The sequence below is a fragment of the Halichoerus grypus genome, chromosome 11 (assembly GCF_964656455.1).
Source record: "Halichoerus grypus chromosome 11, mHalGry1.hap1.1, whole genome shotgun sequence".
Classification (NCBI taxonomy): Eukaryota; Metazoa; Chordata; class Mammalia; order Carnivora; family Phocidae; genus Halichoerus; species Halichoerus grypus.
Genome location: NC_135722.1, coordinates 50,447,451 through 50,519,539, shown reverse-complemented (window position 1 = coordinate 50,519,539; position 72,089 = coordinate 50,447,451). Strand labels below are relative to the sequence as shown.

General features: G+C 41.8%; 3 protein-coding genes and 1 pseudogene across 4 annotated transcripts; 3 read left to right on the top strand and 1 right to left on the bottom strand.

Moving 5' to 3' along the window:
• The first annotated feature begins 23,182 nt into the window (after positions 1-23,182).
• Positions 23,183-24,172, top strand: LOC118524303 (olfactory receptor 52I2-like). The gene has a single exon (XM_036074417.2). It carries the CDS (start codon positions 23,198-23,200, stop codon positions 24,170-24,172), a length of 975 nt encoding a protein of 324 aa, XP_035930310.1. The 5' UTR covers positions 23,183-23,197.
• A 3,526-nt stretch (positions 24,173-27,698) lies between these two features.
• Positions 27,699-37,951, bottom strand: TRIM68 (tripartite motif containing 68). Of its 2 annotated transcripts, XM_036074411.2 has the most exons (7): positions 37,879-37,951; positions 34,224-34,706; positions 32,454-32,549; positions 31,345-31,605; positions 30,927-30,949; positions 30,240-30,340; positions 27,699-30,038 (listed from the first exon to the last, which is right to left on the bottom strand). In XM_036074411.2, the coding sequence occupies exons 2-7, from the start codon at positions 34,647-34,649 to the stop codon at positions 29,488-29,490; spliced, it is 1,458 nt and encodes a 485-aa protein (XP_035930304.2). In that variant the 5' UTR covers positions 34,650-34,706; positions 37,879-37,951; the 3' UTR covers positions 27,699-29,487. The 2 variants fall into 2 exon arrangements, with proteins under 2 accessions (XP_035930304.2, XP_035930306.2); XM_036074413.2 differs by lacking the exon at positions 37,879-37,951 and having other exon boundaries at positions 32,483-32,549; positions 34,224-34,362.
• Positions 37,952-42,924: 4,973 nt separating this feature from the next.
• Positions 42,925-44,695, top strand: LOC118524296 (AN1-type zinc finger protein 6 pseudogene; annotated as a pseudogene).
• Positions 44,696-53,078: 8,383 nt separating this feature from the next.
• Positions 53,079-54,303, top strand: OR51D1 (olfactory receptor family 51 subfamily D member 1). Its single transcript, XM_036074410.2, is given in 1 exon segment — positions 53,079-54,303. A coding segment is annotated over 1 exon segment (1,017 nt). The 5' UTR covers positions 53,079-53,144; the 3' UTR covers positions 54,162-54,303.
• Positions 54,304-72,089: the final 17,786 nt, after the last annotated feature.

Sequence of the window (72,089 nt, the reverse complement as noted above, 5' to 3'; positions counted from 1 at the left end):
CCAGCCCAGGATTGGTGCTGATTTTTTTTAAATTGGGAGACCCCCTGAGTGTGTACACCTGAATGATAATTAACTCTCCAGCATTTATTATCAGGATTCACAAGGGAGAAAAAAGTTTCACCTGTCAGAAATGAGCTAGAATCTGAAATTTGATAGTAAAAAAAAATAACCTCAGTAAATAGTGATAGTACACCATTCCACATGAAAAACAGTCATGGGGGTGGGAGGGAGGGGGTGGCTGGGTGATAGACAGTGGGGAGGGTATGTGCTATGGTGAGCACTGTGAATTGTGTAAGACTGTTGAATCACAGACCTGTACCCCTGAAACAAATAATACATTATATGTTAAAAAAAGAGAAGATAGTAGGAAGGGAAAAATGAAGGGGGGGAATTCGGAGGGGGAGATGAACCATGAGAGACAATGGACTCTGAGAAACAAACTGAGGGTTCTAGAGGGGAGGGGGGTGGGGGGATGGGTTAGCCTGGTGATGGGTATTAAAGAGGGCATGTACTGAATGGAGCACTGGGTGTTATATGCAAACAATGAATCATGGAACACTACATCAAAAACTAATGATGTAATGTATGATGATTAACATAACATAATAAAAAAAAGTAAAACAATAAATCTTTATTTCCTTATTACTACAGAGGAACCAAATCATGTCACTTTCTGTGTGAATAGAAACCACTGTGTACATCCTCCTTTGAAGGTCTCTTCTTAGTGGCCCTAACCCTCTTCCTCCAGAAATATGTTTGGACAAAACAAGAATGTGTAACCAGTGGCCATTCAGTCACTTTGTGGTCTCAAGCAGATGGCCGCTCTTGATATCAAAACCCACTTTTCATGTCTGAGAATGTTTCTCATCAATACATCCACGCCCTCAGCCCTGAGCTTAGGAAAATTGGTGAAATCTCTAACGAGGTCAGCAGGAGTACAATTATTATCCTTACCCTGACAAAACCACCTTAGTAAAAGAGGGCTTATGCTGGCAGGAGACTGTTCATAAGTTTGTGAATCTTCTCTCCAGCAGCTGTACCAGCAGCATCACCTTAGACATGTTAGAAGGTGAATTCTTAGTCTCCTGAAGCAGAAACTCCTGGGATAACACTCAGTCATGTGCGGTTGAACAAAGCCTCCGTGTGGTTGCAATGTATACTACAGGTGCTCAACCACTGCTCTGTACCAATTCAGTCAGAATCCGGGGCTTGTGTTGCTTTCCTACACATCAAGCTGAGGGTACAGAGGGGAGGGAGGGAGGGAGGGGGAGGGGGTAACAGGGTGCTGGGTATTAAGGAGGGCACATGTTGTGATGAGCACTGGGTGTTATATGCAACTAATGAATCACTGAACACCACATCAAAAACTAATGATGTGCTACACAGTGGCTAACTGAACATAATATAAATAAATAAATAAATAAATAAATAAATAAATAAAATAAATAAATAAATAAATAAAAACATCAAGCATACCTTTTGTAAAGCTCTCTGGGTGATTTCCATGTGCATTCAAGGTTGTCAACCACTGCCTTCATTATGCATGGATTCAGTGACCATCTCTGTGCAAACTGAAGGTGATTACTGAATCTTTAATTCTGGTCCAGACCTCCCTCATCTCCCTCAGGCCAATATATCCAACTGACTTATAGAGAATAATTACATGTAGGACTAGGTGCCAAGTGCTTTACAATTTTACCATTTCATTTAATCCCTGTGATGTTGCTATTTTCATATTCCTTTCATAGTTGAACTGAAGATTTTAAATATTAAATAACCCACTCAAAATTAAACATTTAGATAAGAGAAATCTTAGTGGAGGGGGAGGAGCAAGATGGCGGAGGAGTAGGAGACCTAAGTTTCGTCTGGTCCCAGGAATTCAACTAGATAGGGATCAAACCATCTGAACACCTACAAACTCAACAGGAGATCGAAAAGAAGAATAGCAGCAACTCTCTGAACAGAAAAGCAACCACTTTCTGGAAGGTCTCTTCTGATTTGTTTAGTGTATATTTTTCTGGGGATGTTGTTACCCTGTTAGCATTTTGTTTTCTCATTCATCTATTCTCCTCTGGACAAAATGACAAGATGGAAAAAATCACCTCAAGAAAAAGAACAAGAGGCAGTACTGACAGCCAAGGACCTAATCAATACAGACATTAGTAAGATGTCGGAACTAGAGTTCAGAATGATGATTTTAAAGATACTAGCTGGACTGGAAAAAGGCATGGAAGATATTAGAGAAACCCTTTCTGGAGAAATAAAAGAACTAAAATCTAACCAAGTTGAAATCAAAAAGGCTATTAATGAGGTACAATAAAAAATGGAGGCTCTAACTGCTAGGATAAATGAGGCAAAAGAGAGAATTAGTGATATAGAAGACCAAATGATGGAAAATAAAGAAGCTGAGAAAAAGAGAGATAAACAACTACTGGATCACGAGGGCAGAAATCGAGAGATAAGTGATACCATAAGACAAAACAATATTAGAATAATTGGGATCCCAGAGGAAGAAGAAAGAGAGAGAGGGGCAGAAAGTATATTGGAGCAAATTGTAGCAGAGAACTTCCCTAATTTGGGGAAGGAAACAGGCATCAAAATCCAGGAAGCACAGAGAACCCCCCTCAAAATCAATAAAAATAGGTCAACACCCTGACATCTAATAGTAAAACTTACAAGTCTCAGAGACAAAGAGAAAATCCTGAGAGCAGCTTGGGAGAAGAGATATGTAACCTACCATGGTAGAAACATTAGATTGGCAACAGACCTGTCCACAGAGGCCTGGCAGGCCAGAAAGGACTGGCAGGACATATTCAGAGCACTAAATGAGAAAAATATGCAGCCAAGAATACTATATCCAGCTAGGCTGTCATTGAAAATAGAAGGAGAGATAAAAAGTTTCCAGGACAAACAAAAGCTAAAGGAATTTGCAAACATAAAACCAGCCCTACAAGAAATATTGAAAGGGGTCCTCTAAGCAAAGAGAGAGCCTAAAAGCAACATAGACCAGAAAGGAACACAGACAATATACAGTAACAGTCACCTTACAGGCAATACAATGGCACTAAATTCCTATCTTTCAATAGTTACCCTGAATGTAAATGGGCTAAATGCCCCAATCAAAAGACACAGGCTATCAGATTGGATAAAAAAACAAGACCCATCGATATGCTGTCTGCAAGAGACTCATTTTAGACCCAAAGACACCCCCAGATTGAAAGTGAGGGGTGAAAAACTATTTACTATGCTAATGGACACCCAAAGAAAGCTGGGGTGGCAATCCTTATATCAGACAAATTAGATTTTAAACCAAAGACTGTAATAAGAGATGAGGAAGGACACTATATCCTACTTAAAGGGTCTATCCAACAAGATCTAACAATTGTAACTATATATGCCCCTAAGATGGGAGCAGCCAATTATATAAGCCAATTAATAACAAAAGCAAAGAAACACATCGACAACAATACAATAATAGTGGGGGACTTTAACACCCCCTCACTGAAATGGACAGATCATCTAAGCAAAATTTCACCAAGGAAATAAAGACTTTAAATGACACACTGCACCGAATGGACTTCAGGGACATATTCAGAACATTCCATCCCAAAGCAACAGAATACACATTCTTTTCTAGTTCCCATGGAACATTCTCCAGAATAGATCACATCCTAGGTCACAAATCAGGTCTTAACCGGTACCTAAAGATTGGGATCATTCCCTGCCTATTTTCAGACCACAATGCTTTGAAACTAGAACTCAATCACAAGAGAAAAGTCAGAAAGAACTCAAATACATGGAGGCTAAAGAGCATCCTACTAAAGAATTGGGGCACCTGGGTGGCTCAGTCGTTAAGCGTCTGCCTTCGGCTCAGGTCGTGATCCCGGGGTCCTGGGATCGAGCCCCGCATCGGGCTCCCTGCTCCGCGGGAAGCCTGCTTCTCCCTCTCTCACCTCCCTTGCTTGTGTTCCCTCTCTCACTGTGTCTCTCTCTGTCAAATAAATAAATAAAATCTTAAAAAAAAAAAAAAAAAAAAAAAAAAAAAAAAAAGAGCATCCTACTAAAGAATGAATGGATCCACCAGGAAATTAAAGAAGAATTAAAAAAATTCATGGAAACAAAGGAAAATGAAAACACAACTGTTCAAAATCTTTGGGATACAGCAAAGCCGGCCCTAAGAGGAAAGTATATAGTAATACAAGCCTTTCTCAAGTAACAAGAAAGGTCTCAAATACACAACCTAACCCCACACCTAAAGTAGCTGGAGAAAGAACAGCAAATAAAGCCTAAACCCAGCAGGAGAAGAGAAATAATAAAGATAAGAGCAGAGATCAATGAACTAGAAACCAAAAGAATAGTAGAACAGATCAACGAAACTAGGAGCTGGTTCTTGGAAAGAATTAACAAGATTGATAAACTCCTGGCCAGACTTATCAAAGAGAAAAGAGAAATGACCCAAATAAATAAAATCATGGATGAAAGAGGAGAGATCACAACCAACACCAAAGAAATACAGACAATTACAAGAACATGTTATGAGCAACTCTATGCCAGCAAATTAGATAATCTGGAAGAAATGGATGCATTCCTAGAGATGTATCAACAACCAAAACTGAACCAGGAAGAAATAGAAAACCTGAACAGACCTATAACCACTAAGCAAACTGAAGCAGTCATCAAAAATCCCCCAACAAACAAAAGCCCAGGGCCAGATGGCTTCCCAGGGGAATTCTACCAAACATTTAAAGAAGAATTAATACCTATTCTTCTGAAACTGTTCCAAAAAATAGAAATGGAAGGAAAACTTCCAAACTCGTTTTATGAGGCCAGCATTACCTTGATCCCAAAACCAGACAAAGACCCCATCAAAAAGGGGAATTACAGACCAATATCCTTGATGAACATGGATGCAAAAGTTCTCACCAAAATACTAGCCAATAGGATCCAATAGTACATTAAAATGATTATTCACCATGACCAAGTGGGATTTATCCCTGGGCTGCAAGGTTGGTTCAACATCCACAAATCAATCAATGTGATACAATACATTAATAAAAGAAAGAACAACAACCATATGATCCTCTCAATAGATGGAGACAAAACATTTGACAGAGTACAGCATCCTTTCTTGATCAAAACTCTTCAGAGTATAGGCATAGAGGGTACATACCTCAATATCAAAAGCCATCTATGAAAAACCTACAGCGAATATCATTCTCAATGGGGAAAAACTGAGAGCTTTCCCCCTAAGGTCAGGAACGCGGCAGGGATGTCCACTATCACCACTGCTATTCAACATAGTATTAGAAGTCCTAGCCACAGCAATCAGACAACAAAAAGAAATAAAAGGCATCCAAATTGGCAAAGAAGAAGTCAGAATCTCACTCTTTGCAGAAGATATGATACTTTATGTGGAAAACCCAAAAGACTCCACCCCAAAACTGCTAGAACTCGTACAGGAATTCAGTGGCAGGATATAAAATCAAGGCACAGAAATCAGTGGCATTCATATACACCAACAAGACAGAAGAAAGAGAAATTAAGGAGTTGATCCCATTCACGATTGCACCCAAAACCATAAGATACCTAGGAATAAATCTAACCAAAGAGGCAAAGGATCTGTACTCAGAAAACTATAAAATACTCATGAAAGAAATTGAGGAAGACACAAAGAAATGGAAAAACATTCCATGCTTATGGATTGGAAGAACAAATATTGTGAAGATGTCAATGCTACCTAGAGCAATCTACACATTCAATGCAATCCCCATCAAAATACCATCCACTTTTTTCAAAGAAATGGAACAAATAATCCTAAAATTTGTATGGAACCAGAAAAGACCCCAAATAGCCAGAGGAATGTTGAAAAAGAAAAGCAAAGCTGGTGGCATCACAAATGCGGACTTCAAGCTCTATTACAAAGCTGTCATCATCAAGACAGTATGGTACTGGCACAAAAACAGACACAAAGATCAGTGGAATAGAATAGAGAGCCCAGAAATGGACCCTCAACTCTATGGTCAACTCATCTTTGACAAAGCAGGAAAGAATGTCCAATGGAAAAAAGACAGTCTCTTCAACAAATGGCATTGGGAAAATTGGACAGCCACATGCAGAAGAATGAAACTGGACCGTTTCCTTACACCACACACAAAAATAGACTCCAAATGGTTGAAAGACCTCAATGTGAGACAGGAGTCCATCAAAATCCTAAAGGAGAACACAGGCAGCAACCTCTTCGACCTCAGCCACAGCAACTTCTTCCTAGAAACATCTCCAAAAGCAAGGGAAGCAAGGGCAAAAATGAACTCTTGGGACTTCATCAAGATAAAAAGCTTTTGCACAGCAAAAGAAACAGTCAACAAAACCAAAAGACAACCGACAGAATGGGAGAAGATATTTGCGAATGACATATCACTTAAAGGGCTAGTATCCAAAATCTATAAAGAACTTCTTAAACTCAACACCCAAAGAACAAATCATCCAATCAAGAAATGGGTAGAAGACATGAACAGACATCTTTCCAAAGAAGACATCCAAATGGCCAACAAACACATGAAAAAGTGCTCAACATCGCTCGGCATCATGGAAATCCAAATCAAAACCTCAATGAGATACCACCTCACACCAATCAGAATGGCTAAAAATAACAAGTCAGGAAACGACAGATGTTGGCAAGGATGCAGAGAAAGGGGAACCCTCCTACACTGTTGGTGGGAATGCAGGCAGGTGCAGCCACTCTGGAAAACAGTATGGAGGTTTCTCAAAAAGTTGAAAATAGAATTACCATATGACCCAGCAATTGCACTACTGGGTATTTACCCCAAAGATACAAATGGAGGGATCCGAAGGGGTACGTGCACCCTGATGTTTATAGCAGCAATGTCCACAATAGCCAAACTTTGGAAAGAGCCAAGATGTCCATCGACAGATGAATGGATAAAGAAGGTGTGGTATATATATACAATGGAATATTATGCAGCCATCAAAAGGAATGAAATCTTGCCATTTGCAACGACGTGGATCGAACTGCAGGGTATTATGCTGAGTGAAATAAGTCAATCAGAGGAAGACATGTATCATATGACCTCACTAATATGAGGACTTCTTAATCTCAGGAAACAAACTGAGGGTTGCTGGAGTGGTGAGGGGTGGGAGGGATGGGGTGGCTGGGTGATAGACATTGGGGAGGGTATGTGCTATGGTGAGCGCTGTGAATTGTGTAAGACTGTTGAATCACAGACCTGTATCTCTGAAACAAATAATACATTATATGTTAAAAATAAAGAAAGAAAAGGATAGCAGGAAGGGAAGAATGAAGGGGGGGAAATCGGAGGGGGACACGAACCATGAGAGACTATGGACCCTGAGAAACAAACTGAGGGTTCTAGAGGGGAGGGGGGTGGGGGGATGGGTTAGCCTGGTGATGGGTATTAAAGAGAGCATGTACTGCATGGAGCACTGGGTGTTATATGGAAACAATGAATCATGGAACACTACATCAAAAACTAATGATGTAACGTATGGTGATTAACACAACATAGTAATAAAATAAATAAATAAATTAATTAAACATTTAATAAATGGCCAAGCCCAGATTCAGGAACATGACTTGGTTGATGAGCACTGTATTATTTTTCATGCTACTTCCCAGCAATTCATCACTAAATAGAATCAGCTAACCGGAAATGTGAGATGATTGAGTGACAGAATAGATTCAGAATAATTTAGAGCCATGTGGAAATTATAGAGGAGCTAGGATTCACACAGAGTATAGAAAATCCTGAAAGGAGGCTGTCACACAACATAAGCACAATGCTAGGTTTGGGAGAACCAAAGTTGTGTCAAGAAAAGCCCTTCTCCTCTAGGGACCACTTCTATTTCCAGTTTTACAATAAAGGTTTTGAATTATATTAATGCTAAGGTTTACTTACTAGCACTGTTTATTTTTTAAGATTATCTAACTTCCTTGTCGGAAAAGGAGCAGGCAAGCAACTCAGCAGCATTGCAGAATTGCTGTTTAAATAAATTATTAAATCCACAAATGATAAGTGGGTACTAAAATATCTCCTATGTATCAAAAGCTCTACTAGGTATAGACAAAAGGGATAGGAAAGAGTAAGTAACTGATTTAGAAAAACCTTGATGGAAACCCAAATGAGGAGCATATTGTACAATGTAAGTTAAGTATAGGAAACTCCAGAATTCATTTTATGGAGGTAACATCATTTTGCAGCCAAATGAGGATATTAACATCATAGAAAGGAAATAAAATTATACACTATTCACTTATGACAAAAGACACAAAAATCTTTTGAAAATCAGGAAATCAAAACCAAATGTGCATTATACTGATAATGTAAAAATAAGCAAGAGATTCTAACCCAAAAATGCAAAAATAGGTTAACAGTATTTTTCTAAGCATTCCTGGCAGGTTTCAGACTAGAAAAAAGAGATCTCAGGTGTGGTTACTATAAGGTTATTTTAAATCCATGACTTATTTTTCCTAGGATGTAGAAACCTATCAGAGGTTAGGGGTCCATCCAGAGAAGAGGTAGATGCATCGTATTTCAAAAAGGTTCCTATGGGGGGGTGGAGGGGTCACAGCTGCCAGGGACCCTACTAGCAACACTTAGAATCCCCCATATATGGAAGCCTAAACCTTGCTGCACCTGCCCTTTTAGATTGGGGAATTATGTCACCATTCAAGAAAAGTTTAAAAAGTAATGAACACTAATTTTGTGTGTCCTTTAAGGGAATGTTTACAGGAATCAGCTCCTCTGTCTTCTTGAACCGAACTCCATGTCAATTAGGCAACATTTTCATTCAGGGGTAGAAAGCAGAATTAGTGCCCATGAATCTTTTTTTCCCCCATGAATCTGTAAATAATATTTTCACCTCCAGCTTCTTTCATTCTTGAAAGACTATTTCCTTTCAATTATGTTAAAAGAATTAACACAAAATTAATATTTATTTAAGTTATTTAACAAATATTTAATTGTCTATTACACACTAGGAATTTCACTGGGGGAAAAGGGGGCAAACCAGGAAGACACAGTAACTGCCTGTAGAGAGGACAATTCTAGAGTAGAAGCTTAAGAAAAGCGTTTTTCCCTGGAAGGAGAGACTGAGCCATAAGCTTATTTACTAGTGCTTTATTAAGGGTTGTAATTTCAGGGAAGCAGGAGAGAGGAAAAGGGGAAATGATTTAGACAAGATAGGCAAGTCAGTATAATAGCGTTTTACCAAGCCGGTCACCATTTTGTAACAAGTGTGACCGAATGTTCCCATCATGGTACCATCTTGTCATTTTAGAAAGCCTACCCAGAGAAAGGAGAGGGGGAGGGGAATTTATCTGCTAGCTTCCATATCCTGTTAAAAAATAAAGGTTGGGGGGCGCCTGGGTGGCTCAGATGGTTAAGCGTCTGCCTTCGGCTCAGGTCATGATCCCAGGGTCCTGGGATCGAGTCCCACATCAGGCTCCCTGCTCCTTGGGAGCCTGCTTCTCCCTCTGCCTCTCTCTCTCTCTCTGTCTCTCATGAATAAATAAATAAAATCTTTAAAAAAAAAAAAATAAAGGTTGGTTGCATTAGGAGTTAACTGGTCCTGCTTCTGCATTGCCCCTGTATGAGCACCAAGTAGATTCTATAGGATCTTATGACTCAGTGTCAACAAGAAAAACTAGAGGTGGGAAGTAAGAGATAAGTCCTTTTGGACAAGGACTGTCTGCTAGTGCACACATGAACTTGATCAGGCTCCACAGAGAAGCTGCCACAGCAGTGACTGGAACGAAACAAGCAAAGTTCTAGAGGACAGATGAAGATGAGAGGACGCAAAATGGTGTATACAGAGTTAGATATATTGCATATGCATATGCACCATGCATATCTACCCATGCCCCATTATATCCAGCTCCTCTACCACAAAATAGCTATAATAGAAATCCTGAGAACAATTGGATAAATATGAATATGAAGTGAGTACTATGGTTATGTAGGAGAATGTCCTTACACTTAGGAGATGCATATTGGAGTAGAGGTACACTGTCCTCATGTGTTTATCAGGTGTATGTATAAGATATGGTTTATATATATAAATACACTCATACATCTATTCATGTGTGCATTTAAAACAAATATGGCGGGGCGCCTGGGTGGCTCAGTTGGTTAAGTGTCTGCCTTCGGCTCAGGTCATGATCCCAGGGTCCTGGGATTGAGCCCCACATCAGCCTCCCTGCTCAGTGGGGAGTCTGCTTCTCCCTCTCCATCTGTGTGCTTGTTCTCTCTCTCTCTCTCTCTCTCAAATAAATAAATAAATAAATCTTGTAAAAGAACAAATTTGGCAAAATGTTAACAATATTTAATCTAGGTGGTGGGTTTACAGATATTCATTGTACTATTTCAATGTTTATGCATACTTAAAATGTTTTATGGAGTTGAAAAAATTGTCCTACCACTCAGTCAACTTCGCTTTCATGCTTGTTTATCTGAAAATGAATGACACTATTTTTATTTTATTTTTTATTTTTTTTAAAGATTTCATTTATTTATTCATAAGAGACAGAGAGAGGCAGAGGGAGAAGCAGGCTCCCTGCTCAGCAGGGAGCCCAATGCAGGACTCGATTCCAGGACCCTGGGATCATAACCTGACCCGAAGGCAGATGCTTAACGATCTAAGCCACCCAGGCGCCCAATGACAGTATTTTTAGAGACAGATGCCACTGAAGTCAACTTGTGAGGAAATCTAGTACTCAGTTATCTACTGTTATCCTATCCCTGAAGCCATGTCCTTTTTATATGGTTCCAAACATGCAATTCATCACTAGATTCTGGGGCTCTATACTTAGCACTTGATTTGGAAAGGCTCATATTAATAGGGTCAGGGGAAAGTATACTGTAAGAAGTACCAACCCTCTGTATTACTGTATAACAAATTACCCCATATAAATTTAAGATTTATTCTGAATTGAAATCAGGATCTTCAAGAGATATGAGCACCCCTATGTTCACTGCAGCACTATTCACAATAGTAAAGATATGGAAACAACCCAAGTGTCCATCAACAGATGAATGGAAGAAGAAAATATGTATATATATAGAATGGAATATTATTCTGCCTTAAAAAGAAGGAAATACTACTATTTGTGATAACATGGATCAACCTAGAGAACATTATGCTAAGTGAAATAAGAGAGGCACAGAAGGATAAATACTGCATGATTCCACTTATGTGAGGTATCTAAAACAGGCAAACTCATAGAAGCAGAGAATATTATGGTGGTTGCCAGGGTCTGGGGGGAGGATAAATGGAGAACTAGTGCTGGATGGATATAAAGTTTCAGTTATAAATGATGAAAAAGTTCTAGAAATCTGTTGTACAATATAGTACTCAGTTAACAACAAGGTATACTTCCCTTTAACATATGTTGAGAACAGTTCTCATGTTAAGTGTTCTTTACCACACAAACACACACATACAGGGAAATTTCTGGAGGTGATGGATATGTTTAGATATCTTTAGCGATGATGGTATCACAGGTGTATGTACATGTCCAAACTGAAGAAAATGTATACATTAAATATATGCAAATGTTTGTACATCAATTATAGCTCAATAAAGCTTAAAAAATGTAGGTTTAGTAGCTTAAAACAAACATTTATCACGTCACAGCTTCTCTGGTCAGAAATCTGGGCATGACTGAGCTGGATGGTCTGCAGTCAAGGTGTCATCCAGGCCTTAGTCATCTCAAGGCTCAACTAAGGGATGATCCATGTCCAAGCTCACTCACCTAGCTCAGCCTCAGGTCCTCTCTGGCTGCTTGCTGGAGACATCAGTTTCTTGCCACATGGACATCTCCATAGGGCTTTCACAACATGGAAGTTTGTCTTGATTCCACAAAAATGAGGGCTCTGAGAGGGAGAAAGTGAGAAGGTCAGAAAGATGGAAATCAGTCTTTTGGTGACCTTATTTTGGAAGTGACATTTCAATGCTTTTGGCACATTCTCTTTGTTAGAAATGTCACTAGGTCAACTCTCAAGGGGAAGTAATTACACAAGAGCATGAATACCAGGGGAGTAGGGATCACTGGGGCCCATTTTAGAGGCTGCCTATCACATCCTCCTGCTTAAACCCTAATGTTCATGATCAGACCTAGAACCAACTCAGAATAAAGACACACAACCAATATTAGTTAACTTTTTTTTTTTAGTAGGCTTTACACCCAGCCAGGAGCCCACTGCAGGGCTTGAACTTGTAACCCTGAGATCAAGACCTGAGCTGAGATCAAGAGTCAAGATGCTTAACTGACTGAGTCACCCAGGCACTCCTATATTAGTTAACTTTTAATTAACTTTTCCTACTCCTAAGAAAAAAGTATCTTATAATATAGCAAAAGAAGAAGAAAATGGAAGCATATGGTGCCACATACTAAGAGCTCCTACTGGAATTGTGCCCAGGGCAGCTGAGAGGGCAGTCTTGTGGGCCTTGTTTTCAGCCTGCCAGCTTGTAATCCTGGTCGAGTCTACTTTCTATGGCTATTCCTGTTATCAACTGTCTTGGACTCTGAGAGTTTTTCATGCCAAAAGTTTATCATGGAATATGCTCAGGAGGAACATCTGGTGTGAATTGTGCAGAGAGAGAAGGTGAATTACAACACAGTTTCATCGGACTTCTCAGCTGATCCTATGAGGGACTTCAGAGTGGAGATGGCCCTGTACACTTGTCCTGAATTGGGCAAGGGGGACAAATCCTTACACCTAGGATCAACCAGACAATGGATACAGTCATTGCATTAGGAGGGTGCATAATTTAGGGTGATGCAACATCCTCTGGCTGAAGGTAATTCCTGGAAAGGAATGCAGCTATGAGCCCTCAGTAGTCAACACTCCCAGCTACTGAGTGAAATGCTTCAACCCTGAAGGGGGATCTGTGTGGTGTTCTGCAGCCTAGAACTAGGGAATGTTCATAGCCGATTAGTCTTCTGAGGGGACTTGGAGGTGGGTGAGGAAATAAACCTTCAAAATTTTCCTGGTTGGAGAATGGACTCTCTCACTGTTGCTCTCGTGCTTAATATCATATTTCTTTTTGGCTAAGAAATCATGAAACAGATATCATAAAAGTGAACACAGTTTTAAAAGATAATATTAAGACCAAAGAAATAGACAAAAAACCTAGAGAAACAATGTAAACAGACATCATAACAAAAATACATTCACCTCAATTTTGATTGTTACTTTTCAGATACAAATAAATGAGATATAACTATTAGAACTAAAATATGAGAAATGCATAAATTTGGAAAATAAAATTAAATAATTTCTTTTGTATTTATTGGTTAACTTTCTTATTTTAAATTTAAATTCAATTATCCAACATATGGCACATCATTAATTTCAGATGTAGTGTTCAATAATTCATCAGCTGTGTATAACACCCAGTGCTCATCACATCATGTGCCCTCCATAATGCCCATCACCCAGCTGCCCCATGCCCCCACCCACCTCCCCTTCCGCAACTCTGTTTGTTTTCCAGAGTCAAAAGTCCCTCATGGTTTGTCTCCCTCTCTGATTTCTTCCCATTCAGTTTTTCCTCCCTTCCCTTATGATCCTCTGCACTATTTCTTATATTCCTCAATGAGTGAAACTATATGATAATTGTCTTTCTCTGACTGATTTATTTCACTTAGCATAATAGCCTCCAGTTCCATCCACGTCGATGTAAATGGTAGGTATTCATCCTTTCTGATGGCTGAGTATTATTCCATTGTATATATAAACCACATCTTCTTTATCCATTTATCTGTTGAAGAGCATCTGAGCTCCTTCCACAGTTTGGCTATTGTGGACATTGCTGCTATCCAGGTGCCCCTTCTTTTCACGATATCTGTATCTTTGGGGTAAGTACCCAGGAGTGCAGTTGCTGGGTCATAGGGTAGCTCTGTTCTTAATTTCTTGAGCAACCTCCATACTGTTTTACAGAGTGGCTGGCTGTACCTTGCATTCCCACCAACAGTGTAACAGGGTTCCTCTTTCTCCACATCCTTCCCAACATTTGTTGTTCCATGTTTTGTTAATTTTAGCCATTCTGACTGGAGTGAGGTCACTTGTCATTGTGGTTTTGATTTGTATTTCCCTGATGCCAGGTGATGTTGAGCATTTCTTCACGTGTCTGTTGGCCATTTGGATGTCTTCTTTGGAGAAATGTCTGTTCAAGTCTTCTGCCCATTTCTTGACTGGACTGTTTGTTTTTTTGGGTGTTGAGTTTGAGAAGTTCTTTATAGATCTTGGATACCAGCCCTTTATCTGATATGTCATTTGCAAATATCTTCTCCCATTCTGTAGGTTGCCTTTTAGTTTTGTTGACTGTTTCCTTTGCTGTGCAGAAGCTTTTTATCTTGATGAAGTCCCAATAGTTCATTTTTGCTTTTGTTTCCTTGCCTTTAGAAACGTCTCTACCAAGAAGCTGCTGCAGCTGAGGTTGAAGAGGTTGCTGCCTGTGTTCTCCCTTAGGATTTTGATGGATTCCTGTTTCACATTTAGGTCTTTCATCCATTTTGAGTTTATCTTTGTGTATGGTGTAAGAGAATGGTCCAGTTTCATTCTTGTGCATGTGGCTGTCCAATTTTCCCAGCCATTTGTTGAAGAGACTGTCTTTTTTCCATTGGATAGTCTTTCCTGCTTTGTTGAAGATTAGTTGACCATTAATTAACAGAACAGAATAGAGAACCCAGAAATGGACCCTCAACTCTATGGTCAATTATTGATTAACTTTCTAGCAATGGAAACTTTAGGGAAGGATCCATGTAGAGAGTTGGAAATAATAGATTCTCATAGCAGGAGCCAAAGACCTTTAGTAATTGATGTCTCTATCTGTACCCTGACCTCAAGAGACTTATTAAACTGATCCAACTCTAAGGAGGATTATTTTGTTGTTTGGAAAATTCCGCTTCATTTTCTATACAAAGGGACAGTTTTGTGAAGAAACAACTGAAATCCTGTAGGCTCTTCATTAGGTGGTATTGTGGCTGGTTCCTCATGGCACAAACTGAAATTCTTCCCTTGGAAGATATAACATGGTCCTAATGAATAATATCTCAAGCAAAAAAGGCTGTGTGATTGAAATGGGACTATGTATCAATACTTACTTGCCTGCATACACATATGCACACACAAACACTCCTGCACATACACACCTGACATTTGCCCTTATGCCTAGGTTGCATGTCCAAATAAAGCTTTGGCCTAATGAATGGTAGACAAAATTCCCTAGTTCCTCCAACATAATTTCTGAGGTTTCAATGCCTGCTGTCAGTGAAGATTCCCACTACTGCCTAAAATCCATCCACCTGTTGACTAAACCCTCTCTTCCTTTCACGTTCTACTTTCTTGTCTAATAATGTGTCCTAGGCCAGTTAAGTGTCAGATTTTTATTTTTAAAAAGACTGTAGAGTAATATTCCATTGTATATATACCACATCTTTATCCATTCATCTACTGATAGACACTTGGGCTGCTTCCATAGTTTGGCTATTGTAAATAATGGTATAATAAACACAGGGGTTCATAGAACTTTTTGAATTAATGATTTCATTTTCTTTAAATATCCAGTAGTGTGGTATTACTGGATGATATGGCAATTCTATTTTTAATATTTTGAGGAACCTCCATACTATTTTCCACAGTGGCTGTACCAGTTTGCATTCCCACCAACACTGCACGGGTATTCCTTTTTTCCCACATCCTCACCAACACTTGTTATTTCTTGTGTTTTTGATTGTAGTCATTTTTTAAATTATCAGCTAGAGTATTAGCCTCTAAATTCTCCTTCCTGGCTGCACTCTGGGACTTAATGCCATTACCTTGATGTGGTTTTTATTTTATTTATTTATTTTTTTTATGTTTTAAAGATTTTATTTATTTATTTGAGAGTGAGAGTGAGCACAAAGGGAGAGTGAGAGGGAGAAGCAGACTTCCCGCCGAGCAGAGAGCCTGACGTGGGACTCGATCCCAGTTGCCCACCCAGGCGCCCCTGATGTGATTTTTAAAAAGGAATGGTCCATACTAGAGCTTCTCAAATGTTAACAAGCATGTAAATCACCTGGAAGGTCTTGTTAAAAATGCAGACTCTGATTAAATGAGTCTGACGTGAGGGTGCCTGGGTGGCTCAGTCGGTTAAGCATCTGCCTTTGACTCAGGTCATGATCCCAGAGTCCCGGGATTGAATCCCACGTCGGGCTCCCTGCTCAGTGGGGGGTCTGCTTCTCCCTCTGCCCCTCACCCTACTCTCATGCTCTCTCTCAAATAAATAAATAAAATCTTAAAAAAATAAAATTAAAAAAAGTAAATGAGTCTGACGTGAAAGACAAAATTTTGCATTTTTAACAAGCTCCCAGGTGATACTTGTACTACTGGTCTAAGGATCATACTTTGAGTAACAAGAGTTTAATAGACCCTGATCATTTCTTACAGACCTTTCTACCTGGAAATTTTAAAACTCTTTATTAAACAACTCTGGATGGAAAGGAAGAACTAAACAAAAGTAGAATTTCAAAAAGTGGTATACACTGAAGATACTTCACATTAGAATATATGTAACAAAATAAAAGCAGAAGTCAAAGAAAAAAAACTTTACTTATTTTTTTAATTTTTATTTTCTTTAGACACGGAGGGTAAGGCAGAGGGAAAGAGATAGGGGCAGAGAGAGAGGGAGAGAATCTTAAGCAGGCTCCACACCCAGCATGGAGCCCAACACAGGGCTCACTCTCACAACCCTGAGATCATGACCTGAGGCGAAATCAAGAGTCAGATGCTTAATCAACTGAGCCACCTAGATGCCCCAAATACCTATTTTAATAAAATAAGAAATAAAACTAAATTTACAAGGTTAGAACAAATTAAGCTAAAATAAAGCAAAAAGAATAAAGATTAGTGAATAAGTAAATAACATATATAATTTTAAAACAATGAATAAATATAAAAATTCTGGTTATTTAATACAATAAACACAGCAGAATAAACTAGCTGAGATAGGGACACTGAAGGACTCCATAAAAAATCTGCGTTTTGCTCCTTTTCCTGCCTGTTCTTGCTAGGACCTGCACCCCTACTTTACACATACAAGTAATGTATGTCCTCCTTGTAAGGGACAAAGAGTTAACGATTTCTTTGGAATCTTCCAGCACAATCGATAACATCTAAGGAATGACCATCATATGCATATTCCAGACCACTGGCCCTAGACATCTTAATGTTCAGACCCCCTGGCTACAAGGAAATAAATGACTTATGAAAGACACCTGGACCTTTGTCCTTGTTCTAACTGGTTTCTGGATGCCTGAGAGGACACATACAGCAGACCACCATCCTCAATAAAAACCCCAGACCCCAAGCAAAGATGAGACTTTTTCCTTTCTGAATCTCTCAGGTGCTCTGTCTGTGTCTACACTCTCTCTGTATCTTCAGTAAACTCTGCTTTCACTCCCTCTGGGCTCATGTTTGATTTCTACCCTGTGTGTAGCCAAGGATTCTCTTGGTGGGTTCTGTGGGACCACCTCTGGGTCCTTGAACTCAGCCTGCCTACATCATAGCTCATCTAATCAAGGATAAAAGGGATAGCTGAAATATATAAAATAAAAAATGACAAGAGCAAATAACCACTGAAGCTGATTAAGTAAAATAAAAATGACTAGAGAACACTTTGCACAATTCTCTAAACATAGATTAGAAAACCTAAATGAAATTGATATAGTAAAATGCAGTACATTCTACCAAAATTGATCTCAGTAGAAGGCACAAATCTCCACTAAAAAAAAAAAAAAATAAAGTTAAGAATTACTCCTGATACCAAACCGGGCCCTCGGGCTCTCTAAACAATGGAAATTGGTAAGAGGCCAAATGGGAGTTTCAGGCAAGGCTTTTTTGGGTTTATGCTAGCACACAAGGGAGGCAGCACAAAGGAAAGAATCCTCAGGCTGATTTCCCAAGGAGAGGTCAGGGAGAGTTTTTTAAAGAAATACACGTGGGAAAAGGGTGATGTCTAAGCCTGGAGAAGCGGGTATTTATTAGCACCTCTGCACTTAAAGGTCATGCTTTTAAGTGTGTTGTGTTGCATGTCTAATTAACATGTTAAATCTCCACCTCTCGGCATGATGTTTAGTGTTATAATGATGGGAAAACGTTGGTCAAAGTTCAGCACTGGGGTTCATTTTGGGGCAGACTGGTTTGGTCGGGTCCTCACCAGTCTTTGTAGTCCAGTCCCTCCTTTCTGTAAGCCTGCTTCTTTCAATAAGCATCCTGCCCCTGCAGTCCTGCAACAAATGCTACTCAAGGGCATGGAGTTTTAGCCATCCTGGAAGGTATACTCCTCAAGGACATAGAGTTTCAGCTACCAAGGAATGCTGGACTTGGCGGTTAGGGTTGAGAGGACCCAAGTCCAGTCCCTGCTCTCACTTCCACAAAACAAAAACAAAACACAAAACCCCACTAGATTCAGATAATTTTATAGGAGACTAACAGAAAGAGAGAGAGAGAGAGAAATTGTAGAGAAAGAAAAACATTCATATTTTTCCTTACAAAGTATTGCATTGATGGCTGTACCTGATAAAAGTTGCACAAAAAGGAAAACTAAAGACTAACTTCCTTATAAGTATTGATATAAAATTCTAATTAAATTATCAGCAACACAGAATTCTTTTACACCAATTTTTCTGCTTTATTCCTTTTCAGGCTATGTGTGACAGCTCTGTTCAATAATTAGTTTCATGTAATGCCGGGTATTCTTCCATATTATGCAGGCTATGACATTCTGAAAGGGGAAAAAAAATGTTGACAACACTTGCTTCTACATAGAATATCTTTCCTTTATCATTATCCCATCACCTTGGGTCTTTGCCCTTTTGGGAGTGCTTCTTCTGTGTGGGACTGGGTGTGGTGATCTGAAAGCCACCCCTTGTTTGTGAGATCCACTATTGCCACTGAAGCCTCAGCAGGAGCCAGGGTGAATCCCAGGGAAAAGCAGTCCATCTGTCCCCATGGGCACTGTGGCAGCTTAGCTGCCTCATCTCATGTTGGGGCTACTTGCATTAGCAACCCTTTTGCCTCCTGCATTTCACTGCCCACCTGCTTTCCAATATTCCACATTGCTGTTTAGGTTTACATTCTGGTCCGTTCTCTGAATTATCCTGTAGACAACGGGGACCCACAGGGTTTAAACTTTTCAGCACAGCAGTTCTGGGGACTAGTTCTCTTGCAGGTGTGAAGACTGGACCTTCTAATAGATGCTAAACCTAGTAAATTGAACTTAAACCACCATGCATCATCATTAGGAATATTCTGGGTCAGGCTGAGAAAGGCATGAAGCACACTTACTCCTCTCACCATTTGCATCACTGAGAACTCTGTCTCTGATATGGAACTGGGGAGTTGGGAGCATGTAGCATTGTCTCTTGATTTTTTGTATTTCCAGTATCTCTATATCCTTTGCCATTAAAAAAAAAGAGAGAGAAATTATAACTTGTGCCTGTTGGTTTCTCTATTTTTTTTTTTGGTTTCTTTCTTCTCATTCCTGCCCCATGATGGTGCCTAGGCAGAAGTCATGGCCTTTAAAACATGGCCCATTCATCCCTCTAGCCTCATTTATTTTTCATTCTCTTTCAAGTACCCTGCACTCCATCTTCTTTGGTTTATTCTCTGTTTGGAGAATATTTTGTCTTTTCCTATTTTTCTGAGGTCCATGCCCTTCCCCCAGTTTGAAAAGCTTATCTTCCTTGCTCTACCTTATACTCTTTCCCTTCTCTGTTCAAATAAGACCTTATAACACAGTGATGTGAGATATATTTAGCCAGTGAAGTCCACCCCAAGACCCCAGGCAGAGCTGAGGAACAGTTAAGTGGACTTTGAGAGATGAAGTATACTACCAGTGTGAAGAATTCTACAACAAAGTAAAATGAATTATGACTACTAGAATTTGAATCCTGATTCTCTGGCTTAGAAGCTTCATGACCTTCTGTGCACTTCAGTGTCATCTATAAAATGTAGATGTGATGATGGCAACTGCTTTACAGGGTTGTGAAAATGGAACGGAGAGGTCTTCTTTGTAAGTAGTTAGGAGGGCACGTGGCACAAAGCAAGCTTTAACAAATCTAACTCATTGTGGGCCTTTCGTTTTCTTTTCAGGATTCACTCTATATTCTTATAGGTATTTTCTGAGCACTTGAAGAAACAAAGACTCTTCATCTGCTAAGCGTCTGCTTCCTTCCATAATCTGGAAAGCCCCAGAGGCCAGAACACAGAGGAAAAACAAACAACCAGTCTCGGGAGGAGTTGCAGGATTTGGCTTTGGCAGAGGCCAAGGGAAGCTGGGGTGTCCAGGGGAAAAGCAGGATGATAGAGAATCTAAAGGGGAAAAGAGGACTCCAATGGGAGGTCTTTGAAAGTGATAACACTCCTCATTGTGACTCTATGTTGTTCATCTTTGATTTTATGTGGCTCTTCCTGCTCCTCCTGAAGGGAAAGAACTGTGGACACATCAGAGGAAGCTGAATAGAGAATACAACAGGAATGTGGGTAACTGACCTGGGGACCAGGGGTCGGGTTGACGGAGTTTCAAGGCCAGGGTCAACCTAGAAAGGAGGATATAAGTCCTCCATCACACTGTAAAGGGCTGGCCAGGTCTGGTGGGTAGTGCTGATATGAAGATCACCTCTTGGAAATGATGAGAGGATGGGGAGAGAAAGAGAGAACAGGGAACACTTTGCTTTGCTTCAAAACTGAGAAAGAAAGGAGTAAGTCCAAACTTTCGATAAAGGAGAGACAGTTTTCAGGGTCCAAGGGGAGTTTTGAGAAAAGAAACTGAGCAGTAGACTGATTGGGAGCATGTTTATTTGGTTGTAGAAGGAAGGCACAGGGTTATCATAAACACAAAGGCTCCATTCAAGTAAGTTATGCATTACTGCTTTTACCTTTAAGACAATTTCAATTTGAATTGTGTATTTCCCACTCTTTAAATAGGAATGAAAAATCCTCACATATCTTCTGATTTAGTTACTAAAGTTGACTTGTGCAAACTTCTCTTTAGTGATTGGCCCTCCAGGTTTTCATGTAAATGTCTACAGGATTGAAGGAAGAGGCAGATTCTGGGCTGAAAATGTCTTAGGAGAGCTTGACCAGAGCTTTCTGAATAGTACACCTCAACAATCAGAAGCAATTGTGTCTGCATGTTGCTCTGGGCAGTGGCTATGTGGGTGTGTTCATGCGTTCATGTTTATTTTAAACTTTATAAAAATTTATCAAGCGGTACACCTGCATCTGTGCATTTTACAGTATATATGTTATACTTCAAACAGAAAGTTAACAAATGCAGGAGCAGATAGTAATGTTAAATGTTTTGGATAGGTCAAGTAAAATAAAGAATGAAAAGAAATTACTGGAATGGCTACACATCATTGATGGGGACCACCACTGATCTTAGCAAGAAAATTTTCAGTAGCAATAAAAAGTGAAATAAAAATGAAAAAAGACGACTAACCTGTCCTGTCATTTGAAAAGACTAATAATTATATATAAACCTCCAACCGTGCTAATTAAGAAGAAAAAGATATGAGGACAATAAAACCCTCAAGTGAATGAAAGGTATGACCAGCTAGAAGTTGCCAGGGTTGGAGAGAGGAGGGATGAGCACGGTACCAGCTGAGACAGCCCTCAGAAGAAAGGTGGATATAGGGCAGTGTGCCAGGGGAGGAGGAAGATCCTGGATCAGAGGTGAGTGGGGTGGTTGGGGGAGGCATTCTGGTTCCTTAAGTTCCTCTTCAGCTCTTTAAGCAATGATGGATCAACTCTGAGTTTGTGGCATACAGAAAACACATGACAGTCTTAAGGATATGCTGAATTATTTTTTTTCCCCACTCTTTACTACCATCCTACTTCAAAAAGCTTTTCACTGTCTTCTCTTTGTCTATCACTGAAGATGTCTCACCCAGTGACTATACACAGCAAAGTTCTTTTAATCTGACCATGAAGCAGAGCTCAGTACTATATTCAATCTGTTCCATTATAAGGCATTTCTATGTTTAGGGATTTTCGTTGTTGGTGGTGGTGTTGGTGATGGTTTGTCTATTTCAATAAAGACCAGTTTACAATCCCAGAAATTTGGATTTTTAGAAAACTTCTAAGGACTCCCATCAAGTCTGCTGTTGGTACCTGGGTGTGAAGTCAATTAGTGCTGGGGGTAAATGGAAGGAGCAAATGTTATGTTCCATGGTTAGGATTGGGAACCGGGTGAGTGTCTAGTGCTTGGTTAACAGAGAACATGTCTACCGCAGTCTGGGGTCCTGGGGCCAGTCCTTTCCATCAATCTGACATACCCAATTATTTAGGGATATACCCCTGATGAGAAATTAAAAGGGAAGGTGGGGATCATAAATATTTCCAGACAGTTTATTATCTCCAATGGAAAGTGGTAATATTGTTCTCTCATGGTAAGTGGTAATCTCTAAGTGGTAATATTGTTCTCTTATCTTCCTGAGTCCATCAATCTATTTCTTCAAGGATGCTTCATTCATCTATTGCCAAGGCACTATACATACCAAGGACACAAAATGTGACATGATCAATTTTAAGTTCATTGTTTCACTCAATAATTATTAAGTATCAGAAACTGAACATACAAAGATAGAAGATAAACTCCTGTTTTCTCACTCATTCTATGAAAACTGTTTGCTATGAGTACACAGATCTTTTAATAGACTTGTGCACCAGAGCTATGGGTCACACACTTGGTATAAGGCCATGAACAAGACACACATGGTTGACTGAATACAATGAAGTCATAAGTAGAGTATTAGGATTGTCAGTTTAGGTCCTTCAGAGGTCAACATGGGAGATTCCATGAAAGCTCAGAACAGAGATACCTAATTTAGCCTCAGTATGGGCTGGGGAAGGAAGTAGAGAAGACTCCCCAAAGAGGTAAGCCATGAGCTGATACTTGAACAATAAACAGGAATTAGGAAGACAAAGAATACTGAGGACGATGGAAGGTAGAACAAGATAAATTTGTCAGATGTCAGTTTTCTGATCCTGTAGTCCACTGAGTTGAAAATGCCACCGGGTGTCCCTAGCACTATACAGTTGGGAACAAGTCTTACAGGACTGCAACCATTTCTTACATCGTTTTATGTGTTAACAGGAAAGCAGTCTCATCTGTGATGCTGGGGATACCCTATAACCACACAATGGAAACCCCTGCCACGTTCTTCCTTGTGGGTATCCCAGGTTTGCAGTCTTCACATCTTTGGCTGGCTATTTCACTGAGTGCCATGTATATCATATCCCTGTTAGGAAACACACTCATAATGACTGTAATCTGGATGGATTTCACTCTACAAGAGCCCATGTATTGTTTTCTGTATGTTCTGGCTGCTGTGGACATTGTCATGGCCTCCTCTGTGGTACCCAAGATGGTGAGCATCTTCTTTTCAGGAGATGGTTCCATCAGTTTTAATGCTTGTTTCACTCAGATGTATTTTGTCCATGCAGCCACATCTGTGGAGACAGGGCTATTGCTGGCCATGGCTTTTGACCGCTATATAGCCATCTGTAAGCCCCTACACTACAAGAGAATTCTCACACCTCAACTGATGCTGGTAATGAGTGTGGCCATCACCATCAGAGCTGTCATATTTATGACTCCACTGAGTTGGATGTTAAGTCATCTGCCTTTCTGTGGCTCCAATGTGATTCTCCATTCCTACTGTGAGCACATAGCTGTGGCCAAGTTGGCATGTGCTGACCCTATGCCCAGTAGTCTCTACAGTGTGATTGGCTCGTCCATTATCGTGGGTTCTGATGTTGCCTTCATTGCTGCCTCCTATCACCTGATTCTCCAGGCAGTATGTGGTCTCTCCTCAAAGAATGCTCAGCTAAAAGCATTAAGCACATGTGGCTCTCACGTGGGGGTTATGGCTCTATACTACCTACCTGGGATGGCATCCATCTATGTGGCCTGGTTAGGGAAGGATACAGTGCCTCTCCACACTCAAGTACTGTTAGCTGATTTGTATTTGGTCATCCCACCTACCTTAAACCCCATCATTTATGGCCTGAGAACCAAACAAATACGGAAGCGAACATGGAGCTTGCTGATGCACTGCCTCTTTGACCACTCCAAACTGGGTTCATAAACACAGATTCTGTTCAGATCTTGAGCAATCAAGATGACTCAAGATCAAGCATTTGAAGATGACTTAGAAATCTGTAGAGCTGGTGTGGTTTGCCTAGCACCATAAAGAGTTCTAAGATGAAGCTGTAAATTATATTCTTGTCTAATTTTCCAATTTCTAGGAAGAATGCATATGAAATGATTAATTTTCTGACATTTTTAATGATTTCAATCAACTACTATCTATATAAGAGATAAGTCTGGGCAGAGAATATAGATTTGGGTTTTTACTTTCCTTAGTTTCTGACCCTTATTTTCAACTGAGTATCCACCCCCCTCCTCCCTCCTCCCCGCAGAAAAAAACCAACTGTTTGGTCCCCCCGCACACCTGGCTGATTTTCCCAGAATTATTCATTTACTCATGTGATTATTATGGAAGCAACTGTTAATATATAACCCTGCCTTCTGGCCCAGTGATGAATCCACTCAACTTGGGTCATGTGCTTATACCTGGACCAGAGTCCGTCTCTAGTCAAACTGAATCCCAGTTTATCTGAGGAGATATAAACTTGGGCTCACTGACTGTGGTCATTTTCTAACACGTGAACTTGGAAAAACAAATATGTTCCACAGCTAGATAAGCAGATTAGCAAGATGGGATGAAGAAATGGAGTCTCTGGTTCTCTGATTCCAACTGATTTTGGACACCCAGGTACATCCCTGTTATTAAATTCTGTAAGATACCTCTACATCCTTTTAATTTATCCCCTATTGTTAAGCTAGTTGGAGTCCGCATACTAAACACCAGCCTCTTGCTTTGAAGCAACAGAAGTTAAGGCAATGTGAGTTTGACTGTGGACATCTTTCTCTTTGCTTCCCAGTCTGGTTCTGTATAACTTAACTGTAAGGCATAAAAGAAAGGGATCAAATATAATATAGGTCTTTCTTCATCTGGACACCACCATGGAAATGTGCCTGGGATGAGAAGGTTAACAGAAAACAGTATCAATAATGAAGCCGACATGTCCCTATTCTTCTCATCACCAGACATGTATTTGGTCTTTGTTTTTATTTTCCCCTTTCAGAAAGTCTTAACCTGAATAACCAGTATATGTTAAAAGAAAAAGATTTCAAATGTGACAGATATGTATATTTGACTCTGGTACATTTGAAAATCTTAATAAAAGATAATTTCCTAATAGTGTTGATAACTAGTTATTATATCTGAGTCTTACTATTTCCTTGCTACTGATGGAGAATACAATGTTACTTCAGAGAATATTAAAGATTAAAGAAGATGATGAATAGAAACCGCATAACACAACATCTGATATAGTGTCTGTACAACCAATAAATTTCTAATTCCATATTTTTAAGGAGTAGTTCTAGGCACTATTGAGAGTGTATTCCCGTGTAGGTCAACACTCATGTGATAGCTGTTCCAAACAATCTGCTTAACAACTTGGCATCCGTACCTTTTGCTAGTACTAAAATTACATACCTACCTAGAATGTATTCTATTCCTGAATACCATGAAGTAGGAATCAGCTTCTAAACACCTGATAGTAATGCACTGAGTTCCCAAAGAGCAGGAAAAAGAAACTTCTCCCTAACATAAAAACAAATCAACATCATGAGGTGGTTAAGCACATTTGATAAGATTTACATTTTGAAAAGTCACACTGTTGTTTCTCCATAAGCAACCCAAAGAATTGACTATGTTCATCAAATACAAGAATAGCAGATGTATTAAAGAATCTGATGTCAAGCAACAAAGGCATAGTTCAGCTTGGCACTCAAAACAGAAATTTCTCCCCAGCGTTTCTCTCAGAAGTCTGCCCTGCTTTGTGTTTCATTCACACTGGTATTCCCTGAAGTGAGCTGGAACCCACTGTTAGCGCTCAGATGTTGAACTACACACTTCCAAAGTGGACTAGTTCCCTGCCATCGCTACCCTCCAACAGAAAATCCCGTGCAGATCAGATACGACCCCTGCCCTCTCACACTAAGCAATCTATGCCATTTAACTAGTGCCTGGGACCCATACAGAGTCTCAGTGTTTGGATCTTAAGAGATTAAAATCAATCCTGCTTGAATAATGGGACACTGGATTTCCTGTGGGGAGTCCCAAGGATTTTCCCTGTCTCTCTGCAGGACTATCTATCTTCCCCTTTCATAGTCTTTCACCTCAAGGCTCAGGCACTGCACCCCTTGTTTCTCTGCTAGTAAAATAAGGATGGGCAAAGCTCATCCCTGCCTTGTAGTGAATGATCTCACCAAGATGGAGGAGATATCCTAGGCATTCCAGGGAGTGGTGCAGACACTCTACCCTCTGCATGACCACCTGCTTCCTCCCTTTCTGGACCACTTTTGTGATTATCCATTCAATCATTTTTTTTAACAGATTTATAATTAAGTACCATCTAGTTATTCACACCCCATGAGACAAAAGCTTATTTTTGTTTTGATTCTAGGCATATGAATGAAAGTTCCCTCACTTAAATATTTACACACACACACACACACACACACACACACACACACACACACACACAGTGATAGACTGGACTACAATTGTGAACCAGACAAATAAGGTTCTTGTCTTCATGGGGTTCTTAGAAAGGAAGTATAAGTAACTACCCTAGAGAAAAGGGTTTTCATATACTTAAGAACTTCAAGATTCTTGCTTGGTCTTAAAAATCAGACAACATGAAATAAACAATGTGTTTAACCTTGTACTTGTCACAAGTAATCACAGCACCCAAATCAGCTTATAAATGTCAAAAAAAAAAAAAAAAAAAAAGATCCCAGTTTATCTGAGGAGATATAAACTTGGGCTCACTGACTGTGGTCATTTTCTAACACGTGAACTTGGAAAAACAAATATGTTCCACAGCTAGATAAGCAGATTAGCAAGATGGGATGAAGAAATGGAGTCTCTGGTTCTCTGATTCCAACTGATTTTGGACACCCAGGTACATCCCTGTTACTAAATTCTGTAAGATACCTCTTCTGTATCCCTTACAATTCTGTAAGATACCATCCTATCCTGGTATCAGCACAGTAACCAGCTCTCCAAAACAGCATGTTACCAACGAAGTCATTCCACACTACTCAATTCACTCTAGGTTTAAATGAATTTATCACCTAATAATCCTTTTTCTAAGAGACTTCCAGGATTTGTCCTAATAAAACCATAGTAAAAGAACAACACTGGTTTGGTCCCTAGCCTCTTCCGCTAAGTGTCCATGGACATAACTGGAAGAACTTCCTCAAAATCGGTTTCTCAAGTCTATAAAAATTCCCCAGGGAGCCCCCCTATACAAAGACATATGGTCCCTTTAAGGTAGGTCAGCTCAATCCTTTGCCAAGACCAGGTCTGTGACTTACCAGTTCATTCCTCTCCAAGCAGAGAATGGAAATGTTTCCCCTTCTGCTAATGCTCGATGAGTGACTTGGAAGCATGGTGGGCAGAATGAGTTTATTTCTCCATTTTAGCATGTTTTACCTCTTCCTTATGTGAACAACCAATACAATTAAAGCAGAAAGACAATTTTTGCTCTTCTTTATTACAGGAATTACTTTGCTTCTGCCTATACCTGACCTGGTAACTATTTTGCTGCCTAATCCTGACTCAACAGTCACTCCCTTCAAGCTTAAATTACACCAGAAGTTGTGTTTCACAGCATCATGGCGACAACACGCGATGTACATATCAGAGCCCCTTGCAATAGGCAAGGCCAATGGTTCCCACCTGCTTGCCTTGCAATTTGTCTCCAGGCACAAGCATTCCCACATCATACTCTTAAGCCCTGTAATGAATTCTTTTTGGCACATATAACCATCATTCTAAGGTCAACAGCCCAGATAGATAGTTTTAATTCCCTTTCATTATAATGTATGGCTCCCAAGCTGGCTTTTTATGCCTTGTCCTTCTTCTGTCATAGATTTAAAGAAGAGAAAGGCAGAATATTATGTAGTTACCAGAGCCATGAAGATTCCCTTGGTGACAAAAAGTCACCAAACTTTAGCCCAACTAGCTTGTGGGTGAGCCTTCTTTCCAGTGCATCTGTTCTAAATTTTTCTTTTTCTTTTTTCCATTCTCTACTCTGATGTCACAGTCCCCATTCTAATCCAGACACAAACACATACAATAGATGCACAAGCTACCACTGTGGCCCAGAGTCTGCCACTGGCAAGGGCACCTTCCTAACCGGCTGAGACTGTCGGGAGAGGCCCTACCAAACGAAGGCACCGCTGTAAGATGCTGGCCTGAGGGGAGGCAGGAGGGCTATCGCAGGCGAAATCCATGGCCTGCCTTCCTCCATCCCTGAGAAAGGGACAGAAATACAGGATGGATCTGAGATCTTCACAGCAATCCTGTGAGGTAGGAGAGTCTGCAATTACTATACCCATTTTTCCATTGAGGATACCTAAAACCCTCAGACATTGGGATGTTTCAGACCCAACTGTAATGAAGGATATGCAGATGGGTGACCTGAGAAGCAAGTTTGTCCATCTTTTTTCATTTGAATGTGGGAAGTACTTGATAAGCTTTACAATCTTTTTTCAACAGTTTTGTGAGGAGCAACTTACTGCATTTAAGGCCACTTCAGTTTCTTCATCCGTAAAGCGAACACAAGAACAAGGCTCACAGGTTTTCTGATCCTGACACTTGGGGAAAAGGGCAGGACCAGGACCCAGGTCTCCTTAGAGTCTGAGATAGAGTGATTTTCCGAGCTTATGTTCAGAGAGGGGATGCACACTGGGGTGGCCTGGGCAATGTTGCAAGGCATTTCTCTAGTTAGGGGGTCAGAGAGTTGGGGTCAAATATGGGTTGCTCAGTAGCAGCAAACCTCGGGCAAAGCATCCTATCCTGGTATCAGCACAGTAACCAGCTCTGGACATGAACAATTATCTTTTGGCTTTTTGGTAAACCCTATGCAAAGGGTTTCCTGTAGGTTGGATCTACTTCACCACCCTCGCTGACTTACTTATGGCACCCTCAGGGACTGGGGAAGAGCACGAGCTACAGAAAGGACAGAATCCTGACTTACACGAACACATTATCTTACAACTGCTCTGATCCTCGTCCTCAGCCCTGTCATGCTTCCCTCACAGGGGTTCCATGCTCATTTGACTGAGCCTCAGCTTTTATACATGAGTAGGTTAGTGAGAGACCTTGGCCCAGTAGCAATAGACTACTGGGTCAGGCAGAGGGCTCCCTGGATCCTCGACTCAGCTTAGTTCAAGGGGATCTTTGTTGGTGGCAGGACCCTCCAAGACCCTTGTGGGCCAGGTGAAACTCCAAGGCCTCTGGCTAGGATGGTGGCCCTCCTAGTCCTCCCCGTCCAGGGAGCAGATGGCCAGAGGAGCTGTGTTGTTCGCTCCAATGCTGTAGCAAGGACTAAAGTAGGGCAGGAGACGCCCAGGGAAGGGATAGTGGGGGAAAGTGAAAATGTGGGAGCCGTTGTCAGTCACATTGTAGAAAGAGATATCATGGGCCTCATAATCTAGGAAGACCCCCACCCGGCGGGGAGGGACTGGCAAGGACAGGAGGGGGTATTCATCGGTGCCTGCTCGGTACTCATTTCCCTTCCGCAGCCTGATCACCCAGAATCCATAGTGGGGGGATAGATAGACCACTTCCTTCCGGTCTACATTTTCCTTACACACTCCCAGGCCCCATTCTGACCTGTCTCCCACTTCCACCTCCCAGTAGTGCCGGCCTGAGGAGATGCACTGGCTGCCCAGGACGATATTGTAGCGGTAAAATCTCTCAGGATTGTCGGGCAGTTTCTGCTTGGTGTCTCCGTACCGCACGCATTTTCTGTCCTCAGACACAATGAGGCGAGAATAAGCGGTGTCTGGATCCAGACGCACGTCAGCTGGGGAGAAAGATCCTGGTTGATGACACTGACCCGCAGCAGAGGGCATGGGTGTGGTCTCTCTGATAAACACAGCCACAGTTTTTTCAGAGATGAGCAGGACGGGGGAGAGCTGGGGCATCCAGAGGGCACTGAACCATTTTCATTCTCTAGGCGGGGTCCCTCCCACCGCCCACCATAACCTCTCCTAGCATTCATTACCTGCATAGGTCTTCAAAATCTCTCTTAGCCCCAGCACGCGGCAATCCGTCTTTAGCTCCAGGGAGATTGGTTCGGGCCTCCGCAGACTCCAAGACTTGCTCCTGGCAGAGAAGGGGTAAGCCTTGGGGCCAGAAATCCTGCTTCTGCCATATGGGCCTTCCCTTACCATAGCAAAAACGGGCTTGGCCAGAGATAGTCAATGGGGTGCCCCTCCCCAGCAACACCAGGCAAAGCAGGGATGTGATGATTATTGGACTGAGCCTGAATGGTTTGTGGCACAGAGAGAACACTTGCATTCTTGTGCTGGGGAAGGGGCAGATGTGCATTTGGCACTGGGGGAGGAAGCAGTGTGCCACAAAGGAGAAAGGCCAGTACTCAGGCCAGAGCATCACTGGAGACATCTGCGGTCTTTTTCCTTTCTTGGGCAATCTACCTGAGACTACATATTTTATAACTTTGTCTGAAATTCTTATTGGTAACACTTGAAATGAATTTGACTGAGTACAAAGAAAGGAAAAAGACTGATGAACAAAGCTTCTTTAGCAAATACAATGAAAGATGATGCTTATGCACCAGCAGCCACTCTTCTGTGGGTACCAGGTCTATGTTCCTTCCCTATTTCTGCCTCTGGCCAGGTCCCACTACCCCTTATAGGGCAGCTTAGGGGCTCCAAGGATGGGAACATACCTGTTTAAGACTTCCTGAATACCCTAGAAGGAGGAAAAAAAAAAAAAAAGCAGGACATGAGTATGTGCTATTCCTCAGAGGGACCAGACAACACTGAGCTCTGGGAGGGGGTTTCTCCAAGGGCAAGGGAGGCAGAGAGCAAGGCTATACTTCTTGACTTCAGACTCCACCTTGACTCCCAGGCCAGAGGGGAGGTACGGGTATTATGCCAGAGCTGCCTGAGTGCTGTCCACCTACAAGGCGACAAAAGGCCATGCGAGGGGTAGAGCAGCAGGCAGAGTGGAGGGGGTGGTATATGGGATCCACGTCTGGCGGGCAGAGCGCTGACAGGCCCCACTGAAGGCTAGCGAATCCTCTCCTGGAGTCCCACACCATCTTCAGCTCTCCTTCAGAGTTCCCAGAAAAACCCGCCATGTACCTGTAGCATCCAGCGGACAGGCCTCTGAGACCTCTCTTCCAGCTCTGCAATCATCCTCCACAGCACTCGGCTCTGCTGGATGAGCTCATTGTGATTCTGCTCCAGCTTTTGCATGGTCTCCCCCTCTTCCTGCTCTAGGCTGGCCAGAGCTGCGGCCGCTTCCACCTCCAGTCGCCGACCTGGTGGCTGTTTTTTCTTTAGTAATCGCCGGTATTTCTCAAACTCCCACATGATACTCTGCTTTCGGGTTTCCACCTGTATCTGTAGAGCCAGGACCAGAAATCAGCGCTGATTCTGTACCTGTGAGGGCCCCCCAGGCCTGAGGGCGCTGGCACATGCACACACACACTCTGGAATGTATGGGTACCAACTGTGTATCAGGCACCGCAGAAGCCCAGATAAAGGAGACCGTTTTGTCTACCTCTCTGGCTTCTGGGTCCCTCTCACTACTCTTACTGACCCTAATAGGGCCCGGGATATTATCTTGGTACTATATCCTCTAGGCTATTCTCTATTCTCAGAATAATATATTCCATTTTCAGAATAATGACCAGAAGGATTACACTTAGGCCTCTAAGGCAGTGTAGCTTAACTACACTATGAGTTTTGCTCCTTACTGATATCATATCAATTCCCTATGCTTTCTTAGACTGGCTCAGTGTTACGTTCTGTGGATCAAAAGTTCGATGGTTTGGTAGTTATGGTCCTCAAGTTTATCACAGGGATGATTTTCTAATATTTTAATAACTTAACTTTTAGTAAAAATGCTCTACCTGGGGAAAGTGAAACAGAAACCATGCTTTACTAAGCACTGTATAAGTCTTACCACTGTGAACTAATGCATACCTGAATCACATAGTTTTCCTTTCTCACGTACGTGGACATAAACCCAGAGGTTATCCCTTTATCACTATCAAGAAACTGGAATCGAGAGGGTACATGGCCTGCCTAAGGCCACGCACTTGCTAGAGAACGCTGGTTGGAGAAGCCCAGGCTCTCTGACTTCAACACCACATTCTGCACAGAGACGAGGAAGAGGATGCGGCCACAGGTCAGCTCCCGGACAACACAGTGACCGTACAGTCTCCCTCCCCCAGGTGGCAACCTGCCTTCCAGTTGGCAGTTCGTTTCCTCTCACCAACTTCCAGCTTCCAGGCCTCATCTTGCTCTTTCCTCAGATGTTCCAGAGCCTCATGGAGTTCCCACTGAAAGAAGTAAAAAAATTGTGAGGACATGTCCGGCAGCCAAGGTTAATGACAAGGCTTCCTAGCATTGGCAGGTGATGGGAAAATAAGCGTCCCTCGGGCAATGGGCCAGAATGAATGCCACAGAGGGAGTGATTCCTGCCCAGATGACATCCAGGGCAGCTCTCCAACCCACAATCATTTCAGCTCCCACAGTTTCCAAGTTTCTGTAAAGCAGAAGAAAAGGTCCATTTCCAACCTTAGACATTCCTATCCATGCTTATTTTTATCCGTATCTGCCTTGTTATCCCATGGCCTCTTAAAACCTTATTCAAAGTGTTATTCAAAGTGTGGTCCAAGTGGGTTAGCAGCATCCACAATACCAGAGAGCTTGCTAGAAATGCAGAACCCTAGACTCACCCCGGACCTACTGAATTAGAACCTGAATTTTAGCAAGATCCTTGGGTGGTTCACATGCAAATTAAAGGTAAGAAGCAGTATCCTAGAATACTACAACAGTTTATTGCTGGAAAGCATAAAGTGTTCTGATAAAAATATTAACCATTTTATTAAAGATTTACCAGGTGCCATATGTGGCTTCAGCACTAAATCTACATTTAGTACTCATGACCCCTTGAGTATTATCCCTATTTTATAGGTAAGAAAACTCAGGCTTAGTGAGTGAACTACTCAAAGTCATTTAGCTAGTAAATGGTTGGGCTGGGATTTAACCCAGCTCTCTAACTGCTATGCCTATATTTCACTACCTCCCTATTTTAAAACTCAAAGTAAAATGAGTGAGTAAATACGTATAATTTTTTAGAAATTATTCGTGCATAGGAAAACACCTTGAAATTCAGGGGATTTGTCTTACACTCTTACCTTCTAATCTCAACTTCAAGAAAGAGAATTAAGACCAGTACTAGATCAATGGATCACAGAATCACTGGGATAATGAACCTGATAAAGATATGTCAGCATGGACATCTGAGGAAAGAGCAAGAAGCTGGAAGCTGATGAAGGTAACAATAGAAAAGGAGTAGCAGGTATGACAGAGATAACCCCCCCCCCAAAAAAAAAGGGTAGGGAGAGGAGAAAGAACACTGGCTGAAGAGCAAGACTTGAGTCCTAGCCTTTGATCTTCCTTTAACTAATTTAATCTAAAGTCACAGCTACGTTATAATGTTAGATTAATCTCACTCAATCCTAAATCATTCAGCCATGGTCCCTTCCAGGTCTAAAATCAATGATCATGATCTCAAATTTCTAAGCCTCAGTTTTGTCGATAACAGAGGGAGTTGAAGTGACTCTGCCAAATGACTACTGGTGGCAGTGTGAGGAAGAGTTTGCAGGTTCTGCAGGGTGCAGCCTTGACCGTCTCATGCCCGAACTCCTCCGAGGCACTCAGAACCCCAGCTAACCCAAATTGGTCTCCTTCAAATTCTCAGTATGGAAACCATGTTTGGATTAGGCATTAAGCCATGCTGGTATCAGGGAAGGGGTGTGGATGTGGGAGGGAAGGAAATGCAAGGAGAGGTGTGGCTCACTACATCAGGTCCCCAGGATCTGTGGGTGTGAGGAGCCAAAGGAATCAGCTCTCATTTAGTCTCTGGGGCTCCTGGTCAAGTCCTTGATCTGGAGATAGCCAAGAATGGGGCAGGAGAGAGACCGGGGTGGCTGGCCTCCATCTCCCACCTTATATTCCCAGGTGACATCCTCCATGGGCAAGACACTGTGGGCCTCATGCTCAGGGGACTGGCTGCAGGCCTCACACATGATCAGGCCATCCTCTTTGCAGAACATCTTTAGCTGTTCCCTGTGGAGCTCACACACGTCGCCCTTCAGCCCCATTCCTGGATGCAGCCCCAGCAGACGAACTTTTTCCACAACGTTGGCCAGCTGCCAATTGGGCCGCAGGTTCCTTGGCTGGACAGGAGCCCGGCAGAGGGGACAGCTGTAACCCCAGTTCTGGGATTCTCCTGGGACCTCCCATAGTCCAGAGAGACAGCCATGGCAGAAACTGTGGCCACAGTCGATGCTCACAGGCTCCCTCAGGAAGGTCATGCAGATGGGACAGGCCACTTCTTCCACAATGGCTTCCACCAATGCTGCAGCCTCCATGGCTCCTTCTCAGTCCCTCCTCAGAACATGAATACAGCCAGGCAGAAGTAGTCAAGGCTGAGAAGAAGAAAAAGAAGAAAAAAACAAGTAAGATAAAAATGTTCTTCTGTTGAAGAGCAAAGGGATCAGTAAAAGGGAGAATTAGTGACTGAAAAAAAAAACAAACCAACTTCCTCCTTTGGATCCTTTATTGACCTTAGTTAATATAAGTGCTGGCCTTCTCAACTGAGGTTCCGACTGGGTCACATTATCCATACCACTGTGGAGACATCTGGGGATGCCTAAGTGAGTGGATATTGGGAGTTTTCAGTTTTCATTCATTTGGTCATCTCTGATTCTCCTCTGAGTTTGCTCACCAGACCATTCCTACCCTACTTCAATCACACTCTCCAAATCAGTATTGTTTCTTTTGAGCTTGGGAAAGGTCCCACAAAATGTGGTGTTTCAGTATCCAAAATAAGGCCAGAAATACCCCTAGCCTTACTCTCTAGTATGTTTATATGTCTATTTATATACTTCAAGGTGCAAAAAAGGTAATATGCCAGTAGACCATTGCCTATATGCTCAGTTTGTTCTCTTGCGTTGCACACTTGAGTGTAAAGTATAAGGGAACCAGCAATGCTTTCTCCACACCCTCTAAACTCCTGCCAATTTCTCTAGCACTAGCATTCACTAAGTAGCCAAGACACTCTCCTCAGCCTTCAGTGATACGTTTAGAAGCAGAGATGAAACAACACCCACTGGAAGATAAAAACACAGCTCATCTGATGACAGTCAAACCCATATTGATGAAGTCACTACCCCAGCAAGAAACCTGAGATTTTTGCCAGGGCCAGATAAGAGTATGGAACTTGAATGATCAATGGCAGACTTTTGGCTCAGTAGATAGTATTTCTTTGTTTACTTTCCAAGTCTGTGTTACCAGCCAGAATCTATAAAGGGAAGAGCCCTGTTGGTCCTAGTCATGGCTGTATCCTCCATACCTAAATGGTGTCTGCCATGCTGTTGTTGAATAAATAAACCAGGTAGACATAGGAAATAGCTCCTAGACCCAAAATGTTTTTATAATTTGTGAGGTAATTGAGAGCATATTATACAGTAAAAATAATAGCAAACACTCCTTAAGCACTTACACTGTGTGCCAGGCACTATTCTGAGCCCTTTACACAGATTAACTCAGTTTATTTCACAACCCTAAATGGAAACCATTATTCTATTGTTTTCATTTTACGGACGCTTGGTCCTGGGCCCCACCATTCTATCCTGGGCAAATTACTTAACCTCTCTAGCTTCACGGTAGAATAAAAATTCAAGAGAGAGAAATTGGGTGCCTGGGTGGCTCAGTCGGTTAAGCATCTGCCTTTGGCTCAGGTCATCTCAGGGTCCTGGGATCAAGTCCTGCATCGGGCTCCCTGTTCAGCGGGGAATCTGCTTCTCCTTCTACCCCCTCCCCTCTGCTTGTGCTCTCTCTCTCATGCTCTCTCTCACGCTCTCTCTCTCTCAAATATATAAATAAAATCTTTTTTAAAAAGAGAGAGACCACATCTTCTTTATCCAGAGAAAGTCAATTATCATATGGTTTCACTTATTTGTGGAACATAAGGAATAGCATGGAGGACATTAGGAGAAGGAAGGGAAAAATGAAGTGGAGGAAATCGGAGGGAGAGATGAGCCATGAGAGACTATGGACTCTGAAAAACAAACTGAAGGGAGGGGGATGGGAGGATGGGTTAGCCCAGTGATGGGTATTAAAGAGGGCACGTATTGCAGGAGCACCGGGTGTTATACGAAAACAATGAATCGTGGATCACATCAAAAACTAATGATGTATTGTACGGTGACTAACATAACATAATAAAATAAAATTAAAAGAGAGAGAGAGAGAGAGAAATCACTGTGATTTAGGGTAGCCCAGTAGGCTTCCTGAAGAAACTGGAGTAGTATGTAGATTTTGCAGGGCTCTCTGTTACAGGCCAGCAGCAGGTCATGCCTTCTCACTGGCCTCCCTGCCTCCTGATTTTCCCCTCCCACTATCACTGCCAAACTGTGGGACCCAGTATCCTAAAACCTAGTTTTGTGAAATCCCTAACCTACGAAGAATCATCAGTCCAATAGGGAAGCTCTCTCTCTTCAACCCTGAAACAGCAACACTGCCCAGTTAAGCAAAGAGAGAAATTTCCACACTTTCTTGCAGACCTCATGTCCATTTATTCTACCCCACTTGGGCTCCTGCTGTTTTCACAGCTTGAAATGACTTCTCCATCATCCTGCTCTTAATATCATTTGATACACACACATTTATTATCTTACTTCCTATGCTGGAAGCTTCACAAGGATAGGGATATTCTCTTATTTTGTTCACTACTATACCCCCAACATCAAGAAGAGTGCCTCAAACATTTTTGAATATGAAAGAATTAAGTGTAAACGTTGAGGTCTGCTAGTAGGTTGGAAGTGGAAGTGTCAATATCATCTAATACAGTGGGGCACCAAGAGCTACCACCTAAAGGTGACACAAGACAAGTTGATATCTATGATTTAAAGCTACAAAGATCAACAGGAGAACGCAAATAGAAATCGAAAACTGAGAAGATGGTGGCAGTAGGGAGGTGAGGTAAAGAAATATCAAAACGATAAATCAAGAAATGCTGCAAAAGCATATTTTAGATTTCAGAGTCATAAAGATTTAAACATGAAAAAGTTCAAAGTGGTGGCCTGGGCAAGAAGGACTTAGGGTCAGCTAGCTACTACTGCTCTTCCATATAAGACCAGCTTTATTGATTTATTTTTTATTATACATAAATTACTTTGACAAAACTTTCATTATTAAACGTTTAATTGCTTCGACCTTGCCTTTGCCAGGGTGGGGATCCAGTCTGGGAAAGACATTTGAGGGAGGGGGACACAGCGTAGAAAAGTCTGGAGAGGACAGACCAGAGCGGAGAGGGGAGAGGGAGGCGGTGACCCCGGGGGTTCTGGAGCAGAGGGGGATGGTAACCTCCCGGCCACAAGAATGCGGAGCAGGGCCCGCGGACAGCGGACTGGTGGGGATAGAAGAAAGTGAGCCTGCAGGACCTCCGACTTCAGAACAAGGCACAGCTGTCCACCCACCTCCCTCCTCAGCCGGGACTAGCGGCCCGCGGCGGAAACCGAAAGTGGAAACGCCCGCTTCCCACCGCCGAGTGCCCGCAGCGGCACAAGCGCCGGGTCAAGCCACCGCAGCACTTACCGCCGGCCGGCAGATGAAGGCCCCAAAGCGGTCGGCTCCTCTGCCTCTCCTGCAGGGCTCCCAGGCCCCGCCCACAGGCCGGGAGCCAATGAGCGGCGAGCAGGGCCTAGGCGCCGGGATCGCACGCTGGCGTCGTCTTTGTGGGAACAGCCAATCACAGACAGGGATCAAGACAACTCTAGCCAATCGGAGGTTGGCTCTCGGCGTGCCGGTGCTTTTTCTCTGCTACGTCGGTTTTTCTGGTTCCTTCTCCCTCTCAGAGTCATTTAAACTGTGAAGGGGCTCAGGAGTCAGTCGCACGATAGGTGGAAGCGTGTGGGCTCCCGAATGAGGCCGCTCAAGCCCTGCATTGGCAGAGGCCCTGCTGACTCTCGACCCAAGGGACCCCTCAGTCCTATGCTTCCGCTCTGACTAGAGGCTCTGCAGAGCGAGCCTTGTTCCTTCCGGGTAATAGCACCAGACCTAATGCTATTCATTTGCCAGTTTTCTGTGTTGAAACTCAGCAGCCTATGAGGTCAGTCGCGTCTGGTTCTGTGACCCAGTTTAGCGCGGGGCTGGGCACTCATATGCAGTTTCTTGTAAGATGAAACTACTATTGCTCTTCCATATAAGACCGGCTTTATTGATTTATTTTTTATTATACATAAATTACTTTGACAAAACTTTAATTATTAAACGTTTAATTGCTTCGACCTTGCCTTTGCCAGGGTGGGAAGCTCCAGGCTGCAGATACTGGGTTCTTATGAAAAAACAAAACAAAACAACCCTCCTGCGTTTTCCTGGCAAACTCTTAACCGTTGAATACTTAAGAAGGCAGCTGCTTATCCCTTATGGCCGCAGTCCACTTTAAAGTTAGAAGCAGAGATGGGGATTAAGGAGTGCACTTTACTGATGAGCACTCGGTGATGTATGGAAGGGTTGACTCACTATGTCCTACACCTGAAGTGATAACATTGTATGTTAACTAACTGGAAGTAAAATAAAAACTTAAAAAAAAAAAAAGAAACATACTGGGATCTGGTAGAGTAGAAGTGGAATCCCCGGTCACAAATTGTCATTTTTTTTTTTTTCTTTTAATTTTAAATGACTGGCACCCCTCCCTCACCCAAAGACATAGACTCGGTCGTGTGCACACACAAACTGCTACTTAAGGCAGTGATTTGGGTTTTTCTTTGCACTTACAGCACCTTGTCCTTTTCCTGATATTTAGGTGTATACTGAATAAGCAAATAAAGGCATGTCCTGTCCACATGGAAAATAACCAGGAAATGCTCCAATTGAAGCCCAGGTCCAGATGTCATTGATGGGACTGATATTCTTTGGATCTTCATGCTAATGTCAGGGCCCAGGTCATGGTTGAAACTCTGAAGAGGGAGGACCAGAAAATTCCTGAAACAAATGGGGCTATGAACAAAAGAAGAAAAGAGGTAACTGATGTCTCAGTTGGATCATCTTACTCACCAGGATCTGGACAAATTGCTGCCTAACAGAAGAGTGAATGGGTTAAGTGAAACAAGCCACTTTAAACATTTATTGAGCATCAGCTTTTTGCAACATTTTGTACTGGGTGCTGGGATTACAACTATGAGCCATATAGTCTGTTCTTCAGGAGCTCAAGATCAAGTTGGTGGTACTTTGGAGCTTCTGTGAAGTTAAAATAGTTAATGGGGAGATCATTTTCGTTTGTAACTTGCAATTGTCCATGACCATGACTGACTGTCAAGGGCCCAGACAAAAAGGCACCTTAGGGTTGCTGGGGGAGAGGGCTCGTGTTCACCAAGGGAAGGCTGGACAAAGAGCTTTTGAAGGCCTATCAGCCCATCACCCCTGCAGAGAAGCTGTCCTTCCCAACCTCACTCAGGCTGCCTTGTTTGCTGTGAAAGGCAGACATGTGTATGTAGGCAAGGCTCTGTTTTGGAGACATTCCATGGCTGTAACTGCAGACCACAACCCTCTGCCTGAATCCAACACAGACCAGGACAACAAGGTGAGTGGCTAGCTGTGAGATGGTGTCTGTGCTGTGGGTAAGGAATGTTACCATAAGAGAAGTAAAGATTGAGAACTGGTTGGGGGTCAGGAAAGAAGGTGAGGGCATTGAGGAAGGGCTAAGGAAGGGGTAGGAAGCTGGTACAAACCCTGGGACCTCACTAAGTTTCATACAAGCTTAAGCTTGAACTTTAGAGGGTAGGAGAGAGCTGCCCATGGTAGTGGCAAGCAGTCAGAAGAAAGACCTGTGAGGGGTGGAGGCTAAGAGGAGTGCACCTCAGACGATGGGTAGTTGCCCCACTCTACCTCAAAAGTCTCTTTCTGGACCTTTTATAATAGAATAAGACCTCCTGTTCTTCCAGTATTCTAGGTTGTCTTCAGTTTCCAGAAAGCAAGGCAGACACTTCCTCAGAGTCCAAGTAGGGGAAGTTAGGGCCTTCCTCCCACATCCACTCAATGTTAGCCCAAGCTAAGAGAGAAGTCCCAGCTCAGAGCAGCAAAGCCACAGACCTTTGTTAATACTCTTACTTAGGCAGGGAAAGAGAGTCAGGGATAGAGGGGCAAGGGGAGCCTAGAAGCTAAAACCTAGAATTCTGTCTAGAGGACGTGGAGAGCCTTTTTTGCAAGTGCTCCTGAGTCACTGGAGGCCCGTGAAAGTGACTGGGGAGTCACTGAGAGTGTATTTTAGTTGTCCAAGAGACTAAGAACAGGGAGTAGAGAGAAGGGAGCAACTCTAGAGGCAAAGGAAAGGAGCAGTATTAGGAAGAAGACGACCTACTTCAGTGTGGCTTAAGTGTGAGATGCCGTGAATGGGAATATAGAAGTATGTATGTATGTGAGATGTTTTAAAAAATAAATATGTATATTTATATATTATTTTTATGTATAGTTACCAAGATATCTTTATATCTTTGTGTATCTATATATGAGAATATAACTATGTATTACAATAGCAACTGCTAATAGTTACATATAACAAACAGCAAGGTGTCTGGATGGTTGGCTGAAGAAGGAGCCACACAAATACTGTTATTGGTTTTGATATGTTACGTTGGATTAAAAAATAAGAAATAGCTTTACAGTTCATTATATTGGTATCTATTTAGATTTCTTTCAACTCTTAATTTGTTTTAGTAAGTTATCCTCAGAGTGTAAATGTTTCCATAATTTATGAGTGTGTAATTATGCAAAGTTGTGATATTGTGATTTATAATAAGAAATATATATTTGGCCTTCTTTCCCATGTTTGGCACAGAGCTCCTGAAGCCTTTGGAATTTCCTATGTGATGAGAACCGTAAAGGTGTCTTTTGTTATGTTAATGAGATGACTTTTAGACCTCAAGAAAGGATGGGGTCTTGTAGCCAGGCGAACCCATGTTATGATTAGAGGGTTGTAACTTTCAGTCCTACCTTCCCCCCCACCTCTGATATCCAGGGGAGGGGAAAGGGGTTGGAGGTTGAATCGATCACCAATGGCCAATGATTTGATCAGTCATGCCTACATAATGAAGCCTCCATAAAAACCCAAGTGGACAGGGTTGGGAGAGCTTCTGGGTTGGTAACTGTGTGGAGGTGCTGGGAGAGTGGCATACCTAGAGAGCTTATGGGAGCTCTGCACCTCTTCCTGTTGACCTTGCCCTCTGCATCTCTTTCATATTGCTGTTCCCAAGTGATATGCATTAATAATAAACCAGTAATCTAGTAAGTACAATGCTTCCGAGTTTTGTGAGCTGCTCTAGCAAATTTGAACCCAAAGGGGAACCTGTGGTTTATAGGCAGTAGGTAGAAGTACAGGTAACAACCTGTGTGTGTGTAGGGGGGAGGCAGTCTTGTAGGACTGAACCCTTAACCTGTGGATCTGATGCTATTTTGGGGTAGACACTATCAGCATTGAGTTGAATTCTCACCCTGCTCATGTCTGAGAATTGCTTGTTCCTGTGGAAAAACCACCCCACTCCTTCGCATGTTGAAATTGGGTCCAACAACCCAAATTAAAAGTACTAACTTTTATTTTTCTCCATTTCTTGGCTTTTTCTTGATTATGATCTCTAATATTATGTACTTACCACTACTTTTTTTTCCCCCTGAAAGGCTTATTTTTATTGCCAAAGTTCTGTCTAATTTATTGTTCCATTCAAGGAACCTGTTAATATATGGTTATTTTAACTTGCTTTTTTTCTGATTTTATCCTTATTGTATTTTCCTTTATTTCACTTTTGCTCATTCTCTTTTTTTTTTCCCTTGCTTCTTGCATTACTTTTTAGTTTATTTATTGGGGAGTATAAAGCTTTCTCTAAATTTATGTCAGACTATATTCCATACATTGTAATGGCACTTCCATTGTTACTAATAAACTGTAACTACAGTTTTGAATTTAGTTTTCTCCAGAAGTTGTTGAATTAGGTTTTTTTTTTTTAAATTGAATATAGTTGACACACAATATTACATTGGTTTCAGGTGTATAACACAGTGATTCGACAAGTCTTTATGTTATTCTATGGTCACCACAAGTGAAGTTTTAAATATATAAGTACAGCTGATCCTTGAACAGCACAGGTTTGAACTGTGCAGGTCACTTATACACAGATTTTGTAGAGTACAGTACTGTAAATGTATTTTCTTTTCCTTATGATTTACTTAATAACATTTTCTTTTCTCTAGCTTGCTTTATTGTAAGAATGCAGTATATAATACATATAATATACAAAACATGTGTTAATTGACTGTTTATGTTATCAGCAGCGCTTCTGGCTAACAGTAGGGTATTAGTAGTTAAATTTGGGGGGAATCAAAAGTTAAATGTGGATTTTTGACTGAATAGGGTATGTGTGGGGTGGCTAGTGCCCTTAACCCCTGCATTGTGCAAGGGTCAACTGTAATTTCTTTTAGGCTTGCTATTATTTTATGACCACATTGCATAAAAACTTATTTTTAAAATGCCATTACAGCCTTGCTTTGGGAAAATATTTTGTGGCCAACTATATAATTATAGTATTATTCAGTAGGTGATGGAAAAGAAGGCATATTTCTACAGTAGAAAAGATTAAATTGATAGTTTCTTCATCAGAGCGTGATAGAGTTTAGAGGTATTTGGCCAAACTCATTGCCTTGGACGTGGATAGCAAAAGACTGAGTCAGGAGCCAGCCAGCCAAAAGGCTGACTAATAATAAGAGCTGAAAATTCCAGAAACGTATTTTAATCAGAAAAAGGACTTACTAAGGAATATTAGGTAGCTCATGGATGATGCGGGCAGGAACATCATCACCCTACTCTGTAGGTTCACTCTGGTAGAGAGATCACTACTACCTCCATGTGCATGGTTAACTCAGATCTTACTCCCAAACATGGGCACTAGAAGCTGTCACTATGACAGCTTCAAATGAAGGCAATCTGAGAGGAAGCACATAGAAAATTGTGGAGGTTTTGGTGGTGTGCAACAGAGGAACATGGCTCAAGAAACTAGTCACTGTCAAGTGCCTGTGCTTTGTTCCACCGGCTGCAGATTTTATGGAAACCCTCATACAAATGGCATGTGTTCAGTATGCTATAAGGAACATCTTCAAAGATAGAATAAGGCCCCCTGCAGCTCCTGTCAGTAGTCTGTCTGAATCTTTACCCGTCCAGTGCACTGACGGTGGTGTCCCGGACGCTCAGTCACCACTAGACTCCACGTCTGCGTCTGTGCAGCCAAGCCCTGTATCACATCAGTCACTTTATCAGAATCTGTAGCATCTTCCCAAGTGGACAGTACATCTGTGGACAAAGCAGGACCTGAAACAGAAGACCTGCACGCTTCTGTGTCAGACACGGCACAACAGCCATCTGAAGAGCAAAGCAAGTCTCTTGAAAAACCAAAACAAAAAAAGAATCGCTGTTTCATGTGTAGGAAGAAAGCGGGACTTGCTGGGTTTGAATGACGGTGTGGAAATGTTTACTGTGATGTACACCGTTACTCCGATGTACACAATTGCTATTACAATTACATAGCTGATGCTGCTGAGAAAATCAGAAAAGAACATCCAGCAGTGGTTGGTGAAAAGATCCAGAAGATTTGAACTCCTGCTGGAATACAAAATCCTTTGACCATCTGCAAACTAAAAATTGACTTGAGGGTTTTTTTTCCTAGTCATTGGGAATGTAGAGCAATGTATCTTGCATAGACCTTTATATCATGCCTGTCATCAGAAGAATAGATTTTTGTCTTTGTTTTGAAAATGACTCTGAACATTTATTTCCATTGCAGTTTCTGTGGCTGAAAAGACTTAAGTTAACTTTACAAGTATTATCCTTTTAAGATCATTTTAATTTTAGTTGGGTGCAGAGGGCTTTTATAACAAATATGGCGAAATTTTGGAGGGCCGTGATTTTTCCAGTATTAAACATGCATGCGTTGATCTTGCAGTTTATTTTCTCATTGTGTGTGTACATAGCTTTTCTCTGCAGCACGATCTCTGTCGATGGCGCCCCTCAGGGCACAACTAGTTACCAGTCACTGAATGTATCTTCATCCTTTTGGCTGTTTCTGGGTTTTCATTAACAAAGGTTCTACATATGTTAGCATATGGTTTCTTTGCACCTACTATTTATGCCTGAGTCATTTGTCACAGGAGAGTGTGTGCTGATAAATTCTAAGTTTGTGTGTTTTTAAATTTTTTTGAGCAAGGGAAGGAAAAGCTGTATGCATTTCATTGCCGACTGCAGGTTTCTTTCAGATTACATTCATCCGTCTGTGTGTATACAATACGAAGAATGATCTGAAGTAATTGTGCTGTATTTATGTTTATCCACCAGTCTTTCATGAAATAAAAAGGAAAACCCTAAAAAAAAGAAGAAGCTGTCACTATACTCTCTATCTCTGTTTTGTCTAGAAGATGGATTCTTCTATTAACGATTTTCACCAGCATGATTCAACGTAGCATCTGCTCTATGTTCTTAGCTTCTGAGTTGGCTTCTTGCAGGTTTACATGATTGACAGCACTTAGATCCCATGGTAGTAGATTGGATTATCGTTCCCATTGATTTTCTTGTAAGGGCAACGTCCAACCCCATCCATGGCCCTATGACTCAGAGTGCCTCCCTATAGGTGGAGAATACTGCCCCAGGCCCTTATCAGACTTGGCTATGTGACTGTCTTGGATCATCCGAATGGGAGCTAAGGACATGTTTCAGTTTCCTACAGAAGATTTATGAGACATGCTTGTACCACTTCTTCATATTTTCCCTCTGCCACAGTAAAGACAGGTCCCAAAGAGGAGCTCCTCCTTCAGCTAGGGTCCTGGATCAGAAGACCTGTGGATCAGAGTCCCGGCAGTCCACCTGCAGCTGAGGACATGAATGAAAAAATGTTTGTTGTAAGCCCCTGTGATTTTGGGGCTTTTATTATGGTAGAAAAATTGATTAGCCAGGAAGCTGAGTTTATGACTACCATCTTGGGGAGATGTAGAACCATACTGAGGGAAATTCCTCAAACAGGAAGACCAATTCAAATGCTGTGTAGCCACAATGAATGACAAACACTCACCACATACACCAACTCCATATTCATAAAATTTAGAAAACAGACGTAAGTTCTCAGAACAAAATGTGGCCACCACATTGTACAATAGCATTTCCCTAGTCAAAAGGATGTTCAAATGCATGTGGCCATCACAGGCCATAGTCCTTACAGAGAAATATGTTGTCTATGGAGGGGGCAGAAAGGAAGAACAAAGATTGGTGGTTTCAGGTTTTCGAAATTGTTTTCTTTGTCAGTCTGTGCCCATTGTTTGGTGTCTAGAGCCAGACTCAGGAGTGTCTCTAATTAAGAAGTTAGAGGAGTGATGCTATGAATCCCACACAACGTGAGAAAAAAAAAACCCAAAAAACCTTTGTTTATATAAACAATCTTCTTTTTGAGAATGGTTTATGAAAAACTTCTCTTTTCTCAATTTAGAAATTTTCAATGTCCCATTCTTCCCTTAAGTATTATTATGCGTATTATAAAACCTCTACATTTTCCTTTCCATCATCCCCTTTGTCCCCATACTTTCCAAGCATCCCAATTGCAGCATGGAGAGTATGCTTTTTTCTGAGGATACAACATCTACTTTCTTTTGAGCAGGATGCATGATATTCAACAAAAACAAATTTCAATCAAAGATTAGGGCCCAACATTTTCCACAATCCTTATTAACTGCTTTTTTTCTTTGTATTTCTCTCTATCTCCTGTAGGATTACAAGGACTCCAGCTCTCACCAAAGTGGCTACCACAGCTACTTACTGTGCTGGACTTCCTTACATCTGTGAGTCTGGCTTTCTTGTGCGGTTTCCCATTATTGTTTATATTCATGTGCTAGAAAAATCATGATCAGCTCATTCCTGAACCACAGCTGCTGATTTCTTCCAGAGCTTAAGGCTTCAGGGACCTAGAGTGGCCTATCCTGGTCTAGCTATGTCTTCCTATATTCTTTCTTCTTCTCATTGAGCTTTTATATTTTCCAGAACTTCTAAAAATGTTGTTACCTCTTCCTGGTTAGTAAGATATGACTCTAACTGCATTTCTCTCTTTTTTTTTCCTGTAGTAACATCCTAGAGACCTAAAATGCCCTCACTAAATCTCTACCAACTTTGGGGTTAATTCACCCTTAGCCTACTTAGAATTACTCCACTCTTACCATTTGATGTAATGGGAGAGTTTCTTGCCTTCCAAGGTGATTCCCTGGCTCCACAACCCTGCATTCAGGAGGATTTTGGGAAGATGGCAACTTAACTTTGATTTCTGCTTTCTAATTCTGTGTGTCCAAAAATTCAACTAAGAAGATAAAATTTATCAAGAATATACAATCCTGTCACACAAAAGAGAGAAAAATTCATTCTAAAATTTGGGATTCCTGTGAATCTGTTGAGAATAAGGTAGAGGGAAAGCTGTCATGAAACCATGCAGGGAGGCCCTCACTTCAGAGCCTCCAGTATTTGGCACCTGTGGAAAGAGCTCTGCCTCACGTCTCTCTGGGTCTTAGACTATGGGTGGCCAGCTCACCTGAGCTATTCCTCATAACCCTCCTAGGAAGAAGCCCAATCTAGGGGCACCTGGGTAGCTTAGTCATTGGGCATCTGTGTTCGGCTCAGGTCATGATCCCGGGGTCCTGGGATCGAGCCTCGCATCGGGCTCCCTGCTCGGAGGGAAGCCTGCTTCTCCCTCTCCCACTCCCCATGCTTGTGTTCCCTCTCTCGCTGTGTCTCTCTCTGTCAAATGGATAAAATCTTTAAAAAAAAAAAAAAGAAGCCCAATCTACTGTTCATTGAAAAGGCAGAATGTTATGAGAACGTACGTGAGCTAAGAAGAGTGACTTGTCAAACCATCATTCATAACCATGAACAGATAAAAGGAAGCTAATGTGGAAAAATATCAGAGCTTGAAAAAAAAGAGAACAGAAATGAGAAATCAAACCAAATGGCCCAGTAAAAAACAGAGAAGAAGTAAGAGAACCTTAAAAAAATGAAAGCATAACATTAGTGAGAGCTGAGAAAATCCTATTTTCTTAAAACAAGAAGATGGCTACAGAAGAAAAGCAATATGCAAACAATAACAAATTATTTGAAACAATAACAGTAAAGCATAGTGTGCAAATTTTGTGGGGAATGTTTGGTTGTTTTGAACCAACAGGGAGAAGAGATAGGAGCATTTTCTTGATTCCCTAAAACTCCAAGGTGTAAATTAAAAAAGAGAGAGAGAAACTGAATAAAACAGAGTAGCCATTGTCTTTTTGCACAGTGTTCTGGGAAAATCTCTCAAATTGGTCATGCATAGTTCTTTGTTTTTCGGCAAATATATAGATGTAGGCAAGAAAAGACAAGAGACTTGGAGGGCAAATATAGGCATTCCAGAAGGAAGGAAAGGAGGTGATGGAGATGGAATGAAATCAATAATCAAGGAAATAACTAGGAAAAAATTTCCATAAAGAACCAAGTCTTAAGATGCTCGCTCATTCATAAAGTGAAAGATCCATACCTAGATAATTTCAGATAAAATTTCTGAACTCTAAGAAAAGGAGACTATTTGGCATATATTTAGACAGATATACCTACTAAGTAATGCTAAATCATAGTGGGTAGTGTGTAAGCTCCACAAAAACATTTGTCTGTTCTGTTCACTGATATATTTCCATCAATTAGAAGAGTGCCTGTCACATACAAATAAATATCCATGAATGAATTAGCTGGCATTAAGAAACCAATCTGTACCTGAGGTCATGAAAATATTCTTTTATATTACTTTGGAAAGTTTAATTGCTTTGCCTTTTATAGGTCTACTTATAATCTTCCAAGGTGATGAGTGTATGAGTTTAGGGCTCAAATTTCATTTTTTTCCATATGGATATTCAGCAGTTCCAGTATCATTTATTAAAAATATCCTTTCCTCATCGCTCCGTTGTGCTACCATTGTCATATAACAGCTGGTCATTGGGGCGCCTTGGTGGCACAGTCGGTTAAGCGTCTGACTCTTGGTTTTGGCCAGGTCATGATCTCACGGTCCTGCGATTGAGCCCCGTGTTGGGCTCTGCACTCAGTGCAGAGTCGGCTTGAGATTCTCCCTCTCCCTCTGCCCCCCCGGCTTGTGCGCTTTCATGCGCTCTCTCTCAAAGAAATAAATAAATCTTAAAAAATGAAAACGAAAACAAAAACAAAACCAACTGGCCTTAAATGAGTAGATGTACTTCTGGGCTTTTATTTTTGTTCGTTGGCCCAATTGTCTACCCTGCACCAATATCACACTTTCATAATTACTATAGCTTTATATAAGTCTTCAGATTTGATATATCAAGTTTTCCCATGTTGGTTCCATTCTTCAAGAGTGTTGTGGCTATTTTCAGCCATTTATATTTTGCTATACATTTTTAATTAAGCTTATCAAATTCTACAAAATGAGCTGTTAGGATATTATTAAGAGTGCATTGAATCTGTAGAAAAATTTTGGGGAAATAATTAAGTTTTTTGCATTATTGAGTTTTCCTATAAAAGAACATAGTTTTTTTCTTCCATTTATTCCTCAATTTCTCTCAAGGATGCCTTCTTTTTTTTTATTAACATAATGTATTATTTGTTTCAGGGGTACAGGTCTGTGATTTCATCAGTCTTACACAATTCACAGTGCTCACCATAGCACATACCCTCCCCAATGTCCATCACCTAGCCTTCCCATCCCTCCCATCTCTCTCTACTCCAGCAACCCTCAGTTTGTTTTTAAGGATGCCTTCTGGTTTTCTGTATAGAAGGTGCTCTGTACCTTTGTTAGATTTACTCTCAGATACGTGTTTTTTCTATGCCATTGTAAATGTTTTAAAAAAGTCATGTGTATTTTATAAAGAAATATAGTGGAATTTTGTACATTGACCTTGTATTTAGCAACTTTTTACTTATTAATTCAAATTATCAGTATTCAGCAACCTTTATATATTTTCTTATTAATTTAAATTACTTACCAATGGATTCTTTTGGATTTTTATACATATACAATCATTAATCCACAAATAATGATTAATTTTTTTCTAAATCTCATACATTTCTTTTTCTTACCTTATTACAGGTTGTTAACACAAGAAATCATTTTTATCTTCAGGTAAAAACCATGTTCTCCTTTTATGGTGGGTGTTTGTGGCTTGGTATTGACACATCCATCAGTATCTTCTATCAAAATACAATGGCATTATTCATCTACAAATGGAATTTAGATACCCCTGGAAATAAGAGAATATTTTCTTTTTTTTTTTTTTAAGATTTTATTTATTTGACAGAGAGAGAGTGAATAAGCAGGGTGAGTGGGAGAGGGAGAAGCAGGCTCCCCACTGAGCAGGGAGCCCAATGTGGGCCTCGATCCCAGGACCCTGGGATCATGACCTGAGCTGAAGGCAGACGCTTAATGACTGAGCCACCAAGGCACCCCAAGAGAACGTTTTCTTACAGGAGAGATTTCCTTGTAGAAGCAGCATCTAAAATGGAATGGTTACTACTGGGTAACAGAGTCATTTTGTGACAGGCAACAGAAAACATAGATTGGGGGCATAGACTGGGGATCAGAGATAATGAGTTTAGCTGGAGGCATTGAGTTTGAGGTGCCTGAGGGGCACCAAAATGGTGATTTCCAATAGACATTACCATGTCTGCTGTTCAGAATATTAGTCTGGCCTGTTTTGGTAATAGAAGCTATGAGAACAGGTAAGATTTCTCATGGTTACTATATAGAGGCTGAAGGGTCATAGCCTTAAAGATCCCCACCAGGAATGTTAAGAACAGGGAACTTCTCTATTAACTCCATATACTTGTGTTCAATCTCGTGTAGCTCAAATACACATTTAGAAACTCCTTAGAGCTATCAATTTTTCACCTATTTCCCATTTCACTCCTTCTCTTCATATGCAAACTTATTCAGAGAGTTGCCTACACCCACTTTCTCCCTTTCTTCCTAGCCCACTTACTCCTCACTTGATGCAGTCAAGAATCTCTTCCCACAAGACTTTCTCAAGCTAACAAGTGATCTTTTATTTTCAGTCCCGATAGTGCTTGATCTCTCTGCAGCCTTCTGTACTGCTGTCCACTGTTCCTTCCCAATGTGTTTTTTCCTTTGGCTGTTGTAGCACACTATCTCAATTGAATTTCCTATTTCTTTGGCTCTTCCAGTTGTTTTGAGTAATAATAATGAACACAAACATTCACTGGAGAATTGCTAATATCTCATTTTATTTTTCACATGAAACCGAGGCTAAGGGTGGTCGTATCATGAGCAAGTGGTTGGACTCCAATTTGGACATGTCTGTTTCCTGATAGAGCCCCACGTTTAAATAACCTCTGTACACTGTCCCATTTCTGGTGTGACAGGTGAGCTATGATTAATGGCTCAAGGAAGAAAGAGTTGGCTTGAGAGGGAAGGAGAACTAAGGGGCAGTGTACTGCAATGGAAGGAGTTCAAATTCAAGACCGCTGAGTTAGGTCCTTGGTCCTTGAAAAGTCATCCTCAGAGCTGCGGCCCCGTTAGCTATGAGGCTGCAACTTTCCGACCTGACCACAAGGGGGCAGCATCAAGAAGCAGGAGGCTGTTAACTGAGCACAGTCTGGATCCCCTTGGATAGCGCGTTTGGGAGTGTGAGCCAAAGTATCCATGGCTGTGCTCTTTCTAGGACATGCCCACACCTCCGTTTAGTTGCTCCTTTCTTCCAGCGCAGGTCATCCCTCTTCTCTCCGCCTGGCGGCACTCGCCTTCCCTCTAGTCTCCTGAGCCTTAGAATAGTATCAGCACAGCCACTCTGGGTAGGAGTCAGGGCTCAGCTTTTCTTGGGTGCCTGAGTGGAGCGTGGCTCCCAGGGAGCCTGTAGTAATTTACTCTTTCTTTATCCCTCACACTCCCTAGGGCCCGGGAGAAGCTATAAACGTGCCACGGCTTTGGATGGAGGCACTGTTGCTGAGTGAGCCAGGCTCAGCCCAGGGAGGGGGGCGGCGCGAGGCGCGGCAAGGAGTCTTGCCTAGAGATCCAGCCAGAAAGCATTGCAGGAGGAAGCCGGGCCTCTGCTCAGCTCGCTTGGTTACTTGGAGAAGTCTGTCTACGAGCGCGCTTCCCAGATTACGGCGGCTGGGATCCCAGACCTTGTTCAGAGATCAACCAAAGAGGAGTTTCTTCAAACATCGTGAGGCCCGTTGCAAACTATGTCTCTCCCTTGAGCCCGAAAGGACTCCCCAGTTCCATCCTCCTACCCTTCACCTAAGAAACAAAGCAAGGGGAATGAATATATCCAGGGAAGTTACATGTGTGGGACAAATAGATGTGTGGTGGTGGTAGCGGTGGTGGGTGATCCATAATGAAAAACAAACTGAGAAGCTGGGCTATAAAGTTAAGTCTGAGCCAGCCCGTGAAGGACCTTGAATGCAGACCACGTGTTTTCAACTTTGAGCGCTATGGGAGTCACCAGTAACTTGTTAAGAGAGGAGCCTGACATGTCTAGTTTTGCTGTTTCGATAGCAGCGATGCAGAAGGTGCATTGAAATATCTGGGTTTGGAGACAGGTGAGTTAGGAAGATCTTTTCATAATCAGAGCAGAGTGGATGATACAATGAGATTGGGAGGAAAAGAGGGTGTGTTAAATAGGAGGAAAGGTCATAATAGATTAGTTGCAAAAGTAAAATCACATGAGGAGGTAAAAGAGCAGAAAAGTCAGGATGGGACTAACTGCCCTGACCTGGATGACTTGGGTGAGTGGGCGGTACCATTCAGAAGGGGTTCCTTTTGGGGCAAGATGAGTGTGAGGCCCATAGGCTGTCCGAGTAGAAATACGAAGAGGCAGCAGCTTTTAGGGTTGGATCTCAGGACAGAAGCCCTAGAACAGAGCGGTATATGAGACAAAGGAAGTTGAGCCTTGTGGTTATGTGATCACCTGGGAGAGTAGTGGTGGAAGGGGGATGTGCTTGTGGGCACCACATAGCACCAGCCGCAGCATGGACTGCTTTTCTTCCCCTGTGTCTCCTTTCCATGTCACACCCCAGTCAAGCACAATCTAGGACTGACTCTCATGCAGCTCTCCAGAGATCCTGATGAAAAATTCTGTTCTTTTCTTTGTTGGGGGCTAGAAATGATAATCTTTCTTCACTCCCATCTCCCCACCTCCCAGAACACCAGAACTGCTTTTCACAAATTTCCCTGATTAAAAACAAAATTCACCTGGGGAGAAAGGAATTACTGTTTTTAATCAGATTTCTGGACGCCCTGGCCCTGGAAATTCTGATTCTCTGGGCCTGGAGTCAGACCTTGGGAATAGTGTTTTCAATAACTGCTTCAGATTAGTCTATCAGGGGAGTTTGGGAAATGCTCCTCAGGCCTAAACATAAATCTGTCTCTTGAAACCCCATACCAGACAGAACCCCTGCTTTCTGCCCTTAATCAGATTAGAGTGGATGTTAAAGGCAATCACAGACTGAGCCTTACACTCTGGACCCAAATGAACTTTACCCTCACATGCACTAGAAGAGCTGGGGTCAGTGTGGAACATTCTGGGCAGGTCCACTGTGTTGGAGAAGTGGTTAAGAGTAGTGCCCTGGTCCACAGCTTCAGCTCTGGAAAAGAAGAGCTGTTGCATGTTTTCTGAGTGGGTTGTCACACACTGAGATTAATGGGACCCTGGGAAGTGTGTAGAAAGAGACTCAGAGCACAGAGAGGCTAGAGTTCAGAATTACAAGTACTTTATCTTCTGTTTGCTGCTGTCATCATGATGCCAGTGCCCTTGTAATTCCTTTCTCTCCTCTGAGCCATGACTGAATGGTGTTTCTCCTTTTCCCCTTCATAGACCCTGGACTTGGCATGCAGAAGTCTCAGGACTTGGTTCCTGTCATGGCCGTTCCAAATGGAACTCTGGTACACCCAGTGTATTTCCTGCTGGTGGGCATCCCTGGCCTGGGGCCTAACATACACTTTTGGCTGGCTTTTCCACTGTGTTTTATGTATGCCTTGGTCACTCTGGGCAACTTGGCCATTGTCCTCATCATCTGTGTGGAAAGGTGCCTGCATGAGCCCATGTACCTCTTCCTGGCCATGCTTTCCACCATTGACCTAGTCCTGTCTTCTGTCACCATGCCCAAGATGGCCAGCCTCTTCCTGACAGGCATCCAGGAGATAGGATTCAATGTTTGTCTGGCCCAGATGTTCCTTATCCATGCTCTGTTGGCCATGGAGTCAGCTGTCCTGCTGGCCATGGCTTTTGACTGCTTTGTGGCCATCTGCCATCCACTGTGACATGCTTCTGTGCTCACAGGGCCTACTGTGGCCAAGACTGGACTAGCTGCCCTGACTAGGGGATTTGTTTTCTTCTTCCCTCTGCCCTTCATCCTGAAGCGGTTGTTATACTGCCAAACACATACTGTCACACACTCCTTCTGTTTGCACCAAGATATTATGAAGTTGTCCTGTACTGACACCATGGTCAGTGTAGTATACGGACTCTTCATTATCCTCTCAGTGATGGGTGTGGACTCCCTCTTCATTGGCCTCTCCTACATTCTCATCCTGAAGACTGTGTTGGAGTTGTCTTCTCGGGGGGCAGCACTCAAGGCTTTCAACACCTGCGTCTCCCATATCTGTGCTGTCCTGGTCTTCTATGTGCCCCTCATTGGGCTCTCAGTGGTGCACAGGCTGGGGGGCCCTACCTCCCTGCTCCATGTGATTATGGCTAATATCTACCTACTATTACCACCTGTGGTCAACCCTGTTGTCTATGGAGCCAAGACCAAGGAGATCCGTTCATGGATCCTCCATATGTTCTCACAGGGTGGTGGGTGAGCAGAATAACCTCCCCAATGCCTTCAATCCCTGCCAAAGCTGAGAGGATTAGGATCTTGTTGTCTTGGTGATTGGAGCATCCAACCCACTGGGCTGTCTATTTCCAGATATCTGGAATGTGTCAGTACAGAAGTGTGGTTCTGAGAACATTTTGGCCAGGCCAAAGGAGCAGCCCCAAGTGAAGGTTTCTCATCAGAAGGCTCCTACATTGGCAGGAATGGGTCAGTACTAAGCCATTGGCTGGGGGTAGCCTGGACAAGTGTGGCCTTCCTGCTAACATGGAGGTGGACCAGAGAGGCCGCAGCTGGTCCTGTCAGTGAGCTGTGCTCCCAGCAGCAGGCGCTTGTGAAGGAGATTTGAACACCACACCTCCATGGCTGCCACAGCATCTGACCTTAGACATTTCAGCCACTTAAGACCTGTGGTATGGGACTTAGGTATTTTCTGCCTCCAGCCCTTGGGTGTATTTAGTTTCATCTTTAATAATTTACTGATGTGTAATTGATATACAACATACGGCACACATTTAAAGTGTACAGTTTGATAAGTTTTGACATGTACACACCCACAAAACCACACCACAGTCAAGATATGAACAAATTCATCACCCCCGAAAGTTTCCTTATACCCTTTTAAAATCCCTCACTCCCATCTCTCCTGGTCACCCCTTGCTCCAGTCCCCAGACAACCGCTGAAATACTTTATGCTACATTAGTTTGCATTTTCTGGAATTTTATATAAATAGAATCATACAATATGTAGTCCTTTTCTTGTCTGGCTTATTTTACACAGCACAATTATTTTGAGATTCATCCATGCTGTAGCATATATAAGTAACTTAATTCTTTTACTGCTGGGTAGCGTCCTATTGTGTAATTATGTCATAGTTTGTTTATCCATTCATCTCTTGATGGACATTTAGGATGTTTCCAGAATTGACTGTTACAAATAAAGCTGCTATGAACATGTAAGTCTTTGTTTGGACATGTTGTGTTTTTTTTTTTTCCTCCCGTGTAAATACTTAGGAATGAAATGGCTAGATCATACTGGAGGTATCTGTTTAATTTTTAACTGCCAAACTGTTTTCCACAGTGGTTGTGCCATTTTCCAGTGTGGTTGTACCATTTTACATTTCCACTGATAGTGTGCGAAAGTTACAATTTTTTGGCATCTTAACCTACATTTGATATAGTCTGTATTTTGTATTTTAGCCATTTTAGTAGGTTTGTAATAGTATCTCATTGCACTTTCAATATGACCCTAATAAATAGTGATGTTTCACATCTTTTCATGTGCTTATTTGCCATTTGTAAATCTTTGCCACTTTTCTATTGGGTTGTTTTGTTATTGTTGAGTTTGGACTTTTTAAAATATATGTTGCACATAAATCCTATATCAGATATTACTTTACACCTATATCAGATATTACTTTACACCTCCGCCCAGTCTGTGGCTTGTCTTTTGCTTCTCTTAATGGTCTTAAAAAAATCAAACATTCTTAATTGACAAAGTCCAGTTTATCAGTTGTTCTTTCATAGCACACACTTTTGATATTGTATTTAAAAACTCATCACCCTAATCCATACACATACACATGCACATACACATACACAAAAATCCATGTTCTTTTTCATCCCCTAGAAACATAGTTTTGGGTTTTACATTTAGCTCTGTGATCTATTTTATGTTAATTTTTGTATATAGTGTAAGGTATGGATCAAAGTTAATTTATTTCCATGTGGATATCTGGTTATTTTAATGTTACTGGACCATCCGTGGTCAGCTATATTGTTTTTGTATCTTGTAGAAAATCAGTTATCTATATATGTATGGGTCTCATTCTAGACTCTTTATTCAATTCACTGACCTATTTTTCTATTTTTTATGTTAATACCACATTGTTTTGACTACTGTAGCTTTGTAAGATATCTTGCAATCAGTATTGTTAATCCTTTCACTTTGTTCTTCATTTTCAAAGGTGGTCTGACTGTACTTTCATAGGAATTTTAGCAGCAGTTTTAAAATTTATATAAAACAGTCTTTTGGAATTTTTATTTGAATTGTACTGAATTGATATAGGTCAGTTTAGAGAGAATTGACATTGTTGAGTTTTCTAATTCACGAACACAGTATATCTCTTCATTTTTAGGGTCTCCCTCAATTTCTTTCCGAAATGTTTTGTAGTTTCATTGTACAGGTTTTTCATGTCTCTCATCAGACTTATCTGTATTTCATATTTTGATGCTATTATAAATGGTATTTAGTTAACATTTATGATTATCCATTATGCTAGTGTACAGAACTATAATTAATTTCTTTTTTTTTTCATTTTTTAAGTTTTTATTTAAATCCCAGTTAGTTAATATACAGTGTAGTATTCGGTTTCAGGTATAGAATATAGTGATTCAACACTTCCATACAACACCTGGTGCTCATTACAAGTGCACTCCTTAATCCCCATCACTTATGTAACCCACCTCCCGCCCAGCTCCCCTTTGGTAATCATCAGTGTGTTCTCTATAGTTAGGAGTCTGTTTCTTGGTTTGCACCCCCCTCTCCCCCCCCCATAGCTGTTTTATTTCTTAAATTCTTTTTTTTTTATTGTTAATCCCCATACATTACATCTAAAACTAATGAGGTAATGTATGGGGATTAATATAATTAATTTCTTTACATTAGTCCTGAGTCTTGAACTTTGCTAAACTCAATCATTATTTCTACAAGTTTTTTGTATATTGCATTAGATTTTCTACATAGGTGATCATGTTGCTTGTGAACAAAGACAGTTTTACTTCTTTCTTTCAAATTTGGATACATTTAATTGATTAGTTTGTTTTATTGCATTGGCAAGACATGCCAGGATATTGTGAATAGAAGTGATAAGTGTCCCGTGATCTTAGGGGGAAAACATCTGTTTTACTATTAAGTATGTTCTATTAATTCTTAAGAGAGATATTGAAATATATAACTTTATATTTGTCTATTGCTTCATGTAGTTATGTCACTTTATCCTTCAAGTATTTTGAAATTTTCTTAACAGGTGTTTAGATATTTAGCATTTTTAATTTTCTCATAATGAATTATCATTATGAAGTGACCTTCTTTATTTGTGGTAATATTCTTTTTTTTTTTTTAAATTTTTTATTGTTATGTTAATCCCCATACATTACATCATTAGTTTTAGATATAGTGTTCCATGATTCATTGTTTGTGCATAACACCCAGTGCTCCATGCAGAACGTGCCCTCCTCAATACCCATCACCAGGCTAACCCATCCTCCCAACCCCCTCCCCTCTAGAACCCTCAGTTTGTTTTTCAGAGTCCATCGTCTCTCATGGTTCTTCTCCCCCTCCGATTTCCCCCCTTTCATTCTTCCCCTCCTGCTACATTCTTCTTCTTTTTTTCTTTCTTAACATATATTGCATTATTTGTTTCAGAGGTACAGATCTGAGATTCAACAGTCTTGCACAATTCACAGTGCTTACCAGAGCACATACCCTCCCCAGTGTCCATCACCCAGTCACCCCATCCCTCCCACCCCACCCCCCACTCCAGCAACCCTCAGTTTGTTTCCTGAGATTAAGAATTCCTCATATCAGTGAGGTCATATGATACATGTCTTTCTCTGTTTGACTTATTTCGCTCAGCATAATACCCTCCAGTTCCATCCACGTCGTTGCAAACGGCAAGATCTCATTCCTTTTGATGGCTGCATAATATTCCATTATGTATATATACCACATCTTCTTTATCCATTCATCTGTTGATGGACATCTTGGCTCTTTCCACAGTTTGGCTATTGTGGACATTGCTGCTATAAACATCAGGGTGCACGTACCCTTTCGGGTCCCTACTTTTGTATCTTTGGGGTAAATACCCAGGAGTGCAATTGCTGGATCATATGGTAGCTCTATTTTCAACTTTTTGAGGAACCTCCATACTGTTTTTGTGGTAATATTCTTTACTCTGAAATCTACATTGCCTGATATTAATAAAGCCATTTTAGCTTTCTTGTAATTAATGTAATCATGATATATATTTTTTTCCATTCCTTACTTTTCATCTATTTGTGTCTTTTGGTTTGGAGTGCCTTTTTTTATAGACAGGATATTGTCACATCTTTCATTTTTATCTGATTTGATGATATCTGTATTTTAATTGGGGTATCCCATTTGTTTTCTATTTGTACCTTCTGTTTTTCCCCCCTTTTGCCTTTTTTTCTTTCTTTTGGTTAACTGAATACTTTTAATGGTTCAATGTTATCTCCTTTATGGTTTGTTAGCTATCACTGTTTTGTTATTTTTTTTTAAATTTTATTTATTTATTTGACAGAGATGCAGCGAGAGAGGGAACGCAAACAGGGGGAGCGGGAGAGGGAGAAGCAGTGCCCTCCCGTGGAGCAGGGTGCCCAATGTGGGGCAGGGGCTTAAGGACTGAGCCACCCAGGCACCCCACTGTTTTGTTATTTTAATGGCTGCTTAAGGTTTATAATATATATTAACTTATCACAGCCTACCTTCATTTAAACATTTAATGTGTAGAAGAATTTTATAATACTGTATTTCCATTCCTCTCCTCCCAATCTTTGTGCTGTTGTTGTATATATTGCTTTTATATATTTTATAAACCCCACACTAAATTATTGTTATTTTCGTTTAAACAATTATCTTTAAAGAGGTTTGAATAATAAAAAAACAACTTTATGTATTTACCCATGTAGTTACAATTTTTACTGCCCTGCATTTCTTTGTGTAGATGTACATTATTTCTATCTGGTGTTATTTTTCTCTGCTTGAAGAGTTTCTTTATCATACCTTGTGATGTAATTTGCCGATAATGAATTATTTCAGCTTTTGTGTACCTAAAACATCTTTATCTTGAGCTTCTTGCATCTATGAGTTTATAGGTTTATAGTGTGTGTCAAATTTGGAAAACTTTTGGCCCCTATTTTTTGTCCCCCCCCTCCACTGAGGACTCCAATCACATGTAATTAGGCCACTTGAAGTTCTCCCACTGCTCATTGAGTCTGTGGGTTTTTTATTTTATTTTATTTTATTTTATTTGACAGAGAGAGAGAGTACAAGCAGGGGGAGTGGCAGGCAGGGGCAGAGGGAGAGGGAGAAGCAGACTCCCCACTGAGCAGGGAGCTGGACATAGGGCTAGATCCCAGGATATTGACCAGAGCAGAAGGCAGACACTTAACCTACTGAACCACTCAGGCACTCCTGATTTCAATTTTAAAAAATATCTTTCATGTCTCTACTTAACTTTTTAAGCTATTTAATGCAGTTATAGTTATCATCTTAATATCTTTATCTTGTAGTTCAGTTCAGGTCAGTTTTAATTATTCTCTTCATTATGGGTCATTTTTCTTCTTTGCGTGTCTGGCAATTTGATCATTTGTGAGACTGTGAAGATTTTACTTTGGTTCTGCGTATTTTCGTATCCCTATAGATATTCTTCTGCTTTGTTCAGGGAATCAGTCAAGTTACTTGTACATAGTTAGGTCATTTGGGTCTTGCTTTTAAGATTTGTTAGGTGGGACTAGAGCAGTGCTCAGTCTAAGGTTCATTATTCCCCACTACGGAGGCAAGATCCTTCTGCATTCTTTACTTAGCGCCCTGTGAATCTTGAAGTTTTCCAGTCTGGCTGGTGGAAACAATCACTGTTCTTGGCCCTGTGTGAGCACTGGATAGTGTCCCCTTTCATCTTTTCAGGTGGGTCTTTCCCCAGCTTTAGGTAGCTTGCTCACATGCGTGTGTTGATCAGGACCTCAGCTGAAGGAGGACCCTCTACGTCTCTGGAGTTCTCTCTCTGTATAGATCTCTCATCTTTGATACTCTCCCTTCAAATCTAGCTGGCTTGATCTTCCTGAACTCTTCATCTCCATGTCCTTAACTTAGGGTGTCCTCTGGACTCTGCCTGGGTTCTCCTTCCCTGCATTGCAACATGGAAACTTTCTTAGGGCAGGAAGCTGGGGAATCCACAGGGTTTCACCTTATTTGTTTCGCATATCTCAGGGCTCACTGGACTTCATTGCCTGATGCCCACTGTCTTGCAAACTATTGTTTATGTATATTGTCCATTTCTTGGTTCCTTCAGGGGGATGTTACTTCTTGCTACTCCATTTTGGCCAGAGGTAGAAGTCCCTGGGAGATACATATATATATTTGAAGTCTTCACACAGCCTAAGTTTGGGAGGTTTAGGGAAACAGCAGAGATGGCTTGAGGGTGATGGCAGCGAGTGTCAGGCTGCAGGGTCTGCAGGTACCTGGAGCTCTTGTCACTAGTTTTGATATGGTTTGAGATGGAAAGGCCTGATTTGACGTGGTCTGTTTTTGCATAGTTTGAGTTAGTGTGCTCTGGGTTGTAAATATAAAACTTAGAGTTGTAAAACTGGTAAGTAGACAACAAAGAGAAGCCAAGTAAAATTCACTTTGCTTTATTTATAGACTTTAAAAAAAGTATTTAAATATGTAAGGTATTTAGTTTTACATTAAAATTGTTCTCTAGCTCTCTAAAATATTCTTTCACGACTTTTGCCCTTAAGAGAGAAACCAGATGGCATTGGTCTTATATGGTTGGTGTTGGAGGTAGGGGAGGGTTAAGGAAACCACATCTTCCTTCCTCAGCCAGAAGTTCAGAAACCCAAGGCCAGGGAGTGGAAGATAGCATGGTCCCCAGGGATCCATGTTATGAGTTAGCTAGACACAGGGCCCAGAGCCTGGGAGACAAAGAAAATGTAGCCCTAGAGCTTTGGGGAAAGGCGGATGGGTCCACTTGGATCCAGACTCAGCAAGGACCCAAGCAGGGGCCACCAACAGGAAGAAGGCAGAGGACAGAGAAAGCTTCAGGAAGAAGAGGGGCTGGTACTTAATTATGGGGCCTCACTGAAAGCTTATTCTGTTTTTCCTCTGGTTGAGTTGAATGAGCCTGGGAAGAAACTTGGAGAAAAGCCCCTCACGAAGTCCATGGCCACACAAATGAGTTTCTTTTAGCCTTTCCTTACTCATCCCCCTGTCTAACTTTACATTGGGAACTGGCCAATATCCCTGCTGGCACAGGGCCCATCTGGGGAGGACTCTAGAGACCCTCTCTACCCGCTGCCCCTCCTTCCCCATACCCGAGGTACACTTTCCCAGGACACAGAAGCCAAGAAGGACACCAGACCCACAGTTGGCTACTGAGGAGTACCTGCTGATAGACCCTCCGGGCAGCACCTCCGCCCCCCCCAGGAGGGAGAAGCAGAAGGAGGGAGGAGGTAAGACAGAGAATAAATAACCCTGACTAGGGAGGCCCAAAGGAGGGGGTGGAGACAGAGAGTGCTGAACTTCAGCACAGTCTGCCAAACCTCTTTGGGAAGAGGACTGGAGAAAAAGACACACATTTCTTCCAGGCCTTTGAGGTGAGTGCAGGAGACAAGGGGGTATGCACAGGTGTGTGGGTTTCTTACAGCTAGGAAATTCCCATTAGACTTGCCAAGTGAAGGAGGAACCAGGCTGTGATGAACCAGAAGTACAGGGGTGGAGCCAAGGAGCATGAAGGAGGCTCCTGACTCAAAGGACAGTGTTAACAGTTTCTGTGTGGGGTGAAGGGAAGCATGGGCAGTGGTAGATGCTGCCTATGAGTAGTTTTCAAGCAATTTTTAGTGATCAGTTTCCTGGGGGTGCCCATCTAGGTCTTGGCAGGAGTTGGCCTAAATGAAGGTGAAGGGTCAGAAAGCAGACTGGGTTGGGGTTAGGTTAGAGTTAGATTGGGGTTTGTGTGTTAACAGGACCAGTCCCAGGTTGTTAGAGTGGTTGAAGCTTAGTTTGTGATTGGGGGTTTAGGGCTCATTCTACAATCTGTATCGGGAGTCATTCTGTGGCTGATATTGGGACTTAGCAGTCCTCCTGGGGCTCTGGTCCTGACTCAGTCTGTGCCTCGGGTCAGGGTCCAGTCTTCATCTCATATAAAAAGTGCATTACCACCTACACTGTGACTTCCCCTGCTGTGCATTCTGTTCCCCAGCCCCACTGAACCACTTGCAGCTTTCCAAACAAGATGTGTTCTCTCTCTCTGGGTCTTCAAATTTGCCAGTGTGCACTTTTTTTTTTTTTTTAAAGATTTATTTATTTATTTATTTGAGAGAGAGAGAGAGAGCAGAGTGAGAGAGAGCACGAGCTGGGGGTGGGGGCAGAGGGAAGGGGAGAAGCCCTGCTCAAGGGCTCCATCCCAGGACCCCAGGATCGTGACCTGAGCTGAAGGCAGATGCTGCTTGACCATCTGAGCCACCCAGGTGCCCCGCCAGTGTGCACTTTTAACAAATTAAATCCAGTCTGTTGCTTTAGTTCCCCCAGGTGATTCAGAATTAAATGAAAGCCCTTTGCCATGTCCTGCAAGCCACTACATGATCTGGCCCCTTCCCTCCTTTCTGACCTCATCTTCTAAAACTCTCCTGTGTTCTCAATACTCTGGCTACCATTGACCTTCTTTCTGTTCTGTGAATCCCCAGAACAGAAGACCTTCTCCTTTTATTGTCTCCTCAGCTCTTTCCCTAGATCTCAGAATGGCTGGCATGTTCTTATCATACAGCTCTCAGCTGATATGTCATGTCCTCAGAGAGGCTGTCACTGACCCCCTCTCAAATATGGGTGCCCTCCCTCCCTGTCCTTCTCTATCCTTTCACTCCATCTTATCTTAGGTGCACTTATCTTTACCTGATATGTTCTTGCTTATTTATTTGTTTACTATTTGTTATTTCCCTCCTAGTGCATGAACTCCATGAAAACAGTGATCTTTTCTGTTTCATCCACTGTTTTATCTCTAGTTTTGGCACATGGTAGGTACTCAGTATGTTATTACTGTCTAACTGAATGCTGCTGTCCCCATACTCTCCACCCTGCCTGGTTGACTGTGACTGGCCCCGCAAGGCTTGGCTCAGAGGTCACCTCCTCAGGGAAGCCCTCTGGGCCTGACAACTTGGTAAGCTATTGTCTGCTTTGCTCCTGAGGCCCGTACTTACCAACATGTTGTGATAGCTGCATGATTTGTCTCAATTTCTCTCCACCCCTGGAGTTCTGACTTGTGCCTTGTTTATGCTGTGTCTCATTATCTCCAGTGCTTAGCATAGGTTCTGGTACATGACAGTCAATCAATGATTACTGGAAAAACATCAGTATATCAATCAAAGTCCAAGATCAGGCTTTTTCACTGCACCACATTTCCCTGTGTGCAGGTAACAGAGTAGCTCTGATGGGCACTGTTTACCAGGTCAAGCTTTGCAGGTCTGTGGGACTTTTATTGACTCTGGTCCTATGTGGGATGTGGAGGGGCAGGAACCTGAATCCCTGGAGCTCTATTTGGGGGTGATTTTGGAGGGCCGGGCTGACTCGAATGAGTAGAGTGAGGCTCCCAGCCTGTAGTGAGGCTCTACTTTTTTTGAGTTGGAAAAATGAGAGAGTGCAATTTCTATTCTCATTTTGGCCATTCTAAAATGAGTGGCCAAGGCCCTGCAAAGGTTCATATGCTTTATCAAATCCAGGCAAAGAAGGGGGGACAGGGGATGTGGATGATTTGGGGTGGAAGTGATTCTGGGGCTACCACACTCATGGAGTATTAAGGAAAGTGCCCCCCTCTCATGAACTGAGTTATGAGATCCTACAGTTCTTGCCCACCCCTGAAGTCTACCTTCCCTCTCTGGGCCTGGGAGTAGGAGCCAGAGGCTCCCAGGTATTCTGGGCTCTCTCCAAGGACATTCTCTTCCAGATGTTCCCACAGAGGGTGGCAGGGGCACCAGAGGTCCCTACCACACTGCTCTAGGCATGGAGCATTCTGTGCATTTAGCCCAGACAATGGCAATGACTATGAATCTTCTTCCATTCCCTCCTTGTTCCCCTTCCCTGCTGCACATAAGTGGGTAGAGTTGGTCAGGTTGTTTTGAGTCCTGGAGAGGCCCTCTAGACTCACGGGTCCTCAAAGTTTGGATTTCTTGGAGATTAACATTAAAATAGTCCTTATAAAACATTCTGAAGGAGACTGGGAGAGGGCAGGGCAGTAGCCTGGCCTATTGGAAAGCATATGGATTTGGCACTGATAGCTCTAATTAACTTTCAACATCCTTATCAGTCAAGTGGGATTAATAATACTTGCCTGACAGGTTAATGAGAGGCTCTAATCATATAAGAAGAAAGTACTGGGTAGAGAATAAAGTTTTTTAATCTCCACTATGGGACCTACCCAAAGTCACAGCCAGAGGAGTTGGGGCTGAAAGGAGAGTGCCCAAGTCCTAGTCCAGGAGGGTCCTCTTCATTGCCCTCTTGAGTTTCCTTCCAAGGGTCTATCTGGGCCAGGTGTCCTACTTACCAGGCCATTCTACCCTGCCTCTTGGGAAGATTTTATTGCTTTCAGAAGGTGCAGCACAATTAAGGGCAGCCTAGAATAGGAGAAAATGTATAGGCCTTGAGGTTAGACAGTCCAGGTTAAATTTCTGCTTTTCTAGTCAACTGTTCAACCCTGGGAACATTATTTAATCCCTTGGGACCCAGTTTTCTGAGCTATAATATAGAGAAGGTACATAGAATTCCTATCATGCAGAATTGTTCTTAGGTTAGAGATCATCTTTTTACAGTGCCCAACGTTTTGTAGACACTCAGTGATTTCTGTTATCATAAAAAGCAATAAAATCAGTGTTGGGAGTGACTTCATTATTATTCTCTTGGATCAGAATAAATAGAGCTTGTAGCCCCTGGTCTACCTCTCTGACTGCCTTTCCATGGGTCTCTGAGAAAGAGGGATTTTGGAGAGCTCTTGGGAAGAGCGTGAGGATGGGCTGGTCATGGGTCTGGAAGCCAGGAGGAAGGAATGGGGATTGAAGGCCTCAAAGTGTATTTCTGCTCTGTGTAGCTGGCAGCTTCTGCTTCCTCTATCCTCAAGAAAGGGCCAAGATGTCCTTCACAGCTTTCCAAGGCACATGGCTGGGACTTGCTGAGATAGTGTGACTTTTTCAGAGAAAATCCCAGGCCTATTCCCTGGGGCTAGGGTAGTGCAGGCTTTCAAAAAAAAAAAAGAAAAAAGACTTTCTTTGTTTATTTTTCCTTGAGTATGTTTTATTTTCTTTTTTTTTTTTTTTTCTTTTTTTTTTTTTTAATTTTATTTTATTTTTTTAATTTTTTTATTGTTATGTTAATCCCCATACATTACATCATTCGTTTTAGATTTAGTGTTCCATGATTCATTGTTTGTGCATAACACCCAGTGCTCCATGCAGAACGTGCCCTCCTCAATACCCATCACCAGGCTAACCCATCCTCCCAACCCCCTCCCCTCTAGAACCCTCAGTTTGTTTTTCAGAGTCCATCGTCTCTCATGGTTCTTCTCCCCCTCCGATTTCCCCCCCTTCATTCTTCCCCTCCTGCTACATTCTTCTTCTTTTTTTCTTTCTTAACATATATTGCATTATTTGTTTCAGAGGTACAGATCTGAGATTCAACAGTCTTGCACAATTCACAGCGCTTACCAGAACACATACCCTCCCCAGTGTCCATCCCACCCAGTCACCCCATCCCTCCCACCCCACCCCCCACTCCAGCAACCCTCAGTTTGTTTCCTGAGATTAAGAATTCCTCATATCAGTGAGGTCATATGATACATGTCTTTCTCTGTTTGACTTATTTCGCTCAGCATAATACCCTCCAGTTCCATCCATGTCGTTGCAAATGGCAAGATCTTATTCCTTTTGATGGCTGCATAATATTCCATTGTATATATATACCACATCTTCTTTATCCATTCATCTGTTGATGGACATCTTGGCTCTTTCCACAGTTTGGCTATTGTGGACATTGCTGCTATAAACATCGGGGTGCACGTAGCCTTTCGGGTCCCTACTTTTGTATCTTTGGGGTAAATACCCAGTAGTGCAATTGCTGGATCATATGGTAGCTCTATTTTCAACTTTTTGAGGAACCTCCATACTGTTTTCCAGAGTGGCTGCACCAGCTTGCATTCCCACCAACAGTGTAGGAGGGTTCCCCTTTCTCCGCATCCCCGCCAACATCTGTCATTTCCTGACTTGTTAATTTTAGCCATTCTGACTGGTGTGAGGTGGTATCTCATTGAGGTTTTGATTTGGATTTCCCTGATGCCGAGCGATATTGAACACTTTTTCATGTGTCTGTTGGCCATTTGGATGTCTTCTTTGGAAAAATGTCTGTTCATGTCTTCTGCCCATTTCTTGATTGGATTCTTTGTTCTTTGGGTGTTGAGTTTGGTGAGTTCTTTATAGATTTTGGATACTAGCCCTTTATCTGATATGTCATTTGCAAATATCTTCTCCCATTCTGTCAGTTGTCTTTTGGTTTTGTTGACTGTTTCCTTTGCTTTGCAAAAGCTTTTTATCTTGATGAAGTCCCAATAGTTCATTTTTGCCCTTGCTTCCCTTGCCTTTGGCGATGTTTCTAGGAAGAAGTTGCTGCGGCTGAGGTCGAAGAGGTTGCTGCCTGTGTTCTCCTTTAGGATTTTGATGGACTCCTGTCTCACATTGAGGTCTTTCAACCATTTGGAGTCTATTTTTGTGTGTGGTGTAAGGAAATGGTCCAGTTTCATTCTTCTGCATGTGGCTGTCCAATTTTCCCAACACCATTTGTTGAAGAGACTGTCTTTTTTCCATTGGACATTCTTCCCTGCTTTGTCAAAGATTAGTTGACCATAGAGTTGAGGGTCCATTTCTGGGCTCTCTATTCTGTTCCATTGATCTATGTGTCTGTTTTTGTGCCAGTACCATACTGTCTTGATGATGACAGCTTTGTAGTAGAGCTGGAAGTCTGGAATTGTGATGCCGCCAGCTTTGCTTTTCTTTTTCAACATTCCTCTGGCTATGCGGGGTCTTTTCTGGTTCCATACAAATTTTAGGATTATTTGTTCCATTTCTTTGAAGAAAGTGGATGGTATTTTGATGGGGATTGCATTGAATGTGTAGATTGCTCTAGGTAGGATTGACATCTTCACAATATTTGTTCTTCCAATCCATGAGCATGGAATGTTTTTCCATTTCTTTGTGTCTTCCTCAATTTCTTTCATGAGTATTTTATAGTTTTCTGAGTACAGATCCTTTGCCTCTTTGGTTAGATTTATTCCTAGGTATCGTATGGTTTTGGGTGCAATTGTAAATGGGATCGACTCCTTAATTTCTCTTTCTTCTGACTTGTTGTTGGTGTATAGGAATGCCACTGACTTCTGTGCATTGATTTTATATCCTGCCACTTGACTGAATTCCTGTATGAGTTCTAGCAGTTTTGGGGTGGAGTCTTTGGGATTTTCCACATAAAGTATCATATCATCTGCAAAGAGTGAGAGTTTGACTTCTTCTTTGCCGATTTGGATGCCTTTGATTTCTTTTTGTTGTCTGATTGCTGTGGCTAGGACTTCCAATACTATGTTGAATAGCAGTGGTGATAGTGGACATCCCTGCCGCGTTCCTGACCTTAGGGGGAAAGCTCTCAGTTTTTCCCCATTGAGAATGATATTCGCTGTAGGTTTTTCATAGATGGCTTTTATGATATTGAGGTATGTACCCTCTATCCCTATACTCTGAAGAGTTTTGATCAAGAAAGGATGCTGTACTTTGTCAAATGCTTTTTCTGCATCTATTGAGAGGATCATGTGATTCTTGTTTTTTCTTTTGTTAATGTATTGTATCACGTTGATTGATTTGCGGATGTTGAACCAACCTTGCAGCCCAGGGATAAATCCCACTTGGTCGTGGTAAATAACCTTTTAATGTACTGTTGGATCCTATTGGCTAGTATTTTGGTGAGAATTTTTGCATCCATGTTCATCAGGGATATTGGTCTGTAATTCTCCTTTTTGATGGGGTCTTTGTCTGGTTTTGGGATCAAGGTAATGCTGGCCTCATAAAATGAGTTTGGAAGTTTTCCTTCCATTTCTATTTTTTGGAACAGTTTCAGAAGGATAGGTATTAATTCTTCTTGAAATGTTTGGTAGAATTCCCCTGGGAAGCCATCTGGCCCTGGGCTTTTGTGTTTTGGGAGATTTTTGATGACTGCTTCTATTTCCTTAGTGGTTATAGGTCTGTTCAGGTTTTCTATTTCTTCCTGGTTCAGTTTTGGTAGTTGATACATCTCTAGGAATGCATCCATTACTTCCAGGTTATCTAATTTGTTGGCATAGAGTTGCTCATAATATGTTCTTATAATTGTTTGTATTTCTTTGGTGTTGGTTGTGATTTCTCCTCTTTCATTCATGATTTTGTTGATTTGGGTCATTTCTCTTTTCTTTTTGATAAGTCTGGCCAGGGGCTTATCAATCTTGTTAATTCTTTCAAAGAACCAGCTCCTAGTTTCGTTGATCTGTTCTACTATTCTTTTGGTTTCTATTTCATTGATTTCTGCTCTGATCTTTATTATTTCTCTTCTCCTGCTGGGTTTAGGCTTTATTTGCTGTTCTTTCTCCAGCTCCTTTAGGTGTAGGGTTAGGTTGTGTACTTGAGACCTTTCTTGTTTCTTGAGAAAGGCTTGTATTGCTATATACTTTCCTCTTAGGACTGCCTTTGCTGTATCCCAAAGATTTTGAATAGTTGTGTTTTCATTTTCATTGGTTTCCATGAATTTTTTTAATTCTTCTTTAATTTCCTGGTTGACCCATTCATTCTTCAGTAGGATGCTCTTTAGCCTCCATGTATTTGAGTTCTTTCCGACTTTCCTCTTGTGATTGAGTTCTAGTTTCAAAGCATTGTGGTCTGAAAATAGGCAGGGGATGATCCCAATCTTCTGGTACCGGTTGAGACCTGATTTATGACCTAGGATGTGATCTATTCTGGAGAATGTTCCATGGGCACTAGAGAAGAATGTGTATTCCGTTGCTTTGGGATGGAATGTTCTGAATATGTCTGTGAAGTCCATTTGGTCCAGTGTGTCATTTAAAGTCTTTATTTCCTTGTTGATCTTTTGCTGAGACGATCTGTCCATTTCAGTGAGGGGGGTGTTAAAGTCCCCCACTATTATTGTATTGTTGTCGATGTGTTTCTTTGCTTTTGTTATTAATTGCCTTATATAATTGGCTGCTCCCATGTTAGGGGCATAGATATTTACAATTGTTAGATCTTCTTGTTGGATAGACCCTTTAAGTATGATATAGTGTCCTTCCTCATCTCTTATTACAGTCTTTGGTTTAAAATCTAATTTGTCTGATATAAGGATTGCCACCCCAGCTTTCTTTTGGTGTCCATTAGCATGGTAAATGGTTTTCCACCCCCTCACTTTCAATCTGGGGGTGTCTTTGGGTCTAAAATGAGTCTCTTGCAGACAGCATATCGATGGGTCTTGTTTTTTAATCCAATCTGATAGCCTGTGTCTTTTGATTGGGGCATTTAGCCCATTTACATTCAGGGTAACTATTGAAAGATAGGAGTTCAGTGCCATTGTATTGCCTGTAAAGTGACTATTACTGTATATTGTTTGTGTTCCTTTCTGGTCTATGTTGCTTTTAGGCTCTCTCTTTGCTTAGAGGACCCCTTTCAATATTTGTTGTAGGGCTGGTTTCGTGTTTGCAAATTCCTTTAGTTTTTGTTTGTCCTGGAAGCTTTTTATCTCTCCTTCAATTTTCAATGACAGCCTAGCTGGATATAGTATTCTTGGCTGCATATTTTTCTCATTTAGTGCTCTGAATATGTCCTGCCAGTCCTTTCTGGCCTGCCAGGTCTCTGTGGATAAGTCTGTTGCCAATCTAATGTTTCTACCATTGTAGGTTACGTATCTCTTCTCCCGAGCTGCTTTCAGGATTTTCTCTTTGTCTCTGAGACTCGTAAGTTTTACTATTAGATGTCGGGGTGTTGACCTATTTTTATTGATTTTGAGAGGGGTTCTCTGTGCTTCCTGGATTTTGATGCCTGTTTCCTTCCCCAAATTAGGGAAGTTCTCTGCTATAATTTGCTCCATTATACCTTCTGCCCCTCTCTCTCTTTCTTCTTCTTCTGGGATCCCAATTATTCTAATGTTGTTTCGTCTTATGGTATCGTTTATCTCTCGAATTCTGCCCTCGTGATCCAGTAGTTGTTTATCTCTCTTTTTCTCAGCTTCTTTATTTTCCATCATTTGGTCTTCTATCTCACTGATTCTTTCTTCTGCCTCATTTAGCCTAGCAGTTAGCGCCCCCATATTTGATTGCACCTCATTAATAGCCTTTTTGATTTCTACTTGGTTCGATTTTAGTTCTTTTACTTCTCCAGAAAGGGTTTCTCTAATAACTTCCATGTTTTTTTCAAGCCCAGCTAGTATCTTTAAAGTCATGATTCTGAACTCTAGATCTGACATCGTACTAATGTCCGTATTGAGTAGGTCCCTGGTAGTCGGTACTACCTCTTGTTCTTTTTGTTGAGGTGATTTTTTCCGTCTTGTCATTTTGTGCAGAGGAGAATAGATTAATGAGAGAACAAAATGCTAGCAGGGTAACAACGTCCCCAGAAAATATACTCTAAACAAATCAGAAAAGACCTGAAGCAGTGGGAAAAGAAAGGGAAAGAGAGAAAAAACAAAAGGAAAGAAAAAAAGAAAAAAGAAAAAGATAAAGATAAAAACAAACAAAAGCAGAACAAAACAAAAAAAAACAAAAACAGAATGTGATCAAATATGATCAGGCTGGATTATAGATCAGTGCCACACACTAGATTTTGGGTGTATTTTGGTTTGTTAAAAGAAAGTCCCTCCCAAAATTTTAAAGAAAGAAAAACTTATATATGTACAAAAATAAGGGTTGATATGATGAAGGGATGGAATATGACTGTAAAGATGGAAATTATAAAAAATTTTAAAAAAGGATTTGATAAGTTGTTTGAAAAAAGAAAGAAGAGGTTTAAAAAAAAAAAAAGAAAGAAAGAAAAAAGGGAGAGAATGAGATCAGGCAGGGGAGTAGAAAAAAACCATACACTAGAGATTTAGAGTATATTTTGATCTGTTAGAAGAAACTATCTCAAGATTTTAAAGAGAGAACAACTTATATATATATGCCAAAAATATGGGTAACTACTATGAAGGGATAGAATATGACTTTAAAAATGAAAAATAAAAATGTTTTTTTTTTTAAAAAAGGGATTGATAAGATGTTGGTTGAAAAAGGGAAAAAGAAAAATTCAAAAAAAAAGAAAAAAGGAAAAAAGAAAAAAAGACAGTTAAAAAAAATAATTAACTTTGAAAGACTAAAGAATCATGGTAAAAAAGCCATGAATTCTATGTGCAGTGTTCCCCTAGCGCTGGAGTTCTGCCGTTCTCATTGATCGGTAAACTTGGTCTTGGCTGGCTGTTCTTGCTGATCTTCTGGGGGAGGGGCCTGTTGCCGTGGTTCCCAAATGTCTTTGCCGGAGGCAAAATTGCCCTGCCCTTGCCGGTCCGGGCTAAGTAATCTGCTCGGGTTTGCTCTCCGGAGCTTTTGTTCCCTGCGAGCTTTCCGTACAGCTTTGGAGGCGGAGAGTGAAAATGGTGGCCTCCCAGTCTCCGCCCCGGCGGAGCCGAGAACTCGGGGTCCCGCTCCTCAGCGAGCCCCCAGAGAAAAGCCGTCAGTCACTCCCGTCTCCCCGGTCTCCGGCCGCACTCCGCGCTCACCCGGCCTGTGACCACGCCTTTCTATCTGGCACCTGACCCCGGGTGGAGTCTCCAAACCCAGCAGATCCCCACGGTGCACTCCCGCACCTCTCCTCCCGGGGGAAGAAGGTGAGTCTCCCCGGATCTGCCGCTTGTTGGGTCCCTGCTGGAGGAGCAGTGGCCCGACTGTGCCGCGGATCACGGTTTATAGCAACCCCGAGCTGAGAGCCCGCGCCTGGGCTCCGTCTCTGCAGCCGGCTTCCCTGCTCCGATACCTGGGAGCTCTGCCGCACTCAGGCACCCCCGGTCTTTCTGTGACCCCGAGGGTCCTGAGACCACACTGTCCCGCGAGGG

Coding starts and splice junctions, on each gene's coding strand:
- TRIM68 (XM_036074411.2), bottom strand. CDS start 34,649: ATGGAGGCTGCAGCATTGGTGGAAGCCATTGTGGAAGAAGTGGCCTGT. Junction 32,550..34,223: donor ATGTCACCTGGGAATATAAG/GTGGGAGATGGA, acceptor TACTTCTTTCAG/TGGGAACTCCATGAGGCTCT. Junction 30,341..30,926: donor ATTCAGGAAGTCTTAAACAG/GTATGTTCCCAT, acceptor CTTCTCTGCCAG/GAGCAAGTCTTGGAGTCTGC.
- LOC118524303 (XM_036074417.2), top strand. CDS start 23,198: ATGCTGGGGATACCCTATAACCACACAATGGAAACCCCTGCCACGTTC.